The sequence below is a fragment of the Ciconia boyciana genome, chromosome 7 (genome assembly GCF_034638445.1).
Source record: "Ciconia boyciana chromosome 7, ASM3463844v1, whole genome shotgun sequence".
In the NCBI taxonomy this organism is placed as follows: Eukaryota; Metazoa; Chordata; class Aves; order Ciconiiformes; family Ciconiidae; genus Ciconia; species Ciconia boyciana.
Genome location: NC_132940.1, coordinates 32,096,892 through 32,157,839, shown reverse-complemented (window position 1 = coordinate 32,157,839; position 60,948 = coordinate 32,096,892). Strand labels below are relative to the sequence as shown.

The window sequence follows — 60,948 nt, the reverse complement described above, 5'->3', positions numbered from 1 at the left end:
GAGGGAACATGTGCAATTCAGACCCAACGTCAATCCACTGCCCGCTTTGGACCACAATTGACAGTGAGTTCAACACACAGAGATGCATTCAACTCAAGCCAAAGCCCAGGAAAAGGAGGAAAGCCAAGTCTGACCTTGGCATGGCCCAGCACGTGTGTGTGTTTGCATGCACTTCATCCAGCAGCTTCCACAAACTCTTCTGTGTCACCTTCTCCAGGAGGCTTGAATGTACAACCACCTCCTTGCACCTACTTCCCTCCATCAATGCCCGGGGCCCTTCTCTAGCAACACGCTCTGCCCACACTCCCTCCCCTTCTCACCTGCAACAACCTCCATTCCTCAAAGGTGCATTATTTTTCCAAGACCTTCTGCCTTTTTGCCTGTGGCAGCAGCTACTGAGGAAAAAAGAGAATCCCATCCCCTTCCCACCCTGAATAGCATGAATGGACTAGGCAAAACTCCAGAGACAGTATAGGGCTGGTGGGATGGACAAGGATGATGGATTGACAATAGTCTACCATCTTCCACCTTGTCCTATGTTTATGTTCCTTCAAGGGAGATGGCTGGACCCCAAACATATGCACAGCATCCAGCCAGACAGGAACCCCACTGTGAGACTCTAAGCTCTATTATCAAACCAATTCATGAGATTTGCCAGAGCCACCTTCCTGGTGACCAACATCTACAAGAGATAAGCCTGTTGGTGGGCAGGCCTGCCTGCCTAGGCAACCCAGCTCCTGAGCCTACCTGGGGCCCAGTTCATCTTCACAGCGCCAGGTGAACTCCCCAAAGCTCTCATAGTGCTGGTTGTAGTGGTAAAGGACTCTGTGCAGGCTGGGGGAACCCAGGTCCAGCAGAGTGTTGTAGGCTGTTTGCTGCTCCTTGCCGCTGGTGTAGCCATTGAAGAGGTTGTAGATCTTGTCTGCTATTTCTGGGCAGAAGGACAGGGGGTATTCAGTGGGGTGCAAGGAAAGGCATGAACAAAGCCCACCAGCCTAAAGCTCAGCTCTAGGGAAACCGAGACCAGAGCCAAGATTTGTCTCCTGAGGTATGATTTACATCATATCAAGACAAGGTCCCAGTGGAGGAGCAACAGAGTAGATGGCATTCAGAGGACTCAATCCAGGTTAGGTTCCCATAGTTTGGTCCAATTAGGAAAAGAAAAGGGTGGTGTCATCATGTACTGTTAGTGAAATACCATTTATTTATGAGAAGGCACACAACTGGAATTGCTTGAGCACAGCCACCACCTACACTACCAGTAGCTTTCTGGGCAGGACAGGCAGGTCTTCTTGGCTATTTCGGCATGTCCTGAATGCCTGCCCCTCCACATATCCTCCCACACCTCCACCAGCATAGAGTGCCTCTGCATTGGTTTGTGGAGAGGATGTGTGCCTCCTGCCACCCTCCACACCAACCCTCAACACCACTGGCAGCACCTGGGTCGCCATGGGTGAAGGACATGCTACAGCCAGGACACGAGACGTGTGCAGGGACATACTGGAAGGGGGAACTCCCTGTTGCTTGTCCTAAGCATCACAGTCCAGCAGCTCCCTCCATCTCACCTTGAGCTTTCACATCATCTACCACAGGGCAGGGGGTCTTGACCGTCACATCACTGGACCTGGAGCGTCTTCCTGTGTTATCGACTCCCCAGAGCGTGAACCTGGCCAAGAAGGAAAAGGGTGAAGCTCTGGACTCCCAAGACCTCATGCAAACACAGGCAGCACCAGGCAGGGGACGTGACTCACATGTAGGTGGTGTCAGGCTCCAGGCAGCGAACGATGAGGGAGATGGTGGAGGAGAGCCTGTCGGGCACTTGGGCTGGCATGGCACAGGGTGACTTGGCGCCAGAGATTATGTCATCCACGAAGCTCAGCACCGTCTCTAGGGAGAGAGGGGAGGACGTGGCACGGGTGATGACACAGTTGTCCCCAGGGCTGTGGAGAGCTGCTGAGGTCTGTGCCCGCTACCACACTGCCTGGTGCTGAGGCTCATGCATGAGGTTGGTGCAGAGATGGACCCATTGCTTTTCCAGCACTTTTGCAGAAGTGGCGTGGAGCTGCCACTTCTGCAGCATGGTGGGCAAGAGAGGGGCTGCTTGCTCTTCCACAGGATACTGGATATGTTGCAGCATCCCCTTGCAAAGAGGGAGACAGAGGCTCTCCTCCAACATCTCCATCCCACCCTCCCCAGAGAGAACCAGTGGAGTCCCCACTCACCTGTCTCCACCTTGGAGTGGTCCATTCTGTCGGTGACTTTCTCTTGACGGAGGAGGTAGTCAACAATCTGCACCCCGATGGGGGGCTCCGAATGCCCCCACTCCAGCACCACCAGTGTGCTGCTGGGCTCGTGAACGGTGGAGAGCCGCAGGCTGGGGGGCAATGCTGGCCGGTCAGCATCTCAGGAAGGCAAGGTCTGCCAGCCATCCCCACCACCGACCCATGCTCACCCTCACCCATGTCTATCACCGCCTTGCTCCTCCTTTGTGCCTTAAAAAGGCAGCAAAATTGCCAGGCTGAGGCACACAGTATGGGAGAGATGCTGAGGACTGACTCTCCAGCCAGTCCCCAAGGCTAGTGCAAAAGGCAGCACGAGTGTGTTTGCTAGTGCCACTCGCTCTGCTGTGTGGACCACATGCAAATGCACCTGAAATTAGTTGGTTTCTGTAAGGTAGTATGTAGGACTGGTTTTGCATTACTCTCACAGCAAAAGGGCTTCAAAGCCGTTAAACCCATGGGAGATAGCAACCTCAGGAGAGAAGTGACTTCCCCTTTCCTACCCCTCCTGGCTCTGGGCATGCTGGTCCAAAGGGCTGCTTCCCTGGGGTTGCTCTGCCAAGATGGATCCAAAACCCGCTCCCCAGTCCTCAGCTGAATTTAGAAAAGACACTGCATCCCTGCACCCTCTGCCTGATTTTCAGGTCCCCCATCCTCTTGCAAACCTGTCCCATAAAGCCACCCCAGCGCCACCACCTCCTGCCACCATGCTGCTGGCCATCACCGCCTCCTCCCAGACCCATCACACCAAGAAGCCAGGCTGGGCATGCATGGAGACTTACATGGGGTGTGGGAGAGGTGCGCAGGTGGGCAGCCCATCAGCCCCAAAGGCACTTGAGTCGCAGCGGCACCAGTCCTCGATGACATCCCCGCTGCCCGAGCACCACAGCGAGCTCATGGTGGCCTCCTGCAAGAGCTGGGAGAGAGAAGGAGGTGAGTACTGGGCAGGTGAGCTCCCATCCCACCACCACTCAAGTCAGTGCTCATCCATCTCCCGGTGGGTTCAGCATGGTCCATCCACTCTGGAGAGCAGGGCTGGCCAATGGGCAAGGGCTGCCACAGGTTGACATGATGCTACCAGGGCAAGCTGCCTGCAAAGACCACCCCAATGCTGTCCTTCCACCCCCCCATGCCCACCCCACCACCCCCAGCCAGTGGCTCCTCACCCTCTGGGTCTGGTTGTTGGTGACCAGCTCGTAGATGGGGGCTGCTTTGGTGACCTCCAGCAGGATGGGCTCGGCTGGCACATCAGGACTGGAGGTGACGTGGCAGAGCGGGCAGGAGGAGGGGCAGCGGCCGCGGCTCTGGCACTCCATCCGCACGCCGGCCGCCATGCGCTTGGTGCCCGACTCGGAGAGGCTGGCAATGTACTCGGGGAAGGTGAGCACCTTGGGGTCCCGCTCACGCTCCTCCGATTCATCTGAGGGGGAGTTGCCTGAGGAATAGGGAAAAGAGGGGCACCAGGGTGGGCTTCAAGCCATCGATAAGGGGATGCGAGCGGGCTAGAGCCCTGCCTTCCACCCAGGAGAGAGGCAGCGCTGCCCAGAGATGCCCTGGTATCCTTAAGAGCTCCCCGTTTGATCTGTAGGGATGAAATGCTCACTGGTCTTCAGAGGATGAATCAGGACTGAAAAGTCCACCCCGGTCTCTACCATCGCAGATCCTTTTGTCTCCCCATGCCTCAGTTTCCCCAGCCCCAGCCCTTTGCCCGGCACTGGGACAGACCACACTTGCAGCAGGTCCCCACGAGAGGGAGCCTCCTTCATGTGGCTGGAGACTCATGAAGGACCTGCATGGGCACCTTCAGCCCACGCTGACGCCCCGCCAAAGCCCCCTGCCAAACCACTCTGCTGCAAAAGCCCTCCTGACCCAACAGCTGATTTCTTCACTCGACTCCCTCGGTTCCCAAGGGCCCCCATCAAAGCTGATGTGACAGAGCATGTTGGAGACCAGAGAGGATGAGTGTCAGACCAGGGAGCATAGCAATGATGCTGACTCAGTACCCCCCACACAAAGGTCTGCAGCCAGCAGCACTGAAGAGCTCAGAATGAGCAGGAAAGACTTGCCAGTGCCTCACGATGCCCAGAAAGCTCCCGAGATGGCTACAAAGCCACCAAACCCCTCTCCAGCCCCTCCACCCCTTCTGCACTCGGTCCCCACTCAGTGGAAGGGACATGGGGAGCTGGCTCAAGCCTGGCTCCTCCTGTCTCTTCGCACTGTCATGGGCCATGATGGAGGTGGGCAAAGTTGCAACTGGGCAATGAAATAGGGTCTCTCCCTAAGGGCTTAGCTTACAAAGCACGATCACGAAGAAAAGAAATGGTGAGATGGAGGCAGATACGTTCATCAGAACCACAGACCCCCCCAGCCAGACTGTGAAGAGACTGAAGGCTTGTTTACCCTCTGCCCTGTGCACACGGGGGAATATCTGCCAACCCTCAGGCAACCCTGCAACCCAACAGGCTCGGAAAAAAGTTTTGCAGCAGGAAAGCATCGCCACGGTCTGCGCTTTTCCCAGCTCCGTGCAAAGGTGCCTGACACTGGGTGCCACCGCTGCATGGGGCAGTGAGCCAGGCCCTGCACTTGGTGGGCTTTTCTCCAGCGCTCCCATAGCAGGAAATATCTTGACACAAGGGGAAAAGTCCTGGCAGTCAAAAGGTAGGATCTGCCCATCACTGCTGTGCCCTGGCTAGCATTGCCCCACCGCTGCAAGCCTTGCCATGCAGGGGAACGGCGATTTTCACCCAAAATCCCTGCCAAAGGATGTCCCTGGCTCTACACCGAAGAAAGAGGGGCCCAGAGGGACCACTGATGATGGTTGTTGGGGTCAGAGGAAGCCAAAGGATGCCCAGGCAAAGCCTCGCCCCTGGGGCAGGCTCAGGGCATTGCCAGCAGCGTCTTGGTACGGGCTTGCTGCTGCAGGAAGCCACCGGAGAGCACGTCCATGGCTCAATGGGAAGATCTTCCTATTGCAAGGGTTTGCTGAGAAATGGGCCAGTGCTAGCCTGTCCTCGAGACTCCCGCAAAGAAAACAAGGCTGTTAAACAAAACCCGGGGTACAAGAGCATTGCTCCGCTCCCCCAGCAAGCTGGAAATGGATCGCTTTGGGCTGGCTGTGAATTGCAGCTTAGCAGGTGCCGAGGGAAAGCAGAGGAGCCAGGGAATGATTTGTCTCTTGCAATTTCTCAATCGATATCCAGCTCCTGACGTTTGCAAACAAAAAGCAAAGGAGAGAAAGTGGCAGGTGCCAGAGTGAAACCAAAATGTGATATTGTGGGTGGAAAGAGACTGCAAGACCTGAAAAGCCTCCAAGCAGGAAAATCAAAGAGGAGGAAATTGCAGGAGAAAAAAAAGTACTTGCAATCAAAAGATGCTACATCTGGAGACAGCCCACAGCAAAACAGGAATGGGTCTGTACTCTCACAGGTGGGCTTGGGAAGAAGTCCAGGCTCCAGGAGGTCTGAGCCCGCAGGATCCAGACTCAGACTCAGAAAGAAGTCTTTCCCACACAAGAGCCCTGGAGAGAAAACAAATGTCTCTGCGGCCAGAGCACAGCAAGAGCAGCACTGTAGCCTGGTGCCAATACTGAGAATTATGAAGCTTCATGATGGAAACGATGCAGCGGTCATGGTGCCTGTGAGCTCCAAGTTCATGCTGCCTGCACCCAGGACCTTCTGGGCAGGGGGCAGCAAACCAAGGTCACCTGAAAAGCAGCAGCTTTTCCCCTGTGTCTGGACTTGGGAGCTGGCTATTGCCTGCTGTCTGGGTGGTGCAACCCAATGTCCCCAGCACAGGCAGAAAAACGCCTGCAGGCAGCTTTGCAAAGGCCAGCACAAGAAATGCTGTGGTCCTGGTGACAGCCAGCAGCAGGCAGGTGTTAGGCTCCCTCTGCTTTTGGAAAGCTCATATCCAAACCAGCCATCGCCCACCTGCAAAACCCCTTCCATGGGGAAGCTGTCGCACCTCGCTGCAGTGAGGGCTCCGGAGGGGATGCAGCAGTGCTGGATGCCCTCTGTACCATGGTGAACCTCCCAGTTCATAACTGGGCTCCAGACATTAAAAGCACAGTGCTGACAGCCTGGGAGAAGAAAGCACATTAGAGGGAGAAAAGTCTGGCCGCGGGATGCAAGTGGAAGAGAGCAGATACGGCAGAGACAAAAGGAAGGAAGGAACAGGATTAAAGACAAATAACAGTTAAGTCCAGAATCAGGCAGGATGGTTTGGTGGGATTAGTGCATTCGTCTTTCATTTCCCTGGGGATGTGGGTATTTATCTTCCTTTCTGGCCTGGACTAACACCGGCTGCAGTCCACGGGAGTCCTTCGGCCAGCTTCAAAGGGTGCGAGAGTGGGTTGTAAGTAAGAGGATGAGATGGGATGCAGTCCTAACATGGACTGAGCACTTTGTCTGCTATGCCGAAAGCAAACCCAGCTTCCCACTCCCATGGGGTGGCTTTGGGGACCCTTCCTGGGGACAAGTAGGACTCCTACCTTTGCTGATGTCCTCATACTCCAGCCAGAGCTGCCGCTGGACCTGCCTGTTGGGATACCAGATGGAGCAGGACTCCTCAAAGCCGTACACTGCCTCTTGGATGTAGTGGTTGCCAAACTGGTCCAGCAATGCCACGAAATCTCCACGGGAGGTGGCCCCATCCAGAGAGTGGAGTGCGTTGCTGAAGGCTGGGGAGGAGACAGGAGAAGATGCTCAAATCCCGAGCCCTTGCCATGCCTCCAACATGCTTGCAATGGGCAACCAGCCTCTGACCACATCACCTGCCAGAAGGTGGCTGTGTGTCCTCTTGCCACCCCTTTTTCCCTTCTTCCCCCCAGCCCCACACACTTACACTGGGAGATGGTCAGCTGGTTGAGCCGGACGTGGTACATAACAGACTGCACCTTCCAGTGCTGCAAGAGGGGGTACCCGGACACCTCGCTGAAGTTCACCATCCCTGCCGGAGAAAGGACATGGGGGCTCAGCCCCACTGCCTAGGGATGCCTCGCCGCGGGAGTGGCTGCAGCCCCTCATGCCGTGCCTGGGGCAACGCAGCCAGCAGGGTGGGAAGAAGCTGGGGGAAAGGACTGTGCACACACCACATCCCCCCAGGGAGGTGGCAAGGCATTCAGAGCTGAGGGTCAGCTGCTCACTGGCAATTAAAATCATGGCTTTGAAGGAAAACACGTGGGCTCGTTTCATTCTGCCATCCGGGGCTCTGCATTGGAAGATAACAAGCCTCCTTCTGCATCCTTCCTAGCACCCGCTCCCAAGACATGCCCAGGTGTGCTAATTATTTCACTAATGAGAGTTGTGCTTTTTAATGAGCTGTTTGCAGGCCTAGGAATGGTCACCTTCACACCATGTATGCCTGGATGCAGCCAACCGAGAGGCCCTAGGGTCCCCTTTGGCCAGGACTAAGTCGAGCTGGACACAAGTGTACAGGGGAAACCACATGCCTGCTGATGCTCCCACTCCCTCAGGACATTATGGCAACGCTGGAGCTGAGCAGGACCTGGGGTTTCTCCTTCTTCAGGCAAAGACATCCCGTTCTCCAGCTATTTAACTGTGCATTACAGGAGCCAGAAATTCATGGAGACCAGGTTTGGGCAGCCACTTTGTCCTGCCCAAGGCATGAGCCAAAGCATGTAGCAGCTCAGCTTCCAAGAGCAGAGGGACAGAGAGGCCACCGAGCCTGGACAAAGCCCCAGAAAGTCAACTGAAGGGTGCTCATGGCTCTGATTTTGGTGACCAGAGCATCCCATGGTGTGTCGCAGCAAGATGTTGGGGCATGGCCACCTCCTCTCTCACAGCTCCGCTGCCATATAGCCAACACAGCATGCCTCTTCTCAGCAGTGAAGCGGCAAACTCTGCTGCTAAACAGCCACACAGCAGGAGTTCAGGAGGATAACAACAGGCATTCCCCGCTCGGTAACAAGAAATGAAGGCAGAGGATAAGATTCTTTGCCTTCCAGTGCCTCTCCCTTCAGTGCTGGCTGCTACCAACAGCTTCAAAGCCTTGCTCTTCCCTGAAAAGTGTTTATGCAAAAACAGCCCTTCCTTACTCAGCAGCTCTGCCTCTCCTGTATTCACAGCAATATCCAGATCTGCTTACTGACAAGCAGAGAAGATTTTACTTTTCCTTTTTTTTTTTTTTTTGCCTTAATCAGCCACAAAGAGCTAGCAGAGCAGTGGGAAATGAATAGGATAATTTACTGGCTTCTGCCTCCCCAGCATAATTGACAGCAGAGTCCCAGTCCCACCAACCCTGCCATGATGCTGAGGCTCTCTTGGGGTAGCTCAGCCTTGCGGGGACCCACCGGCACCCTCCTCCCTGCCTGCATCTGCCTGCACACACACCTACATTGCCATGCACCCTGTCGGGGCAACCAGCACCCATCGGACCCTGGGTGCAGCCCACGGCTGCTCCCCAAAACCCTCCTGGGAGCTCTGCCAAAAGAAGCGAATGCACAAGGTCTCATATGAGATCACCCTGCAGACGCCTTCCAAAACACCTTACTATCCACATCCCTCATATAGTAGCTGCCCGGTGTCCTTGGCCATTTCAGCCAACAGCAACAAGCACCAAGGAAACAAAGGCAATTATTTAGGGGTGCTGGCAACTTGGTGGAAGAAAGGTAAATCCTTGAAGGTTGGCTAGGAATCCATGATAACCCTATCACTCATGGCCCACAATGTTCTGGCAGGACAAACTGAAACATTTTGGTTTGGTTGCAGCAGGTTTTGAATGCTTTGTTACACCAGCAAAGGGTTTCTGGTTTGGAAATCAAATGAAAGGTATTTGGAAAACTTTTTTGCCTTGAAAAAAAAAAAGATCCTTTTTGCAAATACCCCAAATATCCAATGGACGCTTGAGCTTCTACACCACACAATTAATTTACAGCCTCTCCCTCTCCTTCATTTTTAATGCCTTCTTACCGCTGCTCCTGCTGCAGGTGAGCGTGGGTTGCTAAAGTCAGACTAGATATATCCCACGGTGGATATATCCCCTGGGAGGGTTAGGTGCCGAAGCTGGGCACGCTGGCAGCTGCCCCATTGGGAGATGCGTGGGTCCATCTGGACTCACTCACCGGTGAGGAACTCGGGGTCAGGTGTGGGGTCGGAGAGCTCCTCTTGGCACTGGTTCTCCAGGGGCACCGTGGCCACCACCAGCCCATCCGGCAGCTGCTGCTCCAGGCCCCGGGCAAAGTTGTTCTGCCTGGAAGTTAATTGCAGAGAGGAGAGCAGGGCTGGAGGACAGGGGAACTGCCTGGGATCATCCCCACCAGCCAGTGACACATCCCAAAAAGCCGCCTAGCGCCAAGCCTTTCCTTTGGGCACAGGTTACGAAGGTGTCTACTCTTGATGGAAAGCTTCAGATGTGCCCTCCCCACCAGCCCCTCTGTCTCCTGTAAAGCTTGGCTAGATGTGGATGGACCAGGCAGTCTGCAAAGGTCCAGCCCCAGGCTACTTCCCATGCCTTCTTCTTGGAGAGGATGGCAAGGTCTGACCCTGCTGGGGTTACCTCCCCATGTCCCCAGCTCACCTGAACGTCCCTTTGAGCACCTGCCCCGCGGCCACCTCCTTGGAGTGGTTGTTGTAGCCATAGAAGATCTCCCCAAAGAGCGTCTGGTTCATGGGCAGCTCGCGGGGCTCACCGCAGTCCCCCACCTCAGGGCACGACTCGGAAATGAGCTGGCATGACCGCCCGTCCATGCCCAGCTTGTAGTCCTCGATGCACCTGGGAAGCCAGCACAGGATCCACCATCAGCTGCAGCCCCCACCGGTGGGAACTGGGGCCACTAGGCCACCCCAACAGGGACACTGGGAACAGAGAAGACCCTCCCTCCTAACCCTACAAGCTCAGGGCAGCAGCGGCAAGGTACAGCAGCACCTCGGAGGTGTCCCTGTGGCCAGGGCAGTGATGGGTCGCTCACCCGCAGAACATGAGGATGTTGTAGAGCAGAGGCTCCTCAGGCAGGGGGACCATCTGCTGCAGGCACAGCTGCTCGCAGCCCCCGTTGAAGCCATCCGAGCAGTCCACGCCGACATGACGGTCGTAGCAGCCTGTGCCATCCTTCATGGGGCTCAGTCCTGTCGGGCACTGGCAGGGGTAGGGGAAGTGAGAGGTGAAGCCACTGAGGAAGAAATCTGGCCACGGGACTGAGGCAGAGGGGAGGGCTCTGGCACTGCTCTCCATTGGAAATCGCAGCCTGAGTGATGCTCAGGGGCTGTGGGACGGATGGCAGCAACACCGCCCACGGCTGCAGATATTCCTCCTGCACCGAAGCCTCTTTGCAGCCCTGGGAAGTGCAGTCCCTGGGGTGGGAGCCCCCCAGGCCACCCGCCATGAAGGTAATGTGCTGGCATCAACCCTGCTCACCAGCACCTAGCTCCGGTGACCGCCAAAGCAATGCTGCCCTTTCCAAACCCACTGTCTGCCCTATGCTCACAGCCTCCCCACCCCAATGTCCAGCTCTGGTAGCATTGCAGCAGGACACCCCAGCCCCACAAAACCCTCCGTTTCGGGGCACATGCTTTCCCTGCACAGCAAAGCAGCTGCAGCGGTGACAGGGGACACGTGTGAGGGATCTGAGACCTCCCAGAGAGCCAGCAAGCGGATGGGCTCTCACTCCCTTGTGCATGTGTGCAGCAAGGGCAGGGACAGAGGAGATGGCAGCCCAATACCACCTCTTCTCACTGCAAAACCAACCCCAAAATATCCATCCCGAGTCAATGGGAAGGGAGGAAGGATGCAGCCCTTCCCCTTCTGCCCTCCCCCTCCTTGCTCACACCGAAGGAGATTTGCAGGTTCCTGGGGGGCCACGCACCACGCAGCCCGTCGAGTCCAGCTTGCGGTCCGATATGCAGCGGAAGTTCTTGCTGCAGCCCCCGTTGTCCCGGGAGCAGTCACGGACGGGGCCGAAGGAGTCAAGGAGGACCTCCAGGCTGTCAAAGGAGGAGGAGGTCATCAGCTCTTCCCTGCAAGGAGGAAGAGGAGGAGGTGTGTCACTGCTCCGACGAGACGTTGTGAACGTGTGCATGACCGCAGCTGCTGTGTGGGTTTTTCTGGAGCTCAGGTTTCTGTTGGGCTGACAACGAACTGAATGGCAGACAAGCTTTTAGAGGGATGCAGGAGCTACTGAGATGATGAGAGCTACTTCTGAAGGCTCAGCTTTGCAGGCACTAAAGAGGGGCAGGTTAATGGACATACTAATCTCCACCTGCAAAATGTGGGGCGGGGGTCCCAGCTCTCATCAACCCCTACGTGCTTTGGGTTGGTTCTCTCGCCCCAGGAATGCACTGCCAGTTTATTTGCTGAAACGCCTCCTAAACGCCCTAGCCACACCGTTGCACCTACCTGACCTCCACCGCGTCCTCCATCACCGTCATATCGGTCTTGCACTTGGCCGAGGGGTTGATGGCCAGCTCAGCCGGTGGGATGACGAAGCTCTTGCTCAGCGGCAGCCACATGCCTTCCCCCAGGGTGTAGGTGAACCTGCCAGGGAGAGCAGCAAAGGCTGGCATGGAGGGAAACGCTGAGCCCAGAGGGCTGCCTCTACCCAAAACCAAGCCCTTGAACCTCCCCCCTGCCCTGCAGGGATGCCAGCCAGAGCAAAGGCAGACGGGCAGGGTAAAGTGGGGTGGCTCCTCCAAATGCACCCAAATGACCCGAAAAAGCACATGTAATTTAGGTAATTAAAAAAAAAAAAAAAGACACTTCTCTTTTCAGTAGAAATCCTCCTTCAGAGCCTAAACTTCACTCTCATCATGGATGGAGAGGAGGAACTGGCTGCTGGGCATCCAGCAGCCCACATGGCAACTGTGGTTGGACCTTCCCAGCCATGCTTGCATGTCCCCACGAAGTGGCACAGGACAGCCGTGCTCAGCCCTGCCAGCTGAGGGACCAGCCTGTCCATATGCCCTGAGCCATATTTTTGAGCCCCAAAATGTGCTGACCAGGTTGCCTTTACCGCTTACCGAAAAATCTTGTCGGATGGCTGCTCGCCCAGCACCAAGTCAAAGCCGCGCTGGAAGATGGTGTACGGCCAAGGCCTGGAAGAGAAACCCAGGAGCATCACGCCAGCATCATGCCCCCACTGCCCCTCACAGCCCAAAACGCTTCCCCCACTTAGCCCCTAGGTCTTGTGCAGAGGAGTCCTGGGATGAGTCAGCTCAAACCAAGCCAGGACAAGGTGATAAAATAGCCCCACATCCAAGACCTTAATTCTGGGGTTCCTACACCAGCTCCTTACCCCAGCCCCAATCCGCCAACAGGTCGGTGGCATATCGTATCCTTTGGGATATCCATTTTGGGGTACAGCACGCTCCCATCCCCCCTGCCTGCCTGGCATCTGTGAGCCTCACACGTCTGCATGCTCGGGTACCACCTGCCAGGCTCCCATTTTAGGGATTTGCATCACAGCCATCGAACTGCAAAAAAAAACCCCCCAAAAGCAGCTGAACCATCTTTCTGTGAGGCTTTTGCAAGGGAGCACGTCAGGTCCGGGACCGCAGCTTCACCACCTGCCTTATTCCCCTTGGGCTTCATTGCTTCAGGAGGGGAACTGAGGAAGCCTCAGCCTCCACGGGACTTTGCAAAGGGGTCTGGAAGACAAGCTGGAAGTTTGGAGCCAAGCAGGAGGCTGGAGAGCTGATGGCCCCATCTCCTCCATCCCTGCTGCTGTAGATAGCACAGGGTGATGTGCAACCGCAACTCGGTGGCCAGTGCCCTTTGGTGGGACACCTCGGGACATGCATTCCCCACAGCATGGCCCCACTGGCAGAGCATCACTTGCAGATCGAGGCTGACAAGTCAGAGCAAGGGGAAGCACAGAGACCCGACCACGGTGGGCTTTGAATCAGGCAACATGAACTCCGCTCCCAAACCCTAAAGCTCCAAATCCCCTTTGCAGGAGCTCAGAGCTGGGGAAAGAAAGAGATTTTCCATCCCGTCATATCTCTGCTGTTAAAATTCAGGGTGAGAGCATTGAGTGCTGCCAACAAGCCCAGGGATTTCCTCCAGAGGCAATTACAGCTCTCCTGCACAAGCACTTTAATTTCTAATCTGAAGTTATTTCAGCAAGGACAAAAAAAAAAAAAAAAATAAATCCTGATTGCAGGATTACAGCGCACTGTCTCATTTCCTCGCTGGGATACAATGCCACTTTCCCATCCGGCCGGCTGGGAGCAGGGGATTACATTCAGCCCACAGATTGGATTGCCCTGAATGAGGTCAGCTTCGTCCAGAAAGAGATGTGCTCCTTGTGTCTCGCCAACGCCTTCAATGCTTCACGCCTCCGCCTTCCAGCACTCCCGCAGATGGGTTTTATTCTTGCTTCTCAGGAGCACGCCGGGCAGGGAACAAAAGCAGAGGCAAGGTATTGTTCCCCATCGACTCGGGTGGAAAAGCAGTTGTGAAGAGCCGCTCTTGGCTTGCAGTGGAGCTCAGCCCCGGAGCAGGTGCTGTGGAGGCGCAGTGGCTGCCAGACCTCTGCCAGATGGCACATCTGGCAGCCCATGGATGCCGACACATCTGGGACAGGCAGCCAGTGGGCTTGGACCTGCCTGTGAGATGGAAATCAGTGCCCAGGCCAGGTTGCATCCACCCAGGGTGCAATTTCCAACTGTGGCCAAAATTCATGTGATGAGGACTTTGAGCCGGAGAAGAGGTTTCCATGCTCCAGGAAGGGACAGTGTGGCATCTCCCCAGCCTGCCTTACTTTGCCTCTACTTGGGGCCAAAAAAGGCCTGTTAAAAGGAAGGTTCAGCCTTTAGCTATGTGCCTATGTGGCAGGGGACAACCAATGCTGCCAGGCACCATTGAGTCTGCAAGGACGCAGTACCTTCTGCAGGGAAGCCCTGGGACGATCTGCATACAAGACCTCCAGCTCAACAAGAGGCACTTATCCATCCTCATCTCCGAGGAAGCTCTCCAGGAGCTCAGCGTCGACATTTCCACCCACACACCCCTGCTGACTCGTGCCTTCTGCTGCAGAGGACGGGGCGAGATCTCATCCCCCAGGCACACACCTCACCTCCTCCATCACTGCCTTTTGCCCCCTATGCCTCTGCCGTTGTTTCACCTCCTCCTTCCTTTCCCATGCACACAAGCGTGTGCCCCTGCGGTTGTCTCCCTCCCCACTTTCTGTGATCACTGGAGGCGCCTCGCTGCTCTGTTTTTTGTTGCTCTTGGCAGGTATTTTGGTTGCATGGTCTTCAGAGCTCTCAAAGGAAAGCAGGATTGATCAGAAGCAGCTCTGCACCTGATCAAGTTGTATTAAATGGGCCAGAAATGACAGCTCTTGACTCCCTGCAAGCCTTGGCACTCAGGTAGGCATCTGAAACAACAAAACGGGGCATCACCAGGGCAGCTGAGAACCAGCAAACTCCCCACACGCAGTCAGCAAGTTCCCATGGCCAAAGCGCTGCCAGTGCATCCCCAGGACGATCTTCAGGTCTCTTTGCTTTTTCCAGCTGGACCATCAACTATGCTTTGCTCCAGATCTGGGCTTGAGTGGAAGCCCCCGAAATACTAGCTAAGCCCTCTGGACCTGGTGCTGCTGGTGATGCTCTGACTCACTTCAACAGGACTCTGGCCATGCTCGAATTGCAGCCCCAAGGGGATTAAGCCAGACTGACTTCCAGCATCAAGAACCGTGCTCCTGCCAGTCCTTGCTCCCTGCAAGGCTCTTCTAGACAAGATGGCTGGTATAAGGAATCAAAGGCCAGTGCCCGCAGCATGCAGCCACGATGAGCTAACCTGGAGCAGCTGCTTGAGGGGAGCTGGCAGAGAGGTCGGAGGGGCTGCAGGAGAGGGGCTTTGCGGAGGGCACTGAGAAGTCGCTGCATGTGAGCGTGCCTGAAATGCCACTGGACGAGAAGGTGGTCAGCTGTTACGTACCGAAATAGGTGACTTCATGTCTGGTTCCCCGACCCCCAGTGCTCCTGGGGGTTTCCACCCAGTGAGCAGCATGAGGACAGCCGTGCCGAACCCTGTCGTGGCAGCAAAGCACCTGCTCCAAGTGCGTGCTGGAAGCAAGCGGCGTGGGCCAAGGCACTCACCGCATCCCTTCGCTGGCAGCTCAGGAGTTCAAGCCCAGGGCGAGCAGCCCAGAAGCATCCCCGCAGTGCCCACACCCCTCCTGCAGCCCCAGGACCCACTCCCCACGATGACCAAAGTGGGGACCCATGAAGACCCAACACCACCCTGATGGGGGGTGAGCAGAGAGCAGATGTGGCACGAGCACCGAGCTGCTGACTTCTCCCACTGGCGATGCCCATCCTGGCTCCTCCCTGACTTCGCTTTGCTTTGCTCAGGCTTCAGCTGCCGATGTCTCTCCCCTTCTCACCTCCCCAACCCCTGCCATCCCTTCCAAGCAGCTCTTTATTAAAAATGCTAATGCCGGCACTGTCTCCCTGGGCTGCCCGTAAATCTGCGAGGAGAATGGGGCGGGAGGAGGAGGCGGATTGGTGGTTTGGTGAAAGGATCTGAAAGAAAGAGGAGCTTTTTATCTGGCCATCCTTCAAGCTCGCAAAGCCGAAGCACACAGCAGGGGATGGAGAGAGGCGGAGGAGAAAAAAAAGATAGAAAAAGGAGTGGGAAAAAAAGAGAAAAAAAAAAGACTTTAAGCAGGAAAAGGGCTGTCCTTGTCACTTCAGTGTGTCCCCGGCTCCTCTGGGGTAGGGAGTTGATGGTGCATGGGGATGGGACAGGAAGAGCAGGCGCACAGCCAGGGAGGGGGATAACTGTGTGCAGAAGAGAAGAGGCACCATGGGGAGGGGAGGTGGGTGAGCAGGGCATGGGCTGTTGCACTAATTCGGGTCTTGTGCTGGAAAAAAATGGCTGCAAGGCTGCGGGGTGGAGAAAGGGGTAACTTGCCCTGCATGAGAGGGGGGCTGGGGTGGCCCCTGCTTGCTAACTGCTTTCTAGCAGAGGATGGGAGCACCCAGCCAGATGCGTTTGCCAAATTGCCTTAAACTGGCCTAAAACCTCCCCATGCCGTGGTGAAGCCCATTACAAGTTGAAAGGGCACGTTGATAAAGACCCCTTAAATGGAGACCATCTTAAATCTCATCGGGGTGTCTGAAAAGGGCACCCAGCCAAGAACAGCACATAGGGATGGGAAAGGCACGGGCCATTGCATGACAGATTTAAGGGCTGAGATGAAGAAGTACAAATGCGGGCAGGTAACAGTTTATTAACTAAAGGCAGAAAGAGATGATTTGACTTTTGGTCGAGTCACACCATGAAGTAACCACAGGAATTTGGTTTGATGAGCAAAGACGAGGCAGGGTTGGTTGGATTGCTGGAAACGGAATCCTACCCGGGAAATGTTAGAGTAAGAGCCGAAAAGCAGCTAATTAACAATGCATATCAAAGTAGGAAGACAGACTGTGAACACACAAACAGCACCAGCCAGATTTGTTTAAAGCAGCTGAAGAGCAGCACAAAAAAAGCAGCTGATCAAATGTATCTATCTGCTACCCATGATCAAAAAGGTCTTATTTTTTGAAAAACTGATGAAGATTTAGGAACCGGGTGCATTGGGTAAAAGATGTACTGCGGCGGCATGGATCTCAGCATGGTACCCAAAATACACACAACACACAAAGCCTTGCTGCTATCACCAATAAAGTTCAAAGATGAGCTTGCCTTCATGAGCAAAATTAGATGCTGCTGAGTGAACAGACACCGAGTCAACCCGTAATCACTGTAAATAAAAACAAACCAATGGCAAACCTATCTAAACCAAAGGGTTGAAATGAGTTTTCAGATAACAACGCCACCCTAGGAAAACAAAAGAGGTCATAGCCAGACCATATTGCTCCCAAGCACGCTGAGGGATTTGGCAGAGCCCCCAGGTCCTGCTTTGCTGACCTCCCCTTTGCTAAGAGCCAACATGGCTTCTCCAGGGACTGACTCGCCGCCTGGCTTGTGCTACGCACAGCTATAGCACATCACTCCAATATTGGAGGGGTCAGGAGCATATTAGACAAACAACGGTCAGAAATGATTCAGGCACAGTTGATCTCACCCTGGGACAAGGGGAGAGAGTAGAGGATTTGCAGACATCTCTCTCTGGTGAGCCTGTGGGCAACCTGTTGCTAGAGCTGAGAGTGAGCTGATGAGCACGACGAAAGACAGTGTAGCCTGGCAGCTCAACCTCCACCCCAAAAAACATAAATACCAGGTTAAAGTTACAAATTATTCAGTTAAATGGGCTCTGATAAGATGGTTCTGCTGGGCCAAAAAGAGTTCATCACAGACATGATGGCCTCTGTGGAGGCTAAGGGTTCACAGGGGACACCTTGGACAGGTAGAAAAGACCTCTACCATCACAAGCCCTAGCAGGCAGAGCTGCACCAAGCAGCACCTAGACATCAGGAACAGATTGCAGCGCAGGAAAAAATCCTCATTAAACACCAAGCTGGCCCCAGCATCACGATGCTTAGTGTGGACACGCTTTCAAGAGCCCCTATAAACAGTGGAAGCTGCAGGCAGGGATGGTTAAGTGTGGTTTCAGCTGCTACCATTTTCTGAAACAACAATCTGACAAGTTCAAGGAAGAAACACAAAATGACCCCAGTTTCAAAGAGCTCAAGAGAGGAGCTCTCAAAGGGCAGTGCTGAAAAAGCTCCAACACTGCAGCATCGGGGCCTTCTCAAGAGCCCAGAGAAGGGCTTCGATGGCCCCACCATGGTCTAGGGCTGTGTTGCACCTTGCAGAAAAAGAAATCTGCTAGGTTTCTCTGCCCCAAACAGAAGAGTATATTGGAAATGCTACTTATAATTTGTCATAGCCAACTTTGGTATGTAAGAAGAGTCCCAACATGTATCCTGGCCAGGTATGTATACTGTTGCAGGAGGAAAGGCAGAGGCTCAAGCATGAGCATGGAGAAGGCTCCCATGGGGGCATCGGGATGGAGCTGGGTCTTAAAAGTGGCCCCAAATCCCCTGGAGGAACAGAGTGGGTCCTGAGCACCTTTCGGGTTGGCATTGCTGAGACTAAAGCTGGGTCGGGAGCTGTGAACAGGTCCAGAGGGCTGCAGGAATGGATTTGTCCTTCCTGTCCTTGGCTTCTGTCCTGCTTGTTACCATCTATATTTTTTCCCAATTCACCTGAAAGCAGCTTTTTCTCCACTTCCCCTTTAGACAATGGAGTAGCTAGATCAGGAAGAAGCTAGAGAAGAGAAATGTCCATGGGAGGAAAAGTATGAAGCTGCAGTCCCATGCCCAGGAGAGAAGGAAAAGCAGAGGGGAAGGAAGCAAATGCTTCTCCACCTGTGCTTATCCATTTTTACTACCTGCCCCAATGGACAAAGTCATTTGCCTTCTTGCTTTTTACAAGGTGGTGGGTCCAGCACACTGCTGGTAGCTCTGACCAAGGCACAGGCTGGCACCAAAGCCATGTATGGTTGTGGGTGGCTGTGGGCTCTTTCCGAGCCACTGTGAGACATTCCTAAACCCAACACATCCCAAAACAAGCAAGTCCCTGGCAGGGGGAATACCCCCTCCCATGCCCAACTCCCCATTGCTCAATGCCTCTTATTAGATGGGCACAGAGGAGCTGGGGACATCCCTGTCGAACACTTGTCTCCTGGGGACGAAAAGGGCAGGGAGCTGTATTTCTGCCTATATTTTCCCACCCCAGCAGCAGTAACTCGCAGTGGTTTGGGGACCCTGACCACAACACTCAGCACATCCCCAGCACGAGGCCACGTGTCTCAGGAGCATGGCTCAGGGCACCCACAACAACGGCCACCCTCGTCTCCCACGGCCAGTGCTCCGCACTGAGTTTAATTGCTAAATTGCTTTTAAAAGTAAAAAAACAGAGAGGGGGCTGGAGACAGAGCAGCGGTGCTCTCCCCGGACCCCTGTTCAAAGGGACGCAGCCGGGGCCAGCTGGCGCGGGCAGCCCCCCGTGGCTGCCATCCTCCGGCGCAGCGGCACGGCGGGGGTGCCGCCAAGCCCAGCCTTTGATGATTTTCTCTTCCCGCTGTGAAGACTAATGACTTCAGAGAGGGCGTCCTGCCATGCATGGGGCCGCTGCCGCCACAGATCCAGCTGCAGCACAATGAGACGAGAGGAGGAAAAAGGGGGTTGGAGGTGCCAGTGCATGTGGGACCTCTGCTTTTGGGGGTGTCTTGGCTTTCTGCACACTACCTCCAGCCATCCCTGGAAGTCCCCATCTGCATGTCAGAGACCCATGAGTGTTAAGGACCAGATGGAACATCCCCCGAGGGTTACAGAGAGATGGTAACGTTTGGGATCCCCCACCAAATTGCTGCCAAAACATCAGAAAAATTTCCCTTTGCACTTCCAGGGATGTAAAGCTGTGGAGCAGACAGTGACTGCTTTGTTCCCTTAGGCCGTGGCATCAAAGCATCTAATTTGCCCAATTTTCAGTGGGGCATCTCCACCCTGCAGCATCCCTCCTCTGCTGGGGACCGCAGCCTGACCTCAGCCCTCCTCAGCACCCAAACTGAAAGCCCCACGAAGCGCAGGATGCCAAGGAGAGTGCCCGCAAGGGGAAGAGGCACAGCCTCAATCCTCTCCAGGGGGTGTTTACTCTGAAACCGAACAATGGCCTCTTCTACATCATCTCTGATTATTTCAAAGAAGAGAAATCCTCGCCTCCCGCAGACCTGCTGCAGAGCCCAGCTGCGTGCTGACCTTACGATTCACCAAGATGCCTCTAACTCTTTCACCCAAGAGGATTTGCCACAGCCCTACTATGCTGCTGTTGAGGAGCAGCTTCTGCGAGGACAGTCCAAGCCTGGGCATGCTGCGGTAGGTGCACTCACCCCTGGTTCGTTCCCCACTCATTCCGGATGCAGAGGTGCTTATGTATGGGGTCCTTCATGTAACCTTCGTAGCAGAGACACTCACCTACAGAGACAGAGGGGGACATGAGGGACATGAGAGGACAAGGCTTTCCACGTGCGTCCCTGCTGAACCCAGCCTGCAGCCACCTGGGGCACCCGGCAGCTCCGAGCTCCCACGTGGAACAAGGAGAGAAAGCATTTTCCCACCAAGGCCGGGTTGAGCAGGCAGACGTGAGCTCCCAAACCCACCCCAGCCGCCTGACCACCTACCAGTCTCGGGGTCGCACTGGTGCTCGCAGGGGTCGAGGAGGCGCCGGGCACAGAGGTCCAGGGCCCAGGGGCCACTGGAGTTTTGCTGGGAGAAGAGGACGACCTGTGCCGGGTTCAGCCAGTCGCTGGCATCCAGCTGGCTCCCCTCCAGCAGGATGAACCGGCTCCCTGCCGCCGAGAGGGGAGTCAGTGGTGGCAACCCGCTGCTGTCCCCTCCGTCCCATGATGTTCCCCTGCATCCCATAACGGATCCCTCCATCCTGTGATGGTTCCTTCCATCCTGTGATGGATCCCTCCATCCCATGATGGTCTCCTCCATACCATAATGGACCCCTTCATTCCATGCCCATCCCCTCCATCCTCTGATGGTCCCCTCCATCCCGTGATGGACTCCTCCCTCCCCTGCCCATTCCCTCCATCCCAAGACAGTGCCCTCTATCCCACAACAGCCCCTTCTATTCCACAGTGAACTCATCTGTCCCATGCCCATCCCCTCTGCCCTGTGATGGCCCCCTCCGTCCCATGCCTGTCTTCTCCATCCCATGACAGCCCCCTCCATCCTGCACCTGTCCCCTCTGCCCCACAATGGCCACCTCCGTCCCACACCAGTCCCCTCCACCCCATGCCTGTCCCCTCCATCCCACAATGCCCGCCTTGGTCCTGTGCCCATCCTCTCCATCCTGCACCCATCCCCTCTGTCCTGCACTGGTACCCTCCATCCCGTGCCTGTCCCTTCTGTCCTGCACCCATCCTGAGTCTATCTTCTCCATCATTCCCTCCTCCCCTCCATTACAGCTCGCAGAGTGGGGCGGGATGGGGTGGGTAGGACTGCAAGGCACTCACCATCAGCGATGAGGTGCTCAGGGACGTGGAGGGTGATCTTGACAACAAGGGGGCAGCTCATGTGGGAGGAGCACACCAGGCTAATGACACAGCTCGTCACGCTGATGAGGGTCAGTGTGGTCTTGTTCACGGGGCTCCGGGGGGAGCCCACTGCAAAACGCAAAAGCACAGTCAAACCTGAGACCCAAGGAACCCAGGAAGGTCTTGGGGTGAAGACAGAGGACCTCGGGGTGCAGAGACCCTGCCCAGCTCCCTGGAAATCCAGCATCAATCCAATCAAGCAGAGTCACTTCCAGTTTTCAATAGCATGAAGCAGCCTTTGCCGCAGCAGCCTCTCTATCCTGCCTGCTGCGGCTGGGGCCTCCCCAAGCCCCCACAGCCCGGGCTCTCCCGCACCCCTGCACTGCCGCACACCGAGACCTTTGCAGCAGCAGGACTTTAAAGCAGAGCAGAGATGCTGAAGAGAAGAAAGGTAAATGCAACACCCTTTTTTTTTCCCCCCTCCTTCTTCTCGGCACTTCTCTTGGTTTAGTTTTGCCATGACAACAGCCTCCTGGATGCTTTTAAAAAAGCACCAGAGAACCCTAACTGCTCAGGGCACACAGGTCTTTGACTTTTCATCTCGCAGCTGAAGAAGCTGAGCAGAAAAAGCTGGCTGGGGACTAAGCTATCACCTGTGGAGACAAAGCCTGAACGGGCCTCCCAGCACCCAGCGTGGGCACTGGGGGCGAAGGAGGTGGCTCCCAGGCCCCCCACTCCCAGAAAAACAAGGCACCGTCCAGAGAAGGAGGGAAACCAGACAGAAACTCTCCTCCCAAGGGGAGGAAACCTCCCAAAGGAATGGTGCAGGGTGAGACCCCTGCCCAGGGACCAAGCCTCTCTCCATCCTCCCTTGCACATACAGCTCGTACTGCACGGTGCCAGAGCGAACCTGCAGCATCACCGTGCCAAGCAGCGGCACAGGAGCTCACGAGCCAGCCTTTGAAGCATGTTACTCATTAATACACACCAAAGCCCAGCAGAAGCCTCCAGCAAAAATCAGAATATATTTCATCCTCTGCTGAGAAACTCCACCGGAGAGCAGCGGCAGCCCGCTGTGGGAGCAGGGAGTGGCAGCTGCCCATGGCAGCCCAGATCGTGCCTGGGTTTCCATCTTTTGCCTATGGAAAGTCTCCAAATCCAGAGAGGTGACGGCAAACAAGGCAAGAGGGGCCACAGCTCGCTGCCCACCTCCGTGCCCACACCCACCTCGGCTGCGCCTCCGGCTCCGCGAGGGGTCCGTGTAGAAGGTCAGCTGGGGATCGGTGTCCGCCTCCGTCCCCGAGTCCCCCTCGGGGTTGAGAAACGCTGAGCCGGCTGCAGGGGACACTGAGTGTGGTCACGGCGGGGCCAGCACCACGCCACCCCAAGCAGCCACATCCTACATCACCCCTTCAGGGCAAGCCTTGCCTTGAAGACCAGGAGCCCTGTCTACCAGGTGCAGTGGGGACAGCATCTTCTCCCCTTCCCACTACACACAGCCATGCCCCCTGCCACGGCTCCCATTACCTTGCAACTTTTCCCCATGGCCATGCCAGTATCATAAAATATTTACCATGGCCAACACCCTCTGCATCTTTGCAACCAACCAACCCAACACCATTTGCATCCTTGCAGACACCACTTTTTCTGCTTCCCCCCACCCAAACCCTCATTTCCATGCTCTTACCCAACGCTGGCCCTATTTCTCCATCCCAGGAGAGGGTGAGTGGCTGGAGCATGGGTGGGTGGAAGCCCAGAGCACCCCATTCACCCCGGGGACCCCCCTACCTCGTGCCTTGTTGTTGATGCGCTTGCGCTGGCTGCTGGAGGTGTGGGACAGCAGTGTGGCCTGCTGGTGGTTCGAGTCCACGGGGCTGGTGGCGATGATGTTGTCCTTGTACTTGTTCATCAGGGACAGCTTGGCATTATCGCTCCCTGAGCAGGAAGAATTGAAAGCAAAATCTTTCAGGGATAAAGATTTAAAAAAAGGAGGGAGGTGAGAAAGAGAGAGTTTTCCTTGGATCCATCTCCAGCATCTGCTTGACATAACCAGGGTGTCATGGCCAATGGGCCAAGCTGCCCCCAATGCACCCTCACGAGCTCCTCAAAGCCTGAAGGGGACTGGCATGTGCACCAAGCTAGCCAAAAGCTGAGATTTAACATTCAGCCTCTAGGGGCACTTCTGCATACTCAGGTCTGTAAAGAAAACCCGTGGAGAGCTTTAGGAACCACACCATGGTCTTCCCAAACCATGTCTCAGTTGAGAAGGCTCCAGTTGGGTGGCTCAGCTGGTAATATGGCCAACGAGCAAGTGTGTTACAAGCCTCAAAGAATCCCTGCTGGTGATCAGAAGACAGCATTAACTCTGAATCATACTGATGGCAAGTATAATTTTGCCACTAAAAACGTCAGCTGAAGAAGACACTAGAAATCCTGGGAATTTTGGGGGTCACCATGGGGTAGCTCTGAGGGGACACCATTCTGGTTCTCCATCAGGCCATGGGAACCACAGCCCTTCCCCTCAAAGCTCCACCCTCCATTGTCCCCACCATGTCCCACTCAGCAGGGACTGCTCTCAACCGGTTGCAAGGGCTCCCAGCAATGGAAACACCTTCAGAATGCCACCAGCATCTCATACACAAAGAAAACCCAGAGAAACGGGGAAAATGCTCAAGGGAAAACACATGTATGGAATGACGGAGAGAAGATGAGTTGGAAAGGACTCAGCTCAGCCCATGCCCCTCCTGTCCCATCCCCACCTGGTGTGAGGTCCATGCTGGCCTTCTCATTGCAGCCCTGCAGCGAGTCCAGGGTGCGGGTGACCTGGCTGGCGAAGTCCTCCCCACCGTTCATGCACTCGCGCTGCAGATGGTGCCGCAGGTCAGTGATGTCGTACTCGTAGCCGTCCAGGATTGGGGTCTCGCGGATGCTGAGTGTCCCACTGGAGTTGTGGCCCTGCACGCGGGCGTTGCGCAGGCTCTCCCGCCCATGGCCCCCGATCAGCACCGAGGGGATGTAGTGGATCTCGTTGGCTGCCTCGGCGCTGGCACTCTTCTGGGGCTGCGGCACGCGGCGCCGCTTGCACCACCGCCGCCGGGTGTAGAGGATCATCACCAGGCAGAGGATGGAGAGCAGCAGGGCGATCATCCCTCCCTGCAGGCAAACACAAGCAGGGCTCAGGTGGGGTCCAGCATCAGCCACCCCCCAGGGATGCAAATGCACCAGGGATGCTCTGGGGTGGCCAAAGTGAAGGCAATGGCAAGAGGAGCCCGGTTGCACCGATAAGAGGGTGCTGGCACAGGAAGCGCCCGGTGCTGGCCAAGCGCTCCTGGCTGAAGCCTGCCTTGAGCTGGACCGGCTTTGAAGTCACCAACGAGGCATGAAAAAGCAGCATTTAAAGCAGAGCATGTTTTGTTTCACTCTCCCGCAACACGTCTTTGAAAGCAGAGATCATATTTATTCCAGGCAAACTCTCCTACAGGCAACTTTTTCTGACCCATTTCCAACCGGTTTCAGTGCTGTCACTCTCAATCTTGGGAGATTTTCCCAGGGTATCCTGCAGAAACTGCAGCACAGATTAAAGGAGATCAAGGCTTGAGACAGCCAGATGACTGACGCGTTGTTTGGGGAACGCCTGGGTGAAGACACTGAAAAAGCTCCTGCCCTGCGGGGACGGACCCCGAAACTGCACCCGGCCCTGCCACCTCGCCACCGTCCCCCAGGTCATGGTCCTGCAGAGACATTGTCACTGCACACAGATAGAAGCAGTGAGATGAAAGCCCAAGCTGGCCCTTTACGCGCAGCCTGCCAAGAATAATAATAATAATAAAGAGCATGCGGAGCCTCCATCTGTGGCTCCGATCCCCCTCCTCTTTTCTATGCAATAGGTGATCTCCATAAAATAAAATAATAGTAATAATCTGCTCCATTAGGACAAAACATTAAGGGAATTACTGAATGAGAAGCAGGAGAGGAGCTGGAAAAGGAGCTCTAATGGCCATTGCGGTTTAACCCTCTTTCATTCCCAGGATAATGGAGCTGCGATGCACCCTCCTAGCCCTCCTTCCAAACTTTCTTTAAAAAAAAAGAAAGAAAAACCAAACAAACTCCAGTGATTAAGGAGACAAGCAGTCCAGTGACGGAGGTGGGGCTGGCTGGTACATGGCATCTGTCCGGCCAGGAGGCTGCAGCCGGGAGGATGGGAAATCTCTTGCTGGGGCTGAAAACTGGTGCTGGATTCCTGTCTGGCCATGCTCATCCTGAGTTTTTTAGTGGTAAAGTCAGGGCCCAATTCTCTATCGTGTTCAAATCCCTTTAGTTCCTCTGATCCATAAATAAGTGGGGGCTATCCCCATCCCCACCTGGGGAGATGGCGTCCCACGTCACAGGTCTCCATCACCCCGAGGAAGGGTCCACCTGCAGATGGGGTGACAAGCAGATGGGAGTAATACCAGGGTGTTCCTGGCTTTCCTTTGCTGCCCTGCTGCACATTATATGCCCCAAACACCAGAGAGCTCTGCCATACACCTGTGCTGGTAAACAAGGGAAACCAAGCTGGAGCTCAAGTCAGGTGGATACCCATTTGTTTAGGACTGCGGCTGTGGGTTCTCAAAAAAGACCTGTTATTTAATTGAAACCGCATTTCTGCTGCCCTGATAGTCTGAGAGCTCAAACTATCCCTGCGGAAAAGCAGCCTGTGGCCACTTGAGATTTCAAGAGGCTCTGAAGGGAGGAAGAAAACCAGCACTAAGTCTCCTCCACCCTGTGCTAGCTGGAGGGGGTCAGCGCACCACCTCAGACCCCCAGTTCCTCTCCACAGGAGCACAGAAATCCCGTTCTGCCTTCATCCCCCCACACCCAGCACTCATACAACGGCTGCCAGAGGAGCCCTGTGCTGGGCAGGCACGGGAGTGCTTCTCGCATGGTCCACGTGCGGACCACTGTCACGATGGATACAGCCCCTCGCTCACACTTCTTCTCTTGGCAACCACATGGGAAAGAAAGAAAATCAGCCTTGAAAACTCCACGTGATCCTGACTCTTGGCACAAAAGCCAACCTCTGTTTGTCAGGGCGTAAAGATGCCGCTGGAGAGGAGCTGAGAGTGATGGGGAAAAAGGGGGAGAGGGAGGATTCAATCTGTATTTACACATTTTGGTACGAGAGCAATGAGTTGCAGACATCTTTTTCATCAGCGCGATAATAAGCCTTGATTGGGGCACTCCTGTCTCCATCTTGGCATTCAGCGGTGCCCATGAAAACCACAACCACGGTGGCAGAGTGGGGCCAGCCTCTCCCGAGGTGATGGACCCTCTCGGGAGCAGCTGGGAACAGACAATAAAAAAAAGGAAATGGTCCGAAATGTTTTTTGGGGGTGGTTTTGCCAGTGATTATTTTTTTTCCTTGAGACTAATCAAGCAGAAATGATGGAGGAGAAAACTGGCCTGGGGCTGCAATCTGGAAGAGCTATTGACGCTCTCATTACGGTAGGCACCATTAAACAGCCTGTTTGCAGCCTCGGCAGCACATTGTCTCTGGCTAATTATCTTCCAGTGGCACAAAAATTGTCAGATTCTTCAGATTTTTTCAAACATAAGAAAAAAAACCCCAACAAACCACACATCCACCTCCAACACACAGATCTCTGTCTCACCCTCCTTTCTCTGCCATCAAAACCTTGTCCCCATGTTTCTGCAGGGAGGAGGAGAGATGTGCAGCCTCCACGCATGGGATGCTCTTGCTTACTGCACACCGTGAAACCGCAGCCATGGGGCTGCCATCCTGATAAAACTGGTGGTGACAGTGCCCGATGGCACTGTGACACCCGTCACGTGCCAGAGCAGCGGGCACCGGGCACCAACCACTGGGCAAAGGTCTCCCAACAAAGTCAATGTGAATTAACCCCGGGTTAAGGTGGTTGAGACTTTCAAAGCCCAGCACCCCCTGAGGATAAAGGCACCCCTGCAAACATATTTGCAAAGCGATGCAAACTAAGGGAGAGGTTTAAAGCAGCCCGATATTAAAGCACCCTGCATGCAGCATCATTCAGAGAGGTGCCCAGGGCATCTTAACCAGCTCCCAAAGGTGGGCTCAGCTCCCCATCCTAGGACAGCTGGAGCCAGATGGGGAAATATACGGCTTTTCAAAAGCCCCTATATTTTCTAGAGGTTTCTGAACACCTAAACGGGGGCTGCCTTCCCATCACATACCATGACAGAAATGTGGAGGATCCTCAGTTCCTCCTCCGCCGACTCGGTCTGGGGCTCATCTGTGGGGTCGAAGCCGGGCAGATTGGGGGCCCCGTCTTGGTGGTGGATGTGGAAGAGCAACGTGCCATTCTCCAGCCACTGCTGCCGCCAGCGCACCAGCGGGATGTCATCCGTGTTGCCCGAGATCTCTGCAAAAGCAAAGCTGGTCACATGGAAATGTGGCAGAGGAGAGGGGTGATGGATGATATTCACCTCTTCCCAAAAAATGCTGGTCTCAGATGCTGGAGGGACCAAGGGACACAAACAGCAGGCTCCCTCTGGTCACCTCCTGCCAGCACCATGGCTGCCCGTACAGGACCCACAATCTGAAGGGTTAAAGTGGAGTATGATCATATTTCTGGGTAAAATCCAGATGTGGGCCCCTCCAAAAATCCAGATGTGGTGCAGGGACAGAGCACTTGCTGGCAGCATCTCGGGGCCAGAGCCAGGGAACCTGGCAGCATCCTTCCAGCCCTAATTCAGCCAGGTTTCACCCACATGCTTCATGTTAAACACAGCTTCAGCTGTGGGGAGTGGAGAATATAGGACATCTTCTCAGCGGCACTAATGGGATCTTTGGGATCATGGCACTAAATTCTTGCAAACGGAAGATATTTCCCTGTACTTCGTGAATGGAGAAACGAGCACATGGCTGCGATCACACCTGCAGTTCTGGCTCTGATTGAGGTGCATTCAGTGGTTTTCAGTCTTCAACCACCTTTTGCAGCTTCCCACACAGGACACAGCCCCGAGATCTGCAAATGTACCCACACCTTCTGCCCAAACACCCTGACTTTCCTCAAGTACCTTTAACTTCAGGGTTTGGGGGCACTGGGACAGATGGACAGAGCTGGGCTAAGGAGCAACGGCATCAGAGGACACCCGAGCAGGAGGAGCAGCTGAGGATGGGCACACGACACGTGCTGCAGGACGCTAAATGCCGAATCAAACCAAATTCACCCGGCTGACTCCAAAATTTCAGGGACATCCCGTGGCTGGGGCTTAACAAAAGGTGGGGGTGACACCAGCACATCCCTAGGACAGATGGGCACTGTTTTAACCACCACGTCCATCTCAGACCAGATCACCTTTATCACCATCTCAAATCACCTTGATCTCAGACATCATCTCGAGCCTGCCATTTGCACATTAGTTATTTTTCCTGAAAATACAAGCTTCAATTGCATTTGTTGGACTGACCATTAAAAACATGATGAGCTTCCTAGTGAGATTCAGCTTTCCCTCCTGTCACTGGCCTGTGGGAACGGTCCAGCCGGACCCGTCCACTCCATCCCATTTGTAGCTGCGAGTTTTGATGGCAATGGGAAAGAGCCCTTCTCGCTTTGCAAATTGTCATCTTTATTTTGCTTGTTTCATGCTGCCTTCAAATGAAAACTGGAATTCAATTACAGTGCCGAAAAACAACATTTTAAATTTACTGTTAATTAATTTCATTAGGCTGCCTTAAGTGAGCTAGCTACCGGGGGGGGGGCGGAATTCTGCATCAGGAACCTGGTTCATCCTCCCAAACTGATTTGATTAATCAAAAGAAACATTAGCTGCAGCGAGCGAATTGGTAGATTGTTTCTGCTCAGCACGGGCCATATTTCTGGTGGTAATCAGTGCACTTCGAGTGTCCCAAGCAGAGAGATGCTGAGCTCTCCTCGATGCCACTGGGAAGCAAAACGGAGAGGAGTTAAAGCATCTAGGAAGCCAGAAGCACTTTTGAAATTCCCTCTAACCTCTGAGCTGCATGTTTAGGCATACAGATCCCCTTTGAAAAGCCTGTCCTGGGAGCCGGGAGGGTTTGAAAAAGCATATCTCCTCCTTTCCCACCTGGTCTTTATTCATGGGCTGAAAGGGGAAAACAAGCTTTCCTGCTTCCCCAACTCCCCACGGCTTCTCAACTTCAAATGAACTCACTCAAATGGAAGAAAATATTCTCCTCGCACCTGCCTGCTAACGTGAAATTAGGAGTAATTAAGGCAAGAGTTTTTATGCACAACAGGAACTCAATGTACTGACATTTGGAAAAATGTAAATACCAGCATTTGCTCCATTGTAAAGAGTGAAAATAATAGATACTAAGTATATGACATTGTGACATTTAGAAAGCTAGAGTTAAAGATGTTTTCCCCCTGATCTGACATATCATTGAAAAAGCAGCACCCTTCAGCTCATTAATATTTGAGGAGGACTCCTTGATGGAAGTTATTTAAATGATTAATAGATTATAGTAAATTTAAGCCTTAAAATAGGTTGTCATAATTTCAAATTTATTTAAACAGGCTTATTTTTAAAAAGAAAAATGTATTTCAATAAAAAAATGGATTCTTGTTTCAAAAGAGCACAATCCAGACACAGAGCCTGAGCGCATTATCCTCTCCCACCAGACATCACGACACGACCCTGCGGCTGCATTGCACACAAGTCAGAAGTGCTAGAAACAGAGGAAAACACCCCAAAAATCAACTGCCATCACCCCAAACCGGCAGGCTATGACCCTTCCATCACACCGCAGAACAAGGCTGCTCCACCATCTCTGCTCCTGCCCTGGGCAAAGGCTCTTGAGGCAGCGCCTGGATGAGTGAGCTTCATCCTTGGGTCTCCTCCTCCTCCTCTCCTCGAGGGTCTTAGCAACATGCCAGCTGCCCCTATCCAACTCCATTTCTACTTGAAAAAATTATACATACAAATGCTTTCCTCTGCCCATGAAGTTTTCCTGGAGTTTGGTTCAAGCAAGACCAAGACCAAGACAAGACGAAGACCAAGACCAAAACCAAGCTTCCTCCCTAACACAGCATCTCTTTGCTCTCTCTTCTCCCAGTCCAATGCATTCCACTTTTATCTTTGTCTTGCTCTCCAAGCAGACATCCTGTCACTTGGTTGGAGATGCTACAGTGACCCATGTAGCCAACTGGGGCTATTTATCTGGATGCTGGCAGGTGCCAACCCTGATGGCCAGGTCATACCACGGGGCCAGGAGACCCCAGAGGAGGTGGGAAAGTGGGCAGAAAGCCAAATAAAAAAGGCAGGGAGAGAGGATAATTTCAAGTTCAAAGTTTGAAAGATATTGATGATAGTCCTGGTCCCTGCATGGCTTTCATTAAGGCCTTGGATATGAAGCCATTAGCACTAGTATTAACTTCTTGCACCTCTGTTAAAAAATAGCCTGCCTGAGTCAGGGGTTAATAACAGTAGGAGACCACTAATTAGGCTGTGCTGCATTCACCTGGTATCAAACGTGGCCCAGGTCCTTCATATCTACAGGAGCAGCAGCCTCCAAAGACCCCAGCTGATGCTTTCAACATAATGGCTGTGGCTGCTCCCCTCCCAGACCATCTGCAAGGGGAGGGAGGGAGGAAGGAAAGGTTGTAGAGGAGCAAACTGAGGAGAGGACAAAAGTCCAGATGAAGTTGCTGGAGGTGGGAGGATTTATATCTGCTTCATTATTGATCATCCCAAATAACCTCATTTCCCTAGGGACAGCCATCCTAAGCTGTCCCAGTCCTTCTGGAGGCAACACCTCTGCATCTCCCAATTTGGGGAGGCAACACCTCCATTGCAGTGCAATTCTGCACCCGAGCTGGTGCAACATTGAAACCGTGGCCCCCGAGCCCAATGCCAACATGGACTCATTCCCACATCCTTGTCCCCCCGCCAAGACCTGGCATCGTGGCACACAAAGAGAGCAACTCTCCTTAAAAACGCACACCAGCATTTTGATGGAAAAAAAAACGGCAAAACAATTTTCCTTTCCATTTGGAAGTGTTTTGCACTAATAGACGCCTCTGATTAGTCAAATGAACTCTGCCATAATGCCAGTCTCTGCAGACTCATTTCATACAGCAGAGCACAGATTTTGACTTGGACTTATATTTCCTCATTAACATTTAAACCTGGCTTATTTTCCATCCAGAACCTGACTGTGTTTTTATTTAAGTTCCCCATTAGCTAAGGCTTTTGCTCCGTGTCTAAACCTCGCACATCCTTTAAAGGGCTCTAACTCAGCTAAAGCAAGCCCTGGCCTTGCATTCCTCCAAGGGTCTCCAATGTCTGAAGTACCTCAGGACACCTTCCCACCATGAGCCACTCGCACTCTCTATCAGGACCTCAGGCCTTGATTCCTATCAATTCAGATGTCAAAACGCATATCATGATATTTAACTCATTTTTACTTCTGAGGTTTTAGTGACACATCTTTCATGGGATAATATTCCTGTTTTTATGGGCCTGTTTAAAAAAATCACATTCATCACTGACTATCCATATTTTATTTGCATTTTTTTTCCTGTCTCAAATCTGAGGTAGGAAAACCAGCTCATTCTGTAGTTCATTCTGCCTTTTCAAGACAATCCAGCTTTTCCATACCAGCAAGCACAAACCTCACTTTATCTATTAGGAACCTGCTTCAAGGGACAGGGCACCTTGGGCAAAATTTCCAAAAGACCCATAGACATGGGAGAACTTAAAGGCTCAGGGAAAAGGCACCCGCTGTACCTGGAGCCACTCTCTGGCTAGATCAGAGAGATCACCCCACCACGACGTCTGCACGTGGGGCTGGTACACGTGAAGCCATTAGCTGTTGTAGCAAGGCTGACAGCTAACCAGGTTTCTCCTTGAAACGTAGGATGCCTTTGCTTTTGGGAAGGTTATCAAGGAGTTACATTTCAAAGCTGTAGCCACGCTTTAGCCTTGAACTGGGATTTTTGTCCCGAATATGCCATGGCCCTAATTCGTTCCTTTCTTTAACAACAAAACCCTCCATCGCTCTGGGACTGACATTATGCCATGCGGCCGTTTGCAGAACGAAGGACACTGATTCATCATTAATGGGTCTGAGTCGACCGGGTTTGCTCTGCAGCTGCTGACCTTACAACGCGACGTGCCCCATTGCCCTTCTCTTCCCTGCAGACCCAAGGACATGCCCAACCGCACCTGTGTGACGTCCCCTCCAAGGTTATTTTTCCACTGCATTTGTCAATTTTGACCAAAAACTGGGGAAAACTTGGCTAATGCATGTGGCTGCAATGAGCAGGCTGGGACATTCACTGGTGTTTGATTTTCATTCCTGTTCTGTTAGTTTGGTCCCATCTGCCGTAACTGTGAACTACAGAGGAGATGTGGGAAGAGAGACAAATCCACCTCCTGGACCAACACTCAGGAGAAATGGTCATGTAAAAAAAAAAAACCCAAAGCTTCACACCACGACAGTGAGCAAAAGCAAAATAAAGAGGATGGGTGACAAGAACTTATGAGATGCAAGTTTGATATTTAAATCCCAGAAAGGACCACATTTCTAGTTGATATCCCACCCTGCAATGCCATCACATCACCTCTTCCAGAAGGAAGCCCAGGTCTCCACGGAAAGAGCCCAAATGATGGAGAAGCTCCCAATCAGCCATGGAAAATGACTGCCCTGGCTAAATCACCTCCCAGCAAATCGGTCAGCCCAGATGGTGCTCACCTATGAGCAGCGGAGGAGGGCAGCTGCTGAACTCCACCAACACACCAGCTATCACTCAGAAAGGGTGAGCAACTGGAGGAGCAAAACTTGGCAGAGGAGACCCCAATCTCTTAAAAAAGCTCTTGTGCATTATGGAAATTACAGACCAGTAAATCCTACTTCTGCCCTGGACAGTTTGTTAGTGGAACCGGTAGATGTGTGGATATATACGGGTCGCTCAACACTGTAAGCCAGTAGATAAGGGTGATCCATTTTGATGGACTCGTTTCAAAGAGTCCTTGTCAAAATCTACCCTCAAAGTTTCCCAAAGCACCGAAGTGGGGTTGGGATAAGAGGAAAGGTCCTCTTGAAGCCCACCAGGAGGGGGAGGAATAAGAAGTAAGTTTTCACAATGAAAGGAGGTTACCAAAAAGCCCCACAGAGATCTTTGTCAGGACCTCAGCTGTTCAGAAATGCTCTGGAAGAGGAGGCGAATGACAAAGTTGGTCACCAACGCTAAATTTAGTCTCCACAAAGCTAAAGCTGTGAAGTGCTGGAGGAAAGTGGGCAAGGAAGTGGGCAGGTGAAATTCAACTTTGGTGAAAGCAAGCCAATCTTGAATCCTGCAAGTGGTATTCAGGTCAGCCATCTCATAACGAAGGAGGCAGAGCTAGGAAGCTTCAGAAGAGGGGTACAAGGAAGATGAGATGTCACAAACGGCTTTGTGGAGAGAAGAAACCAACTGCGTTAGGACCCCTCAGCAAGGAAAACAAATAACTGAGCAGGGACATGCCTATAAAAGCCTATAAAATCATGAAGCCAGTGCAGCAGTGGGAAAGGCAATGATTATTGACTATTTCTCACTTTGCAAGAATTAGGAGTGTAAAAACTAACAAAAGGCTCTGTTTCATCCACCATAAAGTAAGAAAGCACTGAGAAAGGAACTGAATTCAGGGAAGACCAGCGGCTATTGAGCCAGACAGCCCAGAGGCAAATCCCAGCTTGAGAAATCCCTGCAGCACAGACCTCAGCAGTAGGGAAAGGGCCATGCAATACATATTGTGTTTTTTACATTTTTTCCCCCAAGTATCAGCTGCTTGCCATGGCTGGAGATGCTGACAAACCTACTGTCCCCGACACTGCCCCGTGTCTTGGGGATGGGGGGTGGCTGCAAAGCCAGCTAGCTGCTGCCCAGGCCACCCTTTGAGGATGCATCCCACATCAACATGTCCCTTCAGGAGCGGCTGAGACCCTCTGCTCCTCCAGGCACTGCCTTGCTGGGGGAAGGAGACCCCAAGGCAGCTGCCTCCCATTGAGACAGCCTCTTGCCACCCAGCCAGCAACCCCCCCCTCCAAACCCCAGCCCTCCATGCTGTCAGACCCTACTGACCCAAGATGCCTGCCAAGATTACCTTCAGCTTTCCAAGCCAGCCAGCGATTTTCACGGGGAGGCAAAGGGCTATTTATATTCATCGTGGGCTGGCAGGGAAGGTAATGGCCAGCCACTCCAGCCCATCTGCCAGGCACTTAGCAAGACATCAGAGCATATCGTACAGGCGAGGTCAAGCAGCAGCGGTGGTGGGACAGGCAGGGGAGGCGAGGGATGCATTACAGAGATGACATGGACTTCACTTCAAGGGTAAACTTCAGACTGCTCCTGCAGACTAATTTGTTTAAGTGCTCATTGCGCTGAGGCCAAGAGGTTGGGCAAATTAGACATTATTTTGGCGTTCTCATGCTCTGCACAGGAAATTAGCATGGCTGCTCGTTTCTCATCTCCTGGGGGGAGAGCCAGGACCTGCCTCTCCTCTGGGGCATGGGAGAGATAAGGTGGCCCTCCCAGGGGGTGAAACAGGACTGAAATAACCCTGTCTGCTCTCCTGCAAACAGCAGGGCGAAGAGGTTTTCCAAAGGGTGGTCCTCCTCTTCCTCCCACCTCCCCTGGAGGGACCGATGCTGGTCTTGGGGGCAGGATGAATCGCCACCAGTGGCCCCATACTGGGATGGAGAAGGCAGGCATGGGCTACTGCCAACTGCAGCCTAATGTCATAAACTCTTCGGTACTTGGGAGCTCTTACCCGATTTCAAGCTCCGTATTCGTTTGTGGAGAGGCTTTGAAAGATAACAAGGAGAAGGGGAAAAAAAAGAAAAAGAAGGAAGAAAGATGTAGAAGCGGAAAAAGTTGACTGTGCATCTTGAATTTATCACTCTTGAAAGAAGAGCTTGTCAAGAGGGCCAGAGACCAGTCAGTGCGGGGTGATCAATGGGAGGACTTTTGGGTCTAGTCAAGCTTGTTTCAGATTTACAGGAAGTGAATAGGGGCATAAATCTGTCGCCGCCTGACGAAAATGGAGGTAATTAAATCTGCAGGTGTATATAATTGTCATATTGACGATCTATATAAATCAGCGGAGCCAGCAGAGGCACAAAGCACTGTGTTGAGCATGGAGCCTCGCTGCAAGGAGCTGTTTGCCCACCTGCCTGGCCAGGGGACAGGACCAGCAGGTACAGGACACAGCCCTGGGGACACCCATCTCACCCGCATGGACCTGCCCATCACCGCAGCCACCACGACCCTCTCCTCCATGAGACACCTTCTCCAGATTGCCCCCACAGTCAGTAAAAGCAGCAGGACCCCCCCGCTGCTTTCAATGGATGCAATTACCCGCAGTCTCATCCTGGCTACTGCCAAACTTCCCGTGACTTCAGGAAGATGAAGACAGGACCCTGAGCCCAACCACAGACACCACAGGGGGCTCTTTGCAGCCACTTTGAAGCTCCGAGCCCAGGTGCAAGTGGGGCACTGACTTGATCTTGCAGCAACTCTTTTTTTTTTTTTTTTTTAATTTATTTTAACCTTTGTTATTTTGGGAACTTTGAAGCCTAAGCTGCTCCGAGGTGGCTGCCTTTGCAGGAAGGACAGAAAGTGCAGAGTGGGGATTTGAAAGAGGGGGAGAATAGGGAGGGGAAGAAACGGTGCTTCACAGCTGAGGTCTACGGCAGCTCCTTCACCATTTCTCCCGCGTACCAACAAACCCACACCAGGAGGCACTCGGGGCTCTTTTACCAGCAGCTATGGGAAATCTGGATGCAAAGCAGCCACAGTGTCTTCCATTTATCTAACACTGTGACCCAGAGAAACTTCAAAGACCTTTGCAGACCTGCATTCCTTCTCCCACTGCTCAATGGGACACCCCTCGGTCCCCAGGGTGGCTGCAGAGCTTCCCTCCCAGCCGCCGCGGCTCAGCCCTGTTCCTGCCGTGCATGCTGGTGCCACGGGGACACATTTCTTCCCGCCTTGCCGGGAAGGATGGGAACACGAGGGAAGGCTTTCCCATCATCTTTGCCAGCCAAGCCCCCTCACACATGCCTGAAGGCCAGCCCCGCTTCCCAGGTTGAGTGCTACATACGTGCAGCAATTGGATAATTAAAAATTAAGCAAGCGTTTCTGCATTGCAGTCCAAATTATGTAACGCCGCTCTTCGGTTTCAGCACCCATCAGCTTTAATGCAATCACACAGCAGTACAGCCCTGCCTGTATTTACCTGCCTGTCTTTGCAGGCAGGGCTTGCGCCCTTGGCAGGAAAAGGAAACCCCAATGTCATAACCACGGGCAGAAAGTTCCCTCGCATTCACATGAAAAAAAAAGGAGGAAAATCTACTTATTTTCTTAGTCTAGGGCTGAAATCTGGGATGGCCAGAAAAAAAGGGGCACAGCAAAGCACTGAGGGTCACCTGGGCCAGGGCAGCACCCCTGTGACTGGGATGTTTATGAGTGAGGGGCTGCTGCCTCTTGCTCCTCCTGCGCCAAAGGGAAGCAGCATCCCATGTTAGCAAATAAGCAGCATTTCTGTAAGCAAACAAAATTAAATCAAGGCTAGGAGTGAGCTGCATTTTTGGTATCTTGAGAGCAAAGAGCCCTGCCAGACTCTGAGCACTGGGTAACTGCAAACTCCTACATTTACGGCCACATCTTTGCTTTATCCCCGTGGACTCTGGCTGTTGCCAAGACTGGAGCTCAGCAGGCCAGCCTGCCACCTCCTCCCTTCCTTGGCCAGAAACTGGCCAAATACACAGCCATGGCCTCTGCAGTGGTATTCCCAGGGCACAGACACTGCCACCCAGTGTGAAATCAGCCATTAATTCCTGCAGTGATTAGCTCCAAAGGGCGCTTTACTGGGCTCCGTGCACGGCAGCTTCAAGAAGCCACCAGGGATGCTGCAGCTCACACCTGCAACGAGTGGCTTTGCCAGTACCCTCCATCACTGCTCCTAACGCCCCTTGGCTTTCGTGTCGTCCCTCCAGTTATTTTCTACCTCCTGCCATCGCGCCTCTCCTCCCACCTCGTGGTCCTTCCTTTCCTGCCTTCCCTCCATCATCCCGATGCTTTCCTGCTGCTGGCACGGCTGTGTTTCACATGCATCCTGCCTTTCATCCCACGGCACATGGAAAGCCCTTCTTCCCTGGCAACTGAGCTTTAATTACAAGGAGGTGGCTGGATCCAGCCCGGGCTGACCGTGCCACCACCCTCCCATGGGGAGACATGCACCACGCCCATCCTGGGAACCTCCGCATCCCTCATTCAGCTCCCAGCCCCAGTGCCCACAGTGCCCCTTCACCCCAGTCTGTGCCAGCCAGCGTGGGATTAGTGCAGGGGATGCTTGGGGCCAGTGGCTTAAGGCTGAGTCCTCTGGCTGTTAACCAGCGATGTGCCTTACTCAACGAGTAAGAAAAGGGGGAAACATGGTCATAAAAAGCTGTGGAAGCCAGCCCAGGTCCAAGGTTGACTAAGTGGGCTCGATGCATGCAATGCACTTCCCTCCCCAGCTCACAGGCATTTCCACTATCCACTGAGGGGGCTGCACTATTTCTCCTGCCGACCAGGTCTGAGCGCACCGGGAGCACGGCACACCCAGGAAGAGAGCAGCTCCTGCTGGAAAGCTAATAAAACTGGTTTGATTTTTCCCTGGAAGGATGTTTTAGGCACTGTCTTGCTTGCAGATGTTTGGACACAAAGCCCAGCGCAGCTAAAGCTGCACCTTGGTGTGAGCTGGGACGAGACCCCTGCAGCTCCCGGCTCACGGGCCAGCAGAGACATTTGTAATTCCCCCCAAATTCCCAGGCCACATGTGTCAAGTCTGCATACACAAAGTCCCTGGCTTGTCCCTTTTGCCAGCAAGAAAGCCAGCAGCTCCATGGCAGCACAGTGGCTCTCGAGTCCCATCACTGCTCCTCTCCAGAGCTCTCCTGAAGTGGTGAAACCCAGAGCCCAGCTATTTCTGGCTGAGCAATAGAGGGAACATTGGGGAGATGCACCTCTGGGATGGGAAAACTGCTCCGCACCGGCACGACCGCCACCCAGGATGGTGGGAGGCCAGCCTGGGGTGGTGGGAGGCACAGCAGGCTCTCCGGTCCAAACCTGACATTTCCAGGAGATTTCCCAGTGGCTGCGGACACTGGGGACATCATTAGGGGAGCGGATGGGCTGAGAGCACCGCAGCAATTTAAAGTCTGCGCTGAGCCGGAATTACTTCCCCTGGGATCCTGCAGCCACAGCTGCAAAGTTGACCCTGGCAAGAAAATTTGGGAGCACGATGTCTCCTCTCCCAGGCATCTCCCCATCCCTGCCGAAGCCAGCCAGCTTGACCAATCCCCGCAGAAGCCCCCCTGCCACCATGCTGTGCTGCTGCCCTTCTCGGCAGGAGAAAGGGCACTACCTCCTGATGCCACACACAGAAAGACAAATCACCCTGACCTGCGCTGAGCCGCCCATCCCCATGCTGGAGCTGTGCCCCGTAGTCGTTTCCCACATCCTCACTCCTCCTGCAGCACCCTGAACCTTTCATTCACACCAAGCCACCCCCCCAACACTCCACCTACGGACCTAGGAAGGGGTTTTTTAAGCCACCTCTTCTAAAAAACCACCCTGCTTCTTCATCCGTGGTGGAGAAAACCCATTACGGGAGGGCATTTGCTGGCCGCAGGGCAGCGGCACCAGGGAGGACTGGGAGCCCACCAGCCCGGGCAGTGGGTTCCCAGCACCGTGCCCTCCCTCTCTCGCTCCCCTTGGGATGCTCAAATTAATTGCCTTGTCTCCTGGAGCTTTTAGCTGGAACAAATAAAAGAAAAAGGGGGGTTGCCAAAACCCATAATAAGGTCTACAGTTCCTCTGAGCTACAAGGGCTGCTTTAAATTTCAGGGTTTTTTCTTTTTTTTTTTTTATTTGAAGGAGGTTTCCATGGTAACTGTCTCCCATCACACAAGAGCCTGTCCCCGGGATATTTCGGGGTTGCTAATATCTGCTTTCCTGGGCAGCCACTGTGTTGTGACGGTGACATCGTGGCCAGTTTTTTTGGCAGGGGAGGTCCATAGGAGTGCAGGAGAGAGAAACAGGAGGTGTCACCCCCAAAAACCAAGGTCAAGGTCCTGCCTGTACCCGGTTTCCCCTGCCCATCCCCTGCCCACCAGGCAGACCTCCATCCCAAAGGACTCTGGCAACCAGGCAATGGTTTCACTTGGACCGCGGACCCAATTCGGGGAGCACTCCCAAGGCAACACAGCCCTTGCTGGGCCAAGCAGAAGCAATGTGTCCATGCAAGGGCATGGGCAGGGTCTCCTTAACATCTTCTACCGCCTTCTCCAACCCTTCTCCAACTTCTTTACTTCACCATGTTAGTTTTCAGCTGGATCAGCTCCCCACAGGAGCAAAGCTAGCTCTCTGCATCCCCCATAGCTGCTTGCTCTGCTACACTCGTTAGTCATCCTAATTACTGAAATGCCTCAGAGACAGCCAGGAAAGGGACCGTGTCTCCTCTTGCATCGGGGCCGTGGACCCCAAACTTCTGTGACCAACATGCCACCACCAGAGAGAGGGTGTCTCAAGGACCCTTTACCCCTCCTTCAATTATAAACGGTGAAAAAATCCCCTGCCTGTTCCCCAGCAGATCTCAGGCTCTGCAGACAGGACACAGCAGAGGGGACAGGCTCAGACCCCTGCCCATGCCCATCACTGGCAAACAAGGCCCCACAGCAAAGCAAAGCATGGGGTCAGCTTAGACCACATCCCAAAACAGACCCAAAAGAGCCCAGCACTGGAGATGCAGAGAGAGCATCCATCCCAAGCATCCCTTGGCTGCAGGGCAGCAAAACAGGATCAGAAATACCAATGCAGCGTGTGGGAGTGGAGGATGCTCTCCTCCGGGCGCTTTCTCAGCATTAAGCCAAAGCGGGGCGGCCAGAACCTGGCAAACAAAAATCTTCCCTTATCTAGACAAATCCCGCAGCCTCCAGCGTGCTGCTGCTTGGGGGTGAGCCGCCGGCCACAGCCAGGCTGGCGGCAGAGAAGCCAGAACCTGGCAATTTGCAAGTAAAAGGACAGCCAGTCTTAAATGACAGAGCCGTCACCATCCAGACACTGCCTTAATCCCGCCAGGCAAAAATTCCTTAATTTGAAGGACGGCTTAGCAGCGAGACTCCAAGAGAGATGATTTCAGAGCCTCCATTTAGCTGGCTAAGCAACCATTTTAAAAAAAAAAAAAAGGTAGAAAATGGGCTGTGGCCCAGAAGCAAATGCTGCCGGCATGGGGAGAGCAGGGCAGAGGTGAGATAGTGGCGTCAGGGAGGTGTGTGGCTGCCCAAGGGTGCCCTCCACCGTGTGGACCACAGCCAGTTCCTGGGGGTAAATCATGCCTGCAAAGCTCTGGGGGCCTTCAAGGAGTGCCCGCGTGGGCAGCCCGACCCCTGAAACTGGGACAGGTCTCGGCACAGGAACAGGAGCGAGCCTGAGCATCCCTGCCAGGATGCGGTCTGGGAGCGATTAAAGGGAGCAGGGAGCATCGCTCTGCACATCCAGCCAAAACAGGAGGCCAGGGCCCCACAGCCTGCTCGGCTGAGCACCGGTCCCCTGCCCGCCCTGCCGGGCGCTGCCAGACCCTGACACCCACCACTGAAACGCCAAGCGGCCCCACGGCCCGCTCCCCCCACTGCTTTCTGGGTCAGCGAGATCCCCTCCCAGCCCCGTTGCCACTGGAGCCGGCTGGATGCACGGTTGCTGTGGCAACGGGTTCCCAGAGACGAAATCCCTATTTCTTACTTTTTTTTTTTCCTTGGTTAAGAAAAAATATACAAGAGGCCGTCTACATCCACCATAGCCCCGAAACCTCCAATTCCAGTAAGAGAGTGGGTCGGCGATGGGCACAGCATGGGGGCAAGGTGTCCATAAGGATGGGGATGTGCACCCTGTGCCTTCCTCCTGAGCCTTGGTCACCCCTCGTTTGGCCATGGGGAAACCCATGCTCCTCCCGGGGTGCTGCCCACTTTCCTGCAGCATTTTTCACCCTGGCCGCTGGGTTTTAAGGGCTGCCCCTGCTCGTAGCTGAGGCTGGTACTGGGCTCCATCACCTGGAGGAGAGTGTGTGACCAGGCATGGGGGGTGCGTTCAGTGCTTCAGTGGCTCTGAGCAGGTCACCTCACTCACTCTGGCCCATCCTTCAGCTGGAAAAGAGATGTGGAGAGGTCAGGTTTACATTGCATGGCCAAGAGCAAGGGCAGAGCGGGATCCCACTTGCAGTTTGCAGCCCAAACCCTATTAGATGAGCCTGTCCTCTCCCACCAGGTGCTCCAGGGCAGGTCCAGGGCAGGATGCATCCCCTCAGCAGGTCCCTCTCTACTTTGCTGGAAGCTCTGCAAGTCCCCAGGCCTTGGTGGCACCCTTTGGGGCATGCTGGCCTCTGCTGCCAGCACCCAAGAGGATGCCTCCAGTGTGAAAAGCAAGCACCAAAGCGTCAGAGGGGGAAGGAGGTGCAGCAGCACTGAGGTCTCAGTGATGGGCTGGGCCAATGGAGAAAAAAGGGGGAGGAAAGCAATGGGGAGGGAAGCATCTCACACCACAGACTGGGCAGCCGGCAGTGCTCTGGATGCTACGGACAACGTCCCACCACTAGCACCAACCACTCCAGGAGCACACAGGAAGAAGGTTGTACCCCTGGATTTGCAGGAGATGTAAACCCCAAAGCATCCATCTCAAATTCACCCCACGGCGGTGGGAAGTGGGGTTAGGACCCTGGCCAGGTGATCAGCTGCTGGCAGCGGAAAGGAATTAAGTGCATCCCACTGCCAGGGCAGGTTTTGCCAAGGTGCAGGAGGGCTGCCGAGATGGGGTGTTTCAGGGTCCCTTCCCCACCGCAGGTCCTGGCATGGGTGGGTTGGGACCCCCCTGGTGAACCCCCTGGCTGCCCTCCAAGCCACCCAGCAGGGAGGTGCTGGCGGCCGCCCCCTCGGCCAGGCACGCGGGAGCATAGATCATACCGCCAGGTTTCAGTGCATGCGACAGTGTCCAGGATCAAAGCCAAGTTCAATTAATGGCTCACAATCTTATTAGAGAAATTATTTCAGGATCTCGAGTAAAAGTCCAATATATCCACTCCATTCCATTAGTCAGGCTCATTTAGTAATTCAATCAATCTAAGCAAGGCAATTGAGCTCCTCTGGTATAATTTAACTCGGTTATTCTCTAGGTACTTCAGAATTTCTTAATATTTGCTCCATTATTTTGCCATTACACCTATTTCTAGGTGCAAGGTTCGCACCAGAGCGATGCTGTGGGTCTCGTGGTGGGACCAGCCCCACTGCAGCCCTCTGCTGTGCCCTGGTCTCGCAGGATGGGGATGCGTGACGGGGAAGGGGGGCTCCAGTAGTGATACTGGGGTGCCCTCACCTCCCTTGGAAATGAAGTAGAGTGGGGACCAGCACTGCAACACCCCAAGACCCCCTTTCCCACCGCAGAGAGCTGGGACCAAAGAGCTGCCCTGTGTGCCACCAGCTTTGAGACCCACAACCGGTGCCCAGACCCAAGCGAGAGGAGTGGGGCCAAGCAACTGCCAACCAAAACCCATCAGGATGCTCTTCTCGCTTGACGTAGAAGTGGGGAAAAAAAAAAGGGATAACGCAACCCTGCAGCCCCTTGGCTCCTGCTTCCCTCCTCTGAGGCTGTTTAGGAGCCAGGGGTCAAGGGCAGACAGCGAGGGGACACCACCTCCCGCAGTCCACAGCGGCTGGGAGACGCACAGGACGTGGATGAGAGCCGACGGGTGTCACATCTCGCCTCCTCCCCGTGCAGCCTGGAAGGAGAGCTGGGGCAGGCAGGTGCACCGGTGGCTTGTCACCCCGATTAGCGGCAGCCTGCATCCCTGCGGCAGTCTGTCTCGGATCCCCATGACCCGCAGTGCTATCCCCCATTATTAACCCAGGGACGATGTGGCCAGAGCATCCACCAGCACAGTCAAGAGCTTAGCAGAGATTTAACAAAAAAAATTGATTAGATATTTTGGGGAGATATTCAAGAGCTGTTAAATATGCCCAACTCATTGGTGCCTTTGAAAAATCTCACCCCTCTAAAAAATTAGAATTGATTTTGTATTTAAAAAGGAATCTATTTAATTTAAAAGTAAGATAATTTGAAATCATGACAGCTTGTATTAAGGCCTGAGTTTATGATAATCTATTAAAGTCATTGAAGTTAAGAACCTTCTCCCATCCTTTGCTGCCAAGGCTCCCATGAGGGCAGTGGGGAGCGGGGGAAGTCAGGGGGCGAAGGGCTGTGCTGCCCCCCTTTCAGGGCACGGCAGCTGGGCTGGAAACCAGGGAGGCAGAAAAAGCTCCTTCAGCTCCTCCATGCTCAGGAAAAAAAAACAAACCAGGACACGAGAAACCATCCAGTATTTCAAAATCTTGAATTATCTGGCACCCAGAAAGCATGGGTTTGACCCACTAGCTCCACTTTCTCATTCCTCAAGTCCATTTTATGCACAAAACTGCATTTCGAGACTTCGCTTTTCAAGTATCTAGTGCATTTCTTGGGCGAAGGAGTCAAAGATGCCGTCTTTCGCGCAGTTTTTAATTGCATTGCAAATCTCCAAGCCCAAGGGGCTGCGGGAAGCTATGATGCTAATAAATACCCCGCTCGCCAGTTTGTAACCTGCAAAGGATGGGGCCCACAAAAATTAGCAGCCTGCAGGAGTGTGAATACAGTTAATGACATATCAAATGTGGCTGGATGCTGCCGAGCCAAGCAGCAAGGAAGAAGGGGGTGTGAAGGTTAGCGGACAGGGAATATTGAGCTGCTAATTAGCATTTTGTAATGGCCACTGACCAGTGAGACTCAGCCTCCCTTCAGGAAAAAATACAACTAACGCCACAAACACAAAATGAGATGAAAGATGACCATTTCAAATGGAGGTTTCCTTGATTTAAAGCAGGATGAAACTCGGTGCTTTTAAATGCAGGCAGCCTGGCGCGCACCAGCGAGCAGCCCTATCCCTGCTCCCATGCCCTGGTGGCTTCCCAAAAATTCAGGAGGTGGGAAAAAGCCTCACAGCAAAACGGGGAGGGGGGGGATGGTGTCAGGGTCTCTTTGAGGACATGCATATAAATCATGTGGGTTTTTATGGGTACGAGCACGAAAGGTGATGCACATGGGGACCACGTGCTGCCAAGCTGCTCCTGAGCAGCAAGGCAGCACGTGCACAAGAAGGCAGCCAGCGCAATTAAAACATGCTCCGTTCATTAGCAAAGGGAGCTACGAAGCAGCTGAAAGCCCTGCCCAAGTGTCTCCCCTCGCCATAAACGAAGGGTAGTAATCCCAAAAAATATCCCTCTGCTTTCAGAGGAACGTGGGAGCAGCCACGGGGTCCCCACATTTGGGAGGGCTGAGCACCAATGCACTCGACACACCTGTCTCTGGCATCTGGATGGCTGGCGGGAGGTGAGACCCAAAAAAGTTGCACGGAGAGCAGACAGCAAGCAATGCCTCACCCTCTCAGGTAAAGATAAATATAAAGCTAAAGTTGCAGGACAGCAGATCAGTGCAAGCCAAAGCAAGGGCATCGCCCCCAGCACCTGGCTGAGCCACAGCTCACTGCTACCTGCAATGGGGAGAAGCAAATGCATGAAGGGCATGGATGCCAGTCCCCACACATGACTTTCCCGCCACCCCCCACAGACCCTGAGGTCAGGCAGACAGTCCCTGGGTCCCCATCATCCCTACTGGCACAGGCAAACCCCGGCAGAGCTTGGCTCAGGGGGGGTCCATCAAAGTCCCTGCTGCACAACCCACCAGCACTGAGGGGATGCCCGCAACCTCCACGCTCATCATTAAGTTGGTTGTGTTACCAGAGCATCTTGTCAGGGGTGGGGAGTGACAGCCATTTTTGGGGTGTCCAGTTCAACACACACCCCTGGCACCCTATTTTTAGCAAGCAACATACATGGCTCTCCAAAGACCCCTGCACATCTCTAGCTGGTGGAAAAACCTTGACCCATGTGCCCATTGGTGGGATGCCCGGCTCGGCCACCACGGCAGGGAGGTGCCACCAAGGCAGGGGAAACCACGCATGCCGGTCTCCATGAACGCCAGCCAAGCTTGAAAGCACTTGAATTATTTAAGGAGTTTTGAAGGGACAGCCAGGGCTGGAGGGGGAATGACACCCAGATACATTTGGGCTCCCCAATCCTGACCCTTTCCTGGCTGCTCCCCTTGCCCCTTCCCCTGCTGCCGCCCCAGCCTGCCCCAGCCATCTCCCCGGATGCTCCCGCCATCTTCGTGGGGAAACTGAGGCACAGAGCAACTCCGAGTGAGTTGCTCAAGAGCCCAAATGGCAGAGCCAAGGTGCCACCCACGGAGTACCGCCTGCCCTTTGCAGTGCTCAAAGCCCACACCCAGGCCCTCCCCAGCCCAGGGGCAGCACCCTGGAGTCTGGTCCAAGCCCCTGCCAGCCAGTGGGCAGCTCCCCTCCCTTCGGGAACCCCTTCCCTGTACACAGGCCCTGGATCTGAAAACCACCGAGAGGAGAAGGAGCAGTCACCCAGCTCTCTCCCAAGTAGAGACACCCCGAACCAGACCTGGCTCAGAGGCACAGAGGTGGATGTGGGGATTATCCACTGCTTTGACACACTATTGTACATCCAAATGCAACAAGGTGGGCACAATTAATGGGTCTCGGGTTTGCTGGGGACAGTGCAATCAGCACTGCATGAAGCCAGGTTCCTGGGAAGGATGCTCAATTGCACCCTCCAGCCACGCACAAGCCTTGTGGAAACACAAACAGCTGCCAATACCAGTTCCACACATCGACCCAACATGGCCACGTCCCCATCGAGTGTGCAGCACCAGCAGTGATGCTCTCTGCCCCATGGGTTTCTTGAGCTGGGGGCTCTCTGGCTCCAGAGGATGCAGCCTCTGAGTTACTAAGTCTGGGTCTTGCAAGACCTCTATGAACTTCAGGGTTTCTGCCATGCAAAGGCAGTACCCAGGCTAATAATAATAATACCACCATCACCACCACCCAGACATAGCAAAGCAGCACAACAACAACAATAATAATACCCACACGTGGCAGAATGGCCACACCAGCTTCAAAGCAAGCTTTTCTCTCACGGGAGGGAGGGAGATGTAACATGGCATTTCCCAGGAGTCACCAAGCCAAAACCCTGGCAAACAGGGGGCCCGTGAGGTGCCCTGTCCTGCCAGGCCAGCCCCCACCCCCAGCATCCTGCAGGGGAGAGACCTGTACTGGGACCACCTCTGTGTCTCCACAACCCAAACCCCTGCATGCTGAGGGCTGGTGCAGCCCCATGCACCCACAGGCTCTCGGGGGACCGATGTCCCCGGCAGCAATGCCCAGGAGAGCCCGGCCACCACCAGGACATCAGGGTGTGCTGACATGGGGCGAGCCGTCCTCGTATTTGTCTGGTGGCCATAAACAGAAGGCGGTGAAAGCAAACCCCTGCCTGGCATCACCAGTGCAAGCCCTGGGTGCCGCACGGGCTGTTAGGGCGGGTGAGTCCTTTCCTGCACTGCTCAGCATTCGGCACCTTGTGGATTTGAAAAATCCCAGGGAAAATCCTCACAGTACCAGCCAGGGGCCATGTCTGGGGACCCCCGCCCAAGCAGCACCACACATCCCTGCCCAGATGCTCCCCATTGGCAGCATCCCAGGCCCTGGGGCCCATCGGGGTCCGGCTCCATGGGAGCGGGTCCGAGGTGGGCAGGGGACAAGCGCCCATGTCGCCTTTGGGGCGTCAAGGCGGCGCGGGGCTGGCGGCCATGCCTGCGCGTCCCCTGCATCCGCTGCGCTGCCGCCCCGTTGCCACAGCAACGCTCTCCGGCCTCCGCCGCAGCATCCCGCAGCACAGGGCTTGGACCGGGGGGCAGCACAGCCCACTGCCCCCTCCCCGCATGGCCCCTGGCCTTGAGCAAATCATCCCTGGGTGTCCCCGCACCTCCCCCCCCCCCCCCCCCGGCATCAACGGCCCCCCACCTGCCTCTGCCTTTCTCACGGGAGAAGGGGGATGTCCATGCAGCGGTGAGTGCTGCTCCGAGCCCACGCAGCACGCAGGACCGGGGGTTTTTTTGCACACAGAAGGGTCTGGGTGCCAGGGAGGTGATGAAGCACTGGGGAGAAAAACTGGGTTGGAGCCACCGTTACACTCTGCCCACACACAAGGGTGGCACAGAGGGGCAACGTCACGCAAAGCAACACGCCGGTGCCTCATTTTTTGGGACAACATCCAGACAAGGGTGGCATTTTAAAAACTTCACAGGGCACCCAAGGTGCTGCTGGAGCAGCGACGGATGGACAAGGCTTGCAGGAGGTGTGCACAGCCCCCACAGGGCTGCTAGGAAAGTGATGGTGGCATTTGCCCAGGGCAGGGGGTTACATGCAGGCGGTGGTAGGAAACTCGTATTCTGCACTAATATCACTAAAAATTAAAAATCTCAGCGACTTGTTCCAGGTGGCACGGAGGGAAGCAGGTCCCTGCGCACAAGTGGCAGAGGCCTTTCTCTGATCCCAGCATAAACAAAGGAGCAAACGATTGGCTTTTTGGTGGATGAAAACTGAAGCAGCCCATCAGATTTGGGCAGATGTGCCTCACACAGTGGATGAAGCACAGAGGCCTGGCTAGAGCGGGTGGGAACCACCTGGACGACGTGAGCAGGCCAAAGCCTAAAACCTGGGGGTGGGAGTACTGGAGACAGCACACACAGGCGGGATGGGAAATGCTAGGCACCGGAGTATTTTTCCACCAGGCTGCAGGAAAAGTGACTCTGCTTGGGGGCAGACAAAGCAGAAACCGTCACCTCCAGCCAGCTACGCTGGAAGCAGACTGCGGGCCTCCTGCCAGCACAAGCCACGGGTGGCCGTGCACTGAGCTGGAGACAAGCCGTGCGGATGACAACCCGGGGGTGCACCGAGCACCCCAGGCCTGCAGCATCTCCACGGCATCCAGCCCGGTGCTGCAGCCGGTGCCGAGATGCTGCAGCGGGGTGAACCGGCACCGGGGCCGAGATGCTGCAGCGGCGTGAACCGGCGCCGGGGCCGAGATGCTGCAGGGTACCCGCACGCCGGTGCCGCAGGGAGGAGCCCCGCAGCCGGGGATGCTCGGGGCCCGCTGCCGGGAGGGGAGGGGACCCGCCGCGTACCGGCGCTGCCCGCAGGCCCGCCCGGAGGCTCACCCAGCACGAAGTAAGGCAGCTCCGTGTTCTCCAGGTCATCCACCACCACCATCTCGCCGGGGAAATCGTTGCGTACGGAGAAGAGCAGCTTGGGCTCGGCGGCCGAGGGGCCGTGCATGATGCTGAGGTCGTTCTCCCGCAGGAAGGGCAGCGCCGACACCGTGATGCTCTTCAGCTTACACTCCAGCTCCTTGGCCGCCGCCTCCGCCGCTGCCTCGGCGGGGCCGCTGCCCGCCGCCAGGCAGCAGCCGGCGAGCAGGGCGCACAGCCCGGCCAAAGCCATCTTGGAGCCCCGCGCCGCGCTCCCAGCGCCGGCCGGGCGGGCGGGCGGCGGCGGCGAGGGGCGGGGACGCGGGGCCCGGCGCCTCCCCGTGCGGCTCGGCTCGGCTCGGCTCGGCTCAGCACGGGGAGGCTCGGTTTCCCCGGCCCCGCGCCTCCCCCCTCCTCCGCTTCCCCCCTTTTTCCCCGCATCCCTGGAAAACCGGGAAGGCTGCGGAGCGATGCGGCGGCGGGAGGGGTGCCTGTGCTGCCTGGCCCAGCCCGGCTGCCTTTGCCTCCTTCTGCACGGAGAATAACTTACAGGTACCCCCCAGGAGAAATCACGGACCTCCGAAGGCCCAGACCTCCAAAATCCCAGCAGAAGTCCCAGACCTTCAACATCCCAGACCTCCAAAATCCCAGCAGAAGTCGTGGACCTCCAAAGCCCCAGACGTCCCAGACCTCCAAAATCCCAAACTTCCAAAGCCCCAGGAGAAGTCCCAGACCTCCAAAAATCCCAGACCTCCAAAATCCCAAACTTCCAAAGCCCCAGGAGAAGTCCCAGACCTCCAAAAATCCCAGACCTCCAAAATCTCAGAAGTCATGGACCTCCGAAGTCCCAGACCTCCAAAATCCCAAACTTCCAAAGCCCCAGGAGAAGTCCCAGACCTCCAAAATCCCAAACTTCCAAAGCCCCAGGAGAAGTCCCAGACCTCCAAAAATCCCAGACCTCCAAAATCTCAGAAGTCATGGACCTCCAAAGTCCCAGACCTCCAAAGCCCCAGGAGAAGTCACAGACCTCCAAAGCCCCCAAGCCTGTGTGTTTTGGAAAAAAAAAAGGTACCGGGAGTGTAAGGGCCAACCCCAAACCTGCTGGTTCTTTTTGCACTGGATGCCTTTTATTTGCACTCTAAGTGAGCTCAAAGCAGCACCGACGGCTTGCCCAGCTACCAAACCTTCCTGCAGACACCCGTGGTTCTGCAGCCAAAATGCTCTGACAGTAAATGTTCTCCTCTCCCAGTGTGGGATGAAAGGCCCGGCCCCACCCCAGCACCCAACAGCAGCAGGAACACACAGCCACACCGGTTTGGTTTTCCTCCTTGGAGGCTCCTGCCTCCTGCGGAGCTGACACCTGCGGAGAAGAGGGGTGCGGAGGCATTGCCGCCCTGGAAGTGGAGCTCCCATCTCACCAGCACTGCGCTGGCTCCTTGTGTGGGGCACAGCTCCATCCCGCCTGGCGCCTCCAAAGAAAACCACACACAGTAGATATGTGGTACTTTAAAAAAATCTTGCTTTTTTTTTTTTTTTTTCTGGAGAGTTCCCTCTTATCATGCAGCAGCTGTAGGGATTTCCCCAAATTTCTCCTCCGCTGGTGCCAGCCATGAAGCCCCACAGTGTGGGCATCGCGAGGGGACACCGCTGTGCCCCAAACACACTGAGCAGAGAAGCCACAGCGGGTGCCTTTCCCGAGACCTGTTTCTGATTTATAATAACCCTCCCAGCTACCCACTATATTTTGGGCTGGAAAAGCCAAGCTCACCAGAAATTACCCATTTTCAACACCAGCCTTGTTAAAAATCAGAGCCAAGCACTAAAAATATAACGGTGAGGGTGTTTTCAGAAGTCAGCTAGTTGGGAAAGTGTTTCAGCAGCACCGTCCCCCACCAGCACTGTCTGGCTGCAGCTGCTGGCAGAAAAAAATAAAAAAAAAATCAGGAAAAATGAGCAGCGTTGTTTTGTAGGGCAGGGCATGGCCCTCCCTTTTGGGGGGCACAGGGAAATCTCTTTGGAGGGCCTCCGCCAGACCCTTTCACTGCTCTTCTTTCACTAGGGGACACAAACTCATTAAAAGGAATTTTCCTGAAAAAAAAAAAGTGCAGTTGCAGTATTCAGAAGGGGTCACTAAGAAGATCCTTTCAGCCCCCATTTGGAAACGGGGTGCATCCCTGAGAGTGATACCCTGCTAATGCCTAACACCACACAAAGAGGAGCAAACGAGGGGCTTGGTAGGAGGTGTGGATACTACATACAGGTAAATAAAATATTTAAAAATAAAAGAAACAGCATAAAACAGCAGAAACAGCCGGTAAATCTGGCGTCCCCGGCAGCATCCTCCTGCCGATCACCGCTAACACCCCACACATGACATCCTGAACCTCGTTAATCACTTATCGGTATAGATGGTGTAATTTGGCACAGCCAGGATTCCTTTAAAGTCCGGACGAAGCCGGTGCCAGCGCGCCACCGGGGCCTCGAGGCAGTAACACCCTCCCTGGCACTACCACCGTGGGGGGACCCACCCGGCCCTTCTGCGGGGACACGCGGCTTTGGGGGCCGGGAAGGAGGGAGGGGAAGGGCCGGCGGGGCTCGGAAGCCCCCCGCGGCTGTGCGGGCCGGTGACCGGGCTGGGCGCCCACGGGCCGCGACTCCCGCGCCGGGCCGCGCGTGTCCCCCGCCGCGCCGCCCCGCCCCGCGCCGAACGCGGCATCGCCAATGGGAAGGCGCGGGGAGGCCGGCGGCGCCTTTTATTGGCTGCCGCCCCTGCATATATTATCGGGCGGCGGCGGCGCCCGCGGAGCGCGGCGGGACCCGGCGCGGGGCCGGCAGCGGCACCGGGAGCCCGGGAGCCCGGTCGCGGCGGCGGGCGCGGGATGCTGGTGGGGCCGCCGGGGGCCGCCTGCCCGCCCGGCGATGGGGCGGCGCGGGGCGGCCGGGAGGCGGCGGCGGGGCAGGGCCCGGGGCCGCTGAGGCGGAGCGGAGCGGGACGGGACGGGACGGAGAGGCGGCCGGTGCCCCGCCGGCGCTGAGCGGGAGCCTGGGGTAAGTCTGCAGGATCGGGGGGGTGGGGGTGGGGGCGTGAGCCGGCGTGGGGACCCCGCCGGTGGGTGGGATGGCGGGCGGGAAGGGGAAGGAGCCGTGCGGGGGGAGCCGCGGCCCCGCCCGGCGGAGATCCCGGGTACCGCCGTGCGCGACGGTGGAGACGCGGCTCGGCCGCCGCCGGCTCGCTCGGTGACCTTGGCCAAGTTGCCTCCCTGCTCCGGGCTCGCTTCGCAGCCGCCCCGGTGAGGATGTGGGTAGAGGAAGGCAACGAGCTCTCCCCGGGCGGGAGCCGCCCCGGTGCCCGAGTGCGGGGCCCAGCAGGTCCGGGAGGCTGCGACCGGCCCGGTGGAACCGGGTGCCGGCAGGCTGCCGGGGTAAACAAGATGCCCGGGAGGCAGGAAACATTGTGCAGCATGCTCTGCTCCGAGAGACATGCCAGTGTGAGATGCCCTGGGACCACAGGGACCGGGGAAGATGCCCCCTGAAATGCTCAAGCACAGGCTTTACTGTTGGGCATAGATAAATCAACAGGAGAGGTCTCCTATCCCCTGTGCTGCAGCGCGGGGCCCCGCTGCCACCGGCTCTCCCGCCGGAGCACCGGGCCGAGGCGAGGAGCGGGTGACCTGTCGGAAGATGTTTGCTCACCTCGAACGCTGCGTGCGGTTACCAGCGCGGTGCCGGTGACAGCAGCCTCCGGCAGCCCTGGGAGAGGGGGTCCCCGGCTGCGACCCTCAATTCCCTTCACTAAACACTAATTTTTTTCAGTAGGAAACAAAACTCTGGATCTTTAAAGCACCAGGCGCGAGAGCATCAGCTCTCAGCACAGTGATGTCCGCCCTGTCCTGCCCCTTCTTAGGGGGACCCGCATGCCGCTGCCCTCCGAGGCTGCCCTGGAGCAGGGGTGGTGGGTACCAGGGCTGCCCCCCGCTGTGGTCCCGGGGCCGGGCAGGGTGAGCCTGGATGCTGCGGGGCCGGGTGGGACCTGCCGGCAGATGTCAGTGTCCCCTCTCTGTCAGCAGCCAGGAGGGTCCGTACCAGCCTCGGAGATGTTGCAAGGAGCCCCCTGCACTTTTTCCAAGCGGAGCTGGCTTTGGTGGGGATCCAGTGACAGTTTTGAGACCTGGGGAGCAGCGGGGTGCTGGGAAGGGGGTGGCCCCACTCCGGCACCCCAAATCTCCTCCTGGTTGTCTGCCCAGCACCAGCCACCCACTGCCTTATTTACCCTGTGCTGCTAACACTGAGCTACTGCCGTGCATCACTGCCCGCCCGTGACACTTGTCACCTGTGTGAAGGGATGGGAGGGAGCCGTCCTCACCTTTCACTGCCTCCAGCTCCTGCATGAGGCTGGTACTTGGCTTGCTCTGACAGCGGGGTCCATCGGTGTGGGGGGGGAAGGAGCTGTCCTCTCCAGGGAGGGGGCTGCATGATGATTTCCCCAGCTCTCGTGTGCAGGGATGCTCTTCCCTGGCCCCAGAGACCGGTCTGCAAGGATGCTTCAGGCTGAGAGCTCAGCACAAGGTGGGGGAAGCCAGTGCTGCTGCTGCTGTCGCCACACTGGGGGGAGTTGTATTTTGCACATTGCTCTTTTAAGAGGCTTTCTGCCTGTGGGTGTGAAAGTCTCGGGTGAGCAAAGCCAGAGGGCAGAACGCATGGCACTGGTGCGACACAGTGCACGCAGCTGCTATCTCCCCCGATGGCAGCCCAGGCTTTATCTCATTTGATGTCTTATGCAAATCCTTAGCTCCCCAAGTCCTGGGATTTTCTGCTATTTTCCTTTACTCTCATCTTGAAGTGTCTTGCTCTTAAGGATGTGAAGAAAAGCTAATAAAAGGAACCCAAGTCATCAAGTCTTGCAGGTTTTTAAACTGGTCTCATGAGCTGGGGGGGAGGCAGTGTGACTTAAAGTCACTTAGCAGTAGTGACTGAACAGGCTATGGAGGGTGGTTCACGGGAGCCTAGCGAGAACTGGTTCACAGCCACCGTTGTGATCTTTAACATTGCTGCTCAGGCAGGGATGGAAGGCTCCGAGGTGGCTGTCCCCATACTTGCTGCCCAGAGCCATGTCTCCACAGGCTGGGTGCCAGGTGGCTGACAGCACCCCACCGTGCCCACTTTGCCAGCAATTACCATGCTGCTGTCGCTCCGGCAGTGCCTGGCTCACCCTCTTAATTACCCTGGCAGATCAATGAGGGCGCAGCGCTTCCTTGGGAGCGTGCGGATGCGAGCCCAGTGGCACAATGCACCACACTGACACCTGCTCATTGCAAACCACGACAGAGCCGGGGGGGGGGGGGGCAGAGGAGGCAGCCGTGCAGGTGGGGAGAGGCAGGGTACAAGGGAGCTGTGTCCCACGAAGCCCCAAGCGAAGCTGGTGGCTCTGGAGCAAGGAGCTGAGTATCCTGCACTGTGCATCCTGCAGGATTGAGTCCTTTGGGATTGTCAGTCCTGGGGGGTGCAAGCGATAGAGCAAGAGGTGTCCTAGGCACCTGCTTGAGTTCACATAGGCATGGCTCAGCTGAGTCAATCCACTTCAGAAACTAAACTGCACTTAGCCTCTGCCCAGAGTCTTTTAAGTGGCCTTAATTTGATAAAGCTTTCCCACGTTTAATGAGAAGGTGACTCAGTTGCTAAGTTTGATGTTCATTCCCACTAAAAGGCATCTGCAGGGAGCTCAAGACCCCTCCCCATCGCTCCCTGCTCCTGCACGGATGCACCTTTGCTCCCGCCGTGCCCCAGGGACCAGCCCCCCACGGCTGGGCACGTCCCACAGCTCTGCCACCAACAGGTATTGCTCTGCCTGGTGCAGACATCGGGTGCTGCTTTTGTTCCAGGCTTCGGCTTAGCATTTACTGGGGGTCGTGCCAGAGTCCATCCGGAGTCCCGTGTTTCCCCATGGCACCTAGCAAATACCACCGCAGCCTCTCCCCAGTGCACACATCGCAGTTTAGGTATCTCTAGATCCACTCCTGCAGCATGAAAGGGCAGAAATCAATGTTAATGTCCCTGACAATTAGCTAATGTCTTAATTATCGAACTCAGCCTGATTAGTGGTGGAGCGCGTGGCTCCGGAGATGCCGTCGGCATGGAAGCAAGCAGGACCTTGGCATAACTGCAGGATGTTGCTGCTGTCACCATCAGCTCCAAGGGCAGTAGAGAAAGGCTTTTGCAGCTCACCTGAGCTGCTTGCCAGGCACTCGAGCATCCCCATCCACACCTTGCACCATCCTGCCTCAGTTTCTCAAGCCATTTTGGATGAAGACACCCACTGCAGAAGCAATCCTGTTGCCATCTCAAGCCTAAGGGTGGGAAGGCACCTCCATAAATTGCAACAAGCTATTTTTAAGATGCAGCTCGTGACAAGTGACAGTCTGGGCCATGCATCGGCCATCACCAGAGGGACACTGGGGTGCTCTGCTGCAGGCAGCAGGGACACAGAGGGCTGCAACAAGATCAGGAGGACTTGGCCAGGAAGAAGGTTGTGGTCCTGGGAAAGTTTGCCAAGAATATTTGCATTGGCACTCTTCTTCCTTTGCTTAAGGTTTTTATAGAAGGGGGAAGGAAAAAAATTAACAAGCTGGAAGTTTTCCAACTTTTGTGATGCAAAACCCTAAATCAAAAAAAAAAAAGTAGTCAGATGCTTCTCATCAAATCTTCATTCTTTTGGATCAAGGAAAAGTGATTAGAAAGTTATTTCCAGCTCTAGTAGTAAGGTCAAGGGGGTTACTCATTTCCAAAGAGCTTTGCTCTCCCTGGTGTCCCAGGAAGATACTGGTGTGAGCAGGCAGAGGTGCACCCTGATAAGCATTGCCCCCAACCCTGCAGAGCAGTGGCAGCAGCCCCCCAGCAAAACCAGAGTCCTGTCCCCCCACCCCCATGCAGCTGTGTGGACTAAAGACTATATGGAGTTATAGCAATTTCTGCATGTACTTATTTTATATAACCCGATCGATACGAGCAAATAAATTAGCCCAGCTAATGATGGTGCAGGGAAGCTGCTCCTCGGGGATAAGCTCGCCGCATAACTCAGTGCAGCCCCTGCGCAGGCTCTCCTGCCCACGGTGGCTTCCCCATTCCTGCCTGACTTGGTGCTTCAAGTTTCTGTTGGCAAGGATGCTCGCGTGCGTCAGCACCCGTCCCCAAGCAAGAGCTCGGCTCAGAGGTGCCAGCACTCACGCTGTAAATAAGAGGCAGGTGTAAATAAGAGCTCATTTAGCAAGGCTGGAAAGTTTGCTACTTTAAGGGACTCTGCACACCAGGAGCAGACCTTTGCTGGATTTGCACCAGCCAAGTGCCAGAAATACCCAATTCCGACTATTTTTGCTGCTCTGCAGTAAAACGAGATGGCCACAAGAAAACATCCCATGCTCAGCCTTGAATCTCAGAACAAGCTCCCCAGGGAAGGCAGCAGAGCAGGCTGAAATGGTTTCTAGCTGGTCTGGGGACTGCAGCCCAAGGGAAGAGGTGGGCCAAGGTGGCTCCATCCCTAATATCTGTCTCCACAACGGTCACCCAGAAGGGGTTTGCTGCCTTGAGCTGCGGTGCTGGGAGGGGAGGTGGGAGAGGGGGTTTGGAGGGGAAGGGCAGCACAGGGAGCCCCTCTTGGGGAAGGCACGTGGGGGTGCTCTGCGTGGTGGTGGTGGCAAGGGGCTGGTCAGTGCTCGTGGGAAGCTGTTAGCACCCAGGATGTTTTGCTGGAAGAGACAGTGCTCTGCTTGGTCCCCCCCAGAAAATCCCCTCCGTGCTTTCAAATCAAAGGAAGGATGCTTCCATGTCCTCCTGATTTACACCAAGAAAACCTCAGGGAGGGCAGCGGGGTGACCGGTGTGAGACTGTCCATACCAGTCTGGTGGTGTGGCGATGGATGAGGCCAGTCTCCCACGGTGCTTGTGGAAAAGCATCCCCTCAGCGGTATTAGACCCAGGCACAGGGAGAGGGGGACAGGAGGGAGCAGCCCCCGCTCCCCGGCCCAGCCACACCTTGGCTGGGGTGGTCAGGAGCCACCTAAAAGCCACAGACGATGACAGAGACTAAGGAGATTGGCAGTGCTGAGCCCGTTCACGGTGCAACAGGCAGGCTACCTAGCACGCCGGCTGTTTAAACAAGGTGTTTTGCTGGCACAGCCATATTTAATGCTACAAGCAGAGCATTTCCATGAGCGGGGTTTAGAAAGATGCTGCTCAAAGGAATGCTCTCACCTCGGGAGCACTGCTTTCCTCCCTGTCATGGAGGGCTTAGCCCATGGTCAGCATCTAAACCATCTATAGGATTTGCTGTCAGGCCCTGCCTCCCACCATGCCCTCCCAGGCACAGCAGCTTGTCCCGGCTCTCCAGGTCACCCCGTACAGTGTAGCACCAGGACCCGCAGCTGCAGGGCAGCCGGGAGCCAGGAGGGTTTAATCCCGAGCCTTGCATGCTCCTTCAGTCCCCAGGCCACCTCGATTTTAATTGCATCTCGGATATTCCTGGGGAGGAGAGCAAGGTGCTTGCCTGCTTCAGACAGCCGTGGCATCCTGGCAGCCTGCTTCCCCCTGGCCTAGCTTTGGTTGCAGGCAGGGAAGCAGGCAGGGAAGATTTCAGAGCAGCTGAAGTGCCTCAGCTGCTCAGCCATCACCCACACGTGGCAGCACACGAGCAGCTCCGTGAGCAGCCAGCGTTGGGTCCCGCCATGTTTCAGGGGGGGACACCCCCTCCAACCCTCGAGGTGTGGAGCAAGGAAACCAGCCTGATGTTGCTGGTCCCAAAAGCCCCATCCACCCTGGCATGGCGACCTGTTCGTTCGAGCCAGAATTTGGCCACGTCATGGCCATAGGGGACTCCATGTGCCAGGAGCAGGAGGCAATGACCAGGGCGTTATGCAGCTGCCTGCAAGGCTGGGGAAAAACTAGGGTGACATGTGGAAAAACAGTGTGATGGGGACAAAAAAACCCCCTGCCTGCTGCTCCTGCCTGCCCCGCTGCCCCAACACCCCCAATTTGGTGATGTGAAAATCTCAGCTTTTGTTTAAAATTAACAGGGCCCTGGCCTTGAGGGCTGAGTGAGAAGCTGAGAAAGCATAATCAAAGTGCACCCTTAAGGGTTTAAAAATAGAAGAGAGGGAGAAAAAAATTTAAAAAAATAATAATACATGTTAAAGCGCGATGATTCATCCAGCAAAGCCCCATTCGGGAGAGCACAGGGCTCGTGTGTGCTCAGCAGGGGCAAGCATTTGGGTGCTGAGCCCCTGCCGGCCACCTTCCTGGAATAAAAATCATCTCCCCTGGAAGCACTGCAGTGATAGGGGCCCTATTTTTAGGCAAACAGCTCTTGCTGCCCAGCAGAACACCTTGCTTTGCCCTGGATCTGCTGGACCTTGCAGCTCCCCATCTCCCACCTTCACTTGCAAATTCAGGCTCTGGCTCCAGGGCCACTGCTGCTAGCAAAGCTCCCTCTGTGCTCCCACAGATAGTGCCACACTGAGCTGAGACCAGAAAGGTCTTGTCTTGAGATAAGTGCTGATTGTGTTCAAAACACCACTGTGATCAGCCCTGCCAGCCTTGGGGTGGACATCCATCCATCTATCCATCCATCATCTCAGCCACCAGCAGGACGCAAAGGAAGGTCTAACATCAACTGCACGCGGCTCAACCCATACTAGAGAAGCTCATTTTAGCTAGTTCCCAATGCTTATTGATTTTTAGCCCCCCTAAAACAAGCTGCACATGCTCAGGACAGGCATCCCCAACATGCAGGGCGCAGAGGCAGCCCACTGTCCCCACTGCACAGGCATCCCATAGCCACAAGCTTGGCTCACTGGGCTGATGCACGGCAGAGAAAAACATAAAGAAAAAGCCAGAAATTTCTCAAACAGGCACCAGCCAGGTTTTCATTTAACTTCAGCAGCAGCCAGCACCCCTAAGCCCATAAACTGTTACCTCCTGCAGCACCACCAGTCCGTGCCTGACACGTGGCTCTCCCCAGAGCACAGCTTCCCCTTCATCAGCATCCCAGCAGCCTCCCCAAAGCAAACCCCACCTTCCCTTAGCTTGTGGTTGCACCTGGTTTATATCCATACCGAATTGGCTCCACCTGGCACCTCACCCCATGCCACCAGCCTCACGGGCTCCCCGCTTTGCACGGTGCCGTTGCAGGGCAGGGCTGTCCCAGAGGATCGCCGCGGGGCAAGAGAATGAAGAAGCCAGCCGGACAGCAGCAGGATGGGGCGGCAGGACCTCCCGCATGCTGACGGGCCCCCACCGATGCTCCCGTGGCCACTGGCCCTCCTGGCCCTGAGCGCGTGCTGCCGCTGGGGGGTGGCTGGCGAGGCGGGCGGCACGGTGCCCCAGCAGCATGCCGCCGCCGCAACCCCATCCTCCTCCTCCTCATCCTCCTCTTCCTCTGGCCGGGCACCGCTCGACTGGCTCCTCACCGACCGGGGACCCTTCTACCGAGCCCAGGAGTACGTGGACTTCATGGAGCGCTATCGGCAGGGTTTCACCACCAGGTACAGGATCTACAGGTGAGAGGCAGCACTAGGGGCCAGCCCTTCAGCGGGTGCCCTGGGAGGGGGCTGCAGTGTGGGGGACTGCAGGGGGCACAGCGGAGCAGACCCCTGTGCATGGGAGGAGGCTGCCCATCGGGAGAGACAGCGGGTGGGTGTATGTGAGATGCTGCTTTCCCAGGGAATATAACAGCAGCCCCCCAAGATGCTCACGGCATGGCTGGCATGGGCTCTGGGCAGGATTTGCCCCAGCCTGGTGCGCAGGTTGAGACGGGATCAGCCCTTATGGTGGGAGGCACAGAGGGATGCTCCTTTGTCCTTTTGCCATCCACAAAGACATCTCTGTGCTGAATTACTGAGCGTGCCTGGACTGCCAGCCATCTGGGGCTGGGATGCTGCTGGGGTTCGCAAAAAGCCACCCTGACTGACCCCCGGCATGTCCCCAGTGCCGTCACCCCATAGACTGCAGCAGTGGGATGCTACATGCATGGGGGCCAATGATGGAGGGGTTTTCTTGCCAGTAGAGAACCAGGTTTGGCAGCAGTGGGGTCCACTGACCCCAGCAAAGGACCACCCCATGACAGCCAGTGTGGGAAACCCACTCCACTGCCTCCCGGTGCTAACTGGGGCTGTCGCCTCCTGCTAACGAGCCCTTTTCCTTTCCTCTCCTCACTGGTGCCAAGCCCCAGGGGTTTCCAGCAGCGGAGCAAAGCCCAGCCGCTGCCTCCCAGGGGAGCTGACGTGGGTGCGGGGATGGCAGCCTTGTTATGCAGCTTGGCACCCCCAGAGAGCTCCTCTCCTGCCTCGCCCCTTTCCTATGCACTGATGCTGCCATGGCGAGGGACCTGCGTCCTCCGGGGATGCTGCTGGTGACGGTGGTGGGACAGGAAGGAGCAGCCGGAGGGACAGCAGCTGGCTCATGCCTCCTCTGAGGCAAAGAACCCGCTAGCAGCCTTTGGGGCTTGCTTTGCCTGTGGGATGAGATGGGGGGAACTAGTGCAGGGCTCCTGGCCCCCCAGCCCCATGTTCCCCAGCACCCAGGGAGCATGCGTGCAAGAGGAGCGGCAGCATCCCCCCTCCATCACCCCCAGCTCCACTCCTGTCCCCAGCGTCCCACTTTCTGGGCCCAAAAATCATGATGGGAGGCAACCCAGCACCACGAAGCCCCTTGGCTGCTTTGCACCCATCCACCCCTCCCTCCTCCTCCTCGTCTCCCTCCCTTCCCAACCAGCCCTAATTAAACTGTCTGAAAGCCACCGCCTGGTTTTAATCAGAGCAAAATGCTGAAGATTAGGCTGAAATCAGCCACTGGTTGTTCACAAGGCCGTTGGTAGTTCGAGGTGGCAGCAGGCTGGTGGCCCCCTCCATGGGCTGGGCGATGGGGGGGCACATTCACAGCCTCCAGGGCTATGAGGGGACCCACCACATCCCAATGCCTCCAGCTTCCTACAAAACTCTGCCGATACTTAAAACCATGAAACTCCCTGATGTCGGATATTCACCCGGATCCGTAGGGATGGGGATAGAGGATGGATGAGGCCCATCCAGCCCAGCAGTGCTGGAAAAGGCTCTGGCCCTGCCCTGGGCTGTGATTAATGCCTGCCGGAGGTGCCTGATTAATCAATGTCAGGCATCTCCGCTGCTTGTAGCTCGTTATCGCCATTGATGGCTTAGGGAGGAACAACGCTTTCGTTCAGGCTGGATCTATAGCTGGCAAATGCATGCAGTGGGTCTTTCACCTCCACGGTGGCAATGGGGAGGTCAGGATGGTCCCAACAGGAGTTTCTCCACCTACTGATCCCCTGCCCCAAGGTGGACATTGGGGACAGCAGAGGTGACAGCGTGCACATGGCATGGCTGGACCGGCTTCAAACCCTCTCCCCACCGCTGCTCTCCTCCTGCAGAGAGTTTGCTCGCTGGAAGGTGAATAATTTGGCCTTGGAGAGGAAAGACTTCTTC

General features: G+C 55.3%; 2 protein-coding genes across 3 annotated transcripts in view; one reads left to right on the top strand and one right to left on the bottom strand.

The window, feature by feature from the left end:
* Nucleotides 1–743: 743 nt before the first annotated feature.
* ASTN1 (astrotactin 1) lies at nucleotides 744–48,717 on the bottom strand. Its single transcript, XM_072867147.1, has 22 exons — nucleotides 48,435–48,717; nucleotides 27,439–27,626; nucleotides 23,991–24,384; nucleotides 23,020–23,166; nucleotides 22,459–22,566; nucleotides 21,211–21,360; nucleotides 20,368–20,535; nucleotides 20,077–20,161; nucleotides 12,251–12,325; nucleotides 11,631–11,768; nucleotides 11,101–11,251; nucleotides 10,207–10,373; nucleotides 9,816–10,010; nucleotides 9,361–9,488; nucleotides 7,122–7,226; nucleotides 6,769–6,957; nucleotides 3,446–3,714; nucleotides 3,062–3,195; nucleotides 2,223–2,374; nucleotides 1,752–1,887; nucleotides 1,566–1,666; nucleotides 744–931 (listed from the first exon to the last, which is right to left on the bottom strand). The coding sequence occupies exons 1-22, from the start codon at nucleotides 48,715–48,717 to the stop codon at nucleotides 744–746; spliced, it is 3,651 nt and encodes a 1,216-aa protein (XP_072723248.1).
* Nucleotides 48,718–58,705: 9,988 nt separating this feature from the next.
* BRINP2 (BMP/retinoic acid inducible neural specific 2) overlaps nucleotides 58,706–60,948 on the top strand; it is a 6,496-nt gene continuing 4,253 nt past the window's right edge. The window contains exons 1-2 of one of the 2 annotated variants that reach the window (XM_072867459.1): nucleotides 58,706–59,007; nucleotides 60,894–60,948. The exon at nucleotides 60,894–60,948 is cut by the window's right edge and continues 136 nt beyond it. In XM_072867459.1, coding sequence (XP_072723560.1) covers nucleotides 58,706–59,007; nucleotides 60,894–60,948 — 357 coding nt within the window. The remainder of the gene's footprint in view (nucleotides 59,008–60,893) is intronic. The other variant, XM_072867460.1, reaches the window with a different exon arrangement.

Excerpts from the sequence above, each read along its gene's own strand:
- ASTN1 (XM_072867147.1), bottom strand. The coding sequence starts at position 48,717 with ATGGCTTTGGCCGGGCTGTGCGCCCTGCTCGCCGGCTGCTGCCTGGCG. Across the intron at positions 22,567-23,019 it reads CATCAACAACAAGGCACGAG|CCGGCTCAGCGTTTCTCAAC; the intron begins GTAGGGGGGTCC and ends TGTCCCCTGCAG. Across the intron at positions 3,715-6,768 it reads GTATGAGGACATCAGCAAAG|GCAACTCCCCCTCAGATGAA; the intron begins GTAGGAGTCCTA and ends CCTATTCCTCAG.